Genomic DNA, 72,089 nt, shown 5'->3' on the forward strand with positions numbered 1-72,089 from the left:
AGGGCAGCCATGGATATCTTTGAATGTGTTTGTAGTACTGTTTTTGTAATGGAGCCATTGGTAATTTTACTCATTGCATCAAAACTGTTTATTATAGTGGCTTAGGACTTGACATTTTAAAATATATCTTGGCTTGGGGGAAAATTCTTGACATCTAGGTAAAAAGTATTACAGGGAAAGCACAATCATAAAATTTATTATCTGTACTTAACAACTAAAAAACTTGATTTCAGATCAAGAATATAAGGGTTAATTTTGCAGAGTACACTCTTGTACATCTAACTTGAGACGTTTGAAAGGGATTGTGATTTTAATTTTGGATATCTAAGAGAAGAGGCCCCCAAATTGCTGTTCTTCTTTTATGAATTACATAATATCAATAACCTAATAGTGTATTAAAAAGACTTTTAAAATCAAACTACTTTCTTTTTTTTAGCCTATACTACCTTTTAGAAAATCATCAAATCTTAATTTCTTCTAGGGAAAAAAAATACACCACTTAATCTTATTTCTTTAGTTATCTCCGGAACTGAGAGCTGAGCTTTTCTATACATGAATGAATGTATTTCAAATAACTATAATTTCAATATAATTTAATACTATAACTTTAAATATTTTTTGCTAAAGTTACTTCAATAAATATGTTGTGCCTCTCTCTCTCTCTCTCTCTCTCTCTCTCTCTCTATATATATATATATATATATATATATATATTTATATATGCACTTTCTTATCTGTAATATAGTTACCTTGGGATTGCTTTGTATTGCTCTAATATGGTGTGGAATTAGAATACACTAGATAAACAGACTTCTTTGTTTTGTCTCCCTAGTAAGATCAGAGATATCTTAGAGAGAGCCTAAGGATGTCTTCCATGAATAAAGTCCATGGACTTTAGTTCTTAATCCTTATAATATCTAATTTGACAGTTCAGAGAAATTATTTTTTCCATGCTTCTTATTTGCCCCAAATTGAACTCTTTCATGCTTCAGTGGGTGCTCCTAATTCTAATGTACTTTTGGTTGGATGAATAAGCCATGCTTATCCTATCCACGTGTTCCATTAGTTTATTAAAGACTCGGCAGTCATAATTTTAAAAGGCTTAATTTTATTAGATGAAACAGTTTTAATGTTTTCAGCCTCTCAGAAGTCAGTTGCAGCATCTCTCTGCCAATGCTATATGTCAGGTGACCATATAGACTATCATCCATAGTAGGACAATATTGAGAGTGAAAGGGAGTACAATTACTAATGACTCCAGGACAAGTAAACTTATTCACCATCCAAGCAACAGGTGATCATGCTGCATATACTCTTCTCATAATTTTAAGTAGCCATTTTTAATGTTTTTCAGATTAATATTCACATAAAGACATACAGTGATTTATTTTTTTTAAGATTTTATTTATTTATTCATGAGAAAGGGAGAGAGAGAGAGAGAGAGAGAGGAACAGACATAGGCAGAGGGAGAAGCAGGCTCCATGCAGGGAGCCCGACATGAGACTCGATCCCGGGTCTTCAGGATCAGGCCCTGGGCTGAAGGCACGCTAAACCGCTGAGCCACCAGGGCTGCCCCATATAGTGATTTATATAAGGGATCAAATTGCTTTCATTTCACATCCTTTTTTTTTTTTTTTTTAGAAGAGGGAAGCCCTACCAAAGTCCCTGTCTCTGTGTTAATCTGTTTTATTCTATCAATTTCCAGTGGCTATGTTGTGCACAAGTCACCTATGTATTTTTCATTTAATTGTCAAACACATGTATGATGTTCACATTATAGTATTTTTTTTTTCAGATGGGAACCTGAGGCTCAGAAAACTTGTCTATTTTCTAAAGCTTCTGATTGAGCAGAATTTCAGATTTGCAACCAAGTCCCTTATTACTTGAAGTATTTATTCACAAGTACCATTGAAAAATTAATATTATTATATCTATATTTTAGGTTTACTCTAAATATACTTTTGTTTCTTCCATTTGAAGCCCATTTAATACTTTGTTAATGACATGCACACCTTCATTGAATATTATATTTTAAAGAAAAAGAATGTGTTGGATAAGAGATTACATTCTAGAGTCTGATTCCTAGGATCAGTAGTTGGCTCTGCTATCCACAAGTTTCTGGTCTTGGGAAAGTCATAGCCTCTCAGCTCCAAGTTTCCTCATTTTTTGAACCCATCAAACAAGGTCTATACTTGTTTTGAAAAATAAGTAAGTTTGTAGGTAAAGTGGTAGTATATGTTATAATAAATTAACATAGGTGAAGTATTAATCATTACTATATTTGCATTATTTTACTGTTTATAAAAATATAAATGTATTTATATGTGTTACATATGTTATTTTATATATGTTCATAAATAATATATGTTCATAAGTGTATCTATTTATATGTATATAAGTAACTTTATAAACAAATATAAGTAACAATCATTTATACTTATATTTACACTTATATATTTATTATATTTACATTTTCTCATATTTATAAAGTAAACTACTTTTAATAAATCAGGTAACATAGGAAAAGTAAAAATCATTATTACATTTTAGTTACTTTGCTCTTTAATTACTAGGAAAACTGCTACGTGATCTACAAATTTACAAGTTTCACTGTAGTATCATTTCTATACTACCGATAAAATGTTAATAACAGATGTTTCAGAGAATGGGACAAAGAGGGAATTCTGTTGTGTACTTTATTTAGATATTGTGATAATTTATATATGTTCTTTGTTACCACCTCCCTATCTTTTTTTTTTCTTTTAAAGATTTTATTTATCTATTCATGAGAGACACAGAGGGAGAGGGAGAAGCAGGCTCTGTGGGGACCCTGATGTAGAGCTCGATCCTAGGACTCTGTGATCACTCCTGAGTCACAGCAGACGCTCAACCACTGAGCCACCCAAGCATTCCACTTCCTCTCCTTTATCAATTTCTTATTCATTAGAATGTGGCTTCATTAAGTTTAGTGACCATATTTTAAAAATTCACAATACAGAACATTGCCTTTTGGAAATTTTTTTTTTTTTTTTTGTGAGAGAGAGAGAGAGAGAGAGAATCTTGAGTGGGGGAGGAGTGGGGCAAAGAGAGAGAGACTCATAATCAGGCTCCATGCCCAGCATGAAGCTCTACTTGGGGCTCCATCTCATCACTGTGAGATCATGTCCTGAGCTGAAATCAAGACTCCATCATTTAACTGACTGAGCCACCTATGTGCCCTACCTTTTGGAAAATTTTAATAAAATAGTCATTGGTTCCACTTTTTTTACATGCTTTTTTATCATCTCAAAACAAAAACCATGTAATTGTCATCATCATAGCTACTTTTATTGACTGTAATATACTCCTCAGAAAACTTTTCAAAGTTGGTATAAAGTATGGATAGGGGGTCCCTGGGTGGCTCAGTGGTTTGGCGCCTGCCTTCCACCCAGGGCGTGGTCCTGGAATCCCCGGATCGAGTCCTGCCTTGGGCTCCCTGCATGGAGCCTGCTTCTCCCCCTGCCTGTGTCTCTGCCTCTCTCTCTGTGTCTGTCATGAATAAATAAATAAAATCTTTAAAAAAAAAAGATAAAGTATGGATAAAACAAAACCAAAAACCAAACCAAACCTAAAATGTAAGGCATCTGGGCACTTGCTCAAGCTTAGAAACAAACTGAAGGTATAGCTCTGATATAAACCCATATCTATTTGAGTCTCAAGCCACTGTCTTCCTAACATGATGTTCTTCAAAGAAAATTTTGCTTCAGTAGAAGAGGATATCATAACTGAAAATGTACTGAAACATTTAAAAATCATGTATGTTTTGATCTGTGAGAAGAATCTTGATTACAATTTATGTAAATAAAACTTTTTACTTTAGTTGAAGTGAATAAAATCATGATATATATGATGAATAAATTGTCCAACGTCACATGACAAATTTTAACGGAATTCTGGCTGAGAATTCACTTTCTTTGACTTTGAAGAGTAGTTATTTTTATTTATTTCTAATAGGTCACTTATAAATTCTTATTATAACTTAGAGATATTTCACAGATACTTATAAAAGATACATGAGAACCATATTGTTAATTTGACCTAAATAAATTGTGTCCACACTAATAAGAAATAAATAATTATTATTTAATGAATTTTATCATCTCCTTAGAGCCAAGAAATGCTTTTATTTATATGAGATAGATGTTTTGTATGTCCCATGTATATTGAATAAGTTATTTGTTTATTTATTTATTTATTTTTATTTTTAAAGATTTTATTTATTCATGAGAGACAGAGATATTGGGGGGAAGGGAAGCAGGTTCCATGCAGCGACCCCGATGTGGGACCTGATCCAGGCATTCCTGAATCACGCCCTGAGCCAAAGGCAGATGCTCAACTGCTGAGCCACCCAGGTGTCCCAATAAGTGATTTATTTAATAAGCTGAAGTTTGTGGAATGTTAAAATATTTTCTTAGCTGTAAAGTAAAATTCCTGTAAATAGTTAGATAAACTGAATAAATTCCATTAACTATAATTTGACCTTATTCATAAAGATTCAGGAAGCTGTAATCTTTGGAATTTTACTAAATGTAGAGCCTCTGAATTAAGAGATATTTTCCAGACTTTGCTAGCTGTGTGACCTTAGAAAATTTGCTTAAACTTTCTGTGTCCAGTTATCCATCTATAGCATGAGAAGAATGATAGTACTGCAGAGGCCTTTCATAAGAAATAAAAAGTTAATTTATATAAAGCACTCAAAAAACACTGCATATTCTTGTCCTTCTTATCTTTTAAATTTGATATAGCATATGCCTTCATAAGACTTTTTATAGGCATTTATTAAATACTTTCTTTTCTTTAGAGGAGAGAGAGGGGGGTTGGTAGTTGGAAGGGCTGGAAGGGAGAGAGAGAATCTTTTTTTTTTTTTTTAAGATTTTATTTATTTATCCATGACACACACACATACACACACACACACAGACTGAGGGGCAGAGACAAAGACAGAGGGAAAAGCAGGCTCCATGGAGGGAGCCTGACATGGGACTCAATCCTGAGTCTCCAGGATCATGCCCTGAGCTGAAGGCAGCACTAAACTGCTGGGCTACTGGGGCTGCCCAGGAGAGACAGAATCTTAAACAGGATCCACGCAGAGCATGGAGCTGGAGGTAGGACTTGATCTCACAACCCTGAGATTATGACCTGAAGCAAAATCAAAAGTCAGACACTCAACCAACGGAGCCATTGAGGCGCCCCTCATTAAATACCTTTTAATGGGGTTAGACTGAATAAAAACTGTTGGCATTTTGAGTTTTGCTTTAATACTTAACCTTCTTGCTGAAATGCTGCCATTTTCTAGAATTATGACTATCATACAAGGAGAAACAATAGTGTGTTCTGTAGCCTGTTTTGACATTTATGCAATCAGCGTTGGAGGAAATGGTCTACATGTCATGGTGAGATGCTTAACTCAGCTCTGCCTCTAGCAATATCTACCACACAATATATCTGCAGCTTATAGAGGTTTCTTTAGTGGAAAGTCAGATAACAATGTTAACTCTTACTAATGTTTCACCTATGTACCCTAGGAAGTTGATGTGGTTTTATAAGCAATTGACATTCATTTCTTAATATGGTGGAATTGCTATACAATTTATATATGTTTTACAATTTCTGTTTCTCTACTTTTCCTTCTTGTCATATGTGGTTTTGTTTAGCAATCAAACTGGAGTTTATGTTCCGAATAGAAAGCAGCACTTAGCAGTATGCTTTAATGCCACTTTAAAATGTTTTCTCCTAAATTTACTGTAGGTTGATTTTCAAATAACTACCCTAAAATAGTTACCTATATTTCGAAGACCCATCCATAGGCTTGGTCTGAGATACTGAATTTCTCTGAAAGTACTGAATTCAATTCAATTTTTATAAAGCCTATTCATTGTTCATGTAAGATAAGCCCAAAGACCTGGAGGAGTTTATACAAGATGTAAAGAGTGAAGGGTTATGTATTCCCTCTGTGCCAGAAGGTTAAAATAGGGAAAAGCAACATCCTTGTAAGATAAATGTGAAATGTATGATTAAAAATGAAGGCTATATTAAGTAGAAGAATGAATGAAGAAATACGTATTATATGCATTTTAAAAGAATAGCTGACAAATTTCCTTAAAGAGATGGAACATGGGGTACACATAAGCATGATGCTTCAAATTTACATCAATTTTACCTTAATTTTAAAGTATTTTTTGTGGTAATTTTGATTTATCTTTGGTGCCAGAGAAGTATTAATTCTATACCAACCTTTTGAAAAAAATCAATTGTTCTTACTGGACTCAAGCCCACTTGTGCTTTTTTCTTGTAAATATAATCTTGAATAAAAAAAGAAATAGAGAAACTTAGAGGAGAACCAATATAAACATTCTTCAGAATTCTTAGTGATAAATTTTATTCAATAGATATAAACAACTACTTAGCTTATAAGTTTCATTTTTAAAAATTCTACTACTCTAAAATTGTGTGGATTATTAAACAGCATTGTACTTTAACTGAATGGATATACCCTAGTTCTGTTGTCTCACCAAACAAGGATATCTTGATTATGTTTTATTGTATAGATGTGCATATTTTCATGTTCAGAATATCAAGATAATTTCCTGATCAGGTGGTATTCAATACCTCCTAAACCCAATATTAACTTATTACTAAAATCTGTGTATTCCATGGGTATTGTTTAATCAATAAAAGACTTTACTGTTGCTAGAAATGATATTAATGATAGATATTTCAGATAGAGTGTACTTTCTCCTATATCTTTCAGATTAGGAGCTCTGTGAAAATTAATAGATCTATTGTATTTATAAGCCAGCTTACCAAACTTTCTTAGCAGTCCCTCTCTGCTATTATTCTTCCCTTTGATTCATCATTCTTCTTTTGTCAGCTGTCTGCACTGTTGGTTGAAGATTTCCAAAATGCCTGAAGAGTGCACTGTCAGCTGCAGATACCTGAGTCAACATGGTAATATCAGTTGATTTTATTCTCGGCAGTACGTATACACACACACTTGCACACAGTACACCTTGTAGGGGTACTTGGCACATTTCAAAATAAAACTTTTTGTTATTGCATTTAAGTGCCTGGAGCAGCACAGAATTTTCACAATAATATTTCTCCCTCTCAATTATTTTTTTAATTCTAAAAGTTTTCAGAACAGATATTCCCTAAGAGTCTCAATAAAAACAAACAAAACAAAAAAACCAAACCAAAACAAAAAGACAACAAAAAACCCAAACCACTTAATACTTATAATGCTTGAACACATTGCTAAGCCATCTAGCCTCTGCATTGTTCCACTTTTCTATGCACTTCAGTGAATGAAGAAGCTGTACTTACTTGAGAAACATATTCATTGAATCATTTGGGGTATGTCGTTTACCCACATCTTACTAGTTTGAAGTTGAAGTTAAAAAGCAACCTCTAACTGGGCAGCCCCCCATGCACAGCGTAAGGAAAGATGGTAGATGGAACCAGGCACAGATGTTGAAATAAAGAAATTCAAGGTCAGTACCTCCACCCTGTCTGCCTAACAGTTTCATCCTTTACATTTTATCATAGCCCTCGATATTTCCCTCAGTAACCTTATGATTAATTACATGAGCCGTCATGTTAAACATGCACAGTTTATCATGGACTGGTTTGCTTCTATCCTTGCTTTACAATACTTTTTTGTCCTGGCAATTGGTCTGTCAAGTCTATATCTGAGAGTATTCATATCACTTTGAAAAACACACAATTCTGATAATTTGAGTATCTGAGCATTTGCTATGATATGAGTAAAATTGGTTAAATATTGTCATGACAAGTAAGGCTTCCTATAGGACCCAGGAATTAAAGATCCTGTTTCTCCTAATTGATGTCAACTTGCTTGACAAGAAATATTAGAAATTAGCATGTCTCATGGCTTAGTCAGCCATCCATGTAAGTTCCATAGTTGTACCTAATACTAAGTGAAATATCACTTCTTTTTGTGGATTCAGGATCTTATACTCACTAACTGAAGTATAGAAAGCCCAGCAATCAGTACCATATTTATCTTGATTTTATATTTAAAATTTAGTTTGTATTTAAAAAAACTTTTAAAAAAGATTTTGTTTATTCATGAGAGACACACAGAGACAGAGACACAGGCAGAGAGAGAAGCAGGCTCCCCCCAGGGACTCGATCATGGGACTCTGGGATCATGCCCTGAGCCAAAAGCAGACGCTCAACCACTGAGCCAGCCAGTGTACCTACATTTAAAAAATTTTTAGAAATATTAGTTTTTATTTAAAATTAAGGGATCCCTGGGTGGCGCAGCTGTTTGGCGCCTGCCTTTGGCCCAGGGCGCGATCCTGGAGACCTGGCATCGAATCCCACATCGGGCTCCCGGTGCATGGAGCCTGCTTCTCCCTCTGCCTATGTCTCTGCCTCTCTCTCTGTGACTATCATAAATAAATAAAAAAAATAAAATTAAATAAAATTAAGTCTCTGAATTTATAACTAAATTCATGTATAAGTTCAGAGACTTAACTTTCTTATCTCACTTATTTGAGAGATTAGTCATTTTAGTTTCAAACAATATATAGATTTTACCTCTCTAGTAGATCATTATAAAATTTGTTGGTCAGGAGTATTTTGTAGGATTAAGAGAACACCTTTAAAGTACCAGCAAAGGCAATCCAAGACTTTGTAGACACCAGAGTCAGGAGAAGTACCTAAAGCCCCAGAATTTAGGCTCTCATTCTGTCATATGTGAGGCTGGAGATGAAAATCCCTAGCAAAGAAGAAAGTACTTGATTGTCTGAATTTTTTTATGCTGACTAATTTCGGCTAATATGTTTATTAGTAGAAGTTGAGTCTGTCTTTCCCTTTGAAAGATTCTGATGTGTAATATCATAGTAAAGAACATTCTTTCTGTAATTTTAATGCAAAATGGTTTAGAGGAATCTAGCTTGTTTAAAAATGTGGAATTTAAGAAACAAAACAAACAGAAAAAAGAGAGAGGCAAACCAAGAAACAGACTCTTAACTACAAAGGAGGTGGGTGGGAGGATGTTGAAATAGGTGATGAGGATTAAAGAGTGCACTTGTGATGAGCACTGAGTGATGTCTGGAAGTGTTGAATCACTGTATCGTACTCCTGAAACTAATATTACACAGTATGCTAACTAACTGTAATTTAAATAAAAACTTGAAAAAAACCAAAACTTGTTGCCATTAACAATGTATATTTTATCAGCCTTTAGTTGTAAGGGGCTTGTATTTGTTATATGTTTTATATGAACGTCTGTTCACATAATTCATAAATGTATATAGCTTCACAAATATATATTTTATAATCATGAATCATTATATTCAGATTTTATTGTATTTTTCTTTGATAAAATTTTGGTTTCATAAGCTGGGGAAATACACATTAATTGTGTAAACAACTAATATTTCAGTTCATATTCTGAATGAATTATATTCAACACCATATCTAAGAAATTTCTTACAAAATTATTTTAATTTAAGTAATATTCATAATTCACTGTTTGAAAGTATATCACTTTTTTTTTCTTCTTTGCAGAAACCTGTACTTTTTTTCTCAAGGTCATATAGCTCTGTATCAGATAGCAACAGAGCTTCAGCAATAACAGCAGATGCCATCTTAGATTAATGTAAGTGAATATTTTTTTTGCAATTTTATAGTTTCTCTCTTTTGCACCCATTTTGACAGGGAACAATGTTGGGTTCAATGCCGGATGCCCTAGAGGTGCCCTAGAGTTATTTTAACGGATTCAATTTGCTTTGCTTTTCATGTAAGAACAGCTTTTCTTCTTAGATATTTTTGAGGTATAGGAGAAACTATTCTTACATAAAATGTTTTAAAAAGTTTACTCTATATAAACTTTCATTATAGAATCATAGATTTTAAAACTAGAGACCATAGAGATCATCTATTCTAGCATTTTTCGAGGCTTATAGTGCTAAAAAAAAACAATCTGTTTACCATTCATTTCTGTTTTTGTTTTTCTTCATTAACAAAGTGATTTTTGCCAGCTTTCCCCATATCTGCTAATCCTTCTTTATGTCAAAAATGTAGAATTTAATTAGTTTACTTATTTGTAATATATTTTGAATTGCAAAACACTGGAGTAGTTCAACTTTTATTTTACAGATAAAATAACACAGGTACAGAATTTTTAGCTAATTTCCCAAGAGCAACACACATAGCCCATAGCTGAGATAGACCTAGAATGTCCTAAGTGCTTACAAGTGTAGAGAGCCCTTTCCACCATTGAGTTCTTTATTTTCTTCCTGTTACTCTTTTCCCACAACCTTTATAATGTCTTGATTAAAAGATTCTAGCTCATCCCTGTACATTTTTTCCTCTTTTGTGTTTGCTATTTGCTGTTTGATTATTTTATCTTCATTTGCTTCCTTTTTAATTTCAGTTACTTTTCTATATTTATATTCCCAATGCCAGAGTACATATAAAAGCCAAATCAGATTATGATTCATGTATCATTTAATGCCCCAATTCCAATTTTTATCCCTAACATCCTGGGTGATTTGGACGCTGTTTACCAAGCAGTCGTGTGCAATGGGAAAGAGTCAAAGCTTCTGTTTCAAATGCAGACTCCCTGAGTAAAAATCTGGTGTTTTTATTTACTACATAATCTTGAGTGTGTTATTATACTTCTCTATTCCACAATTACCTCATCTCTAAATTGTGCATAAAATTATACCTGCCTCATAGTTTTGTAGGGTTAAATGAGTCAATATGTGTAAAGTGCTTAGAACAGTGCCTGGTACATAGTGAACACTTAGTAAGTGTGAACTGTTATAATTCAGTCTTGCAATTACCATCAGCCACACTGACCCTCCTGTTATTTGAACATTCTTTCATAAGCTTTTAACTCTTAATCTTCCTAAGATTTCACTCTTCATTTAAATATCTTATTCAAGTGCTTCATGGATTTGTTATCTTTTTGACTTAAGATTTTCAGTTTATGTGTTAAATACTCAAGAAATCGGGCAGCCCGGGTGGCTCAGCGGTTTAGCGCCGCCTTCAGCCCAGGGCCTGCCTGATCCTGGAGACTCGGAATCGAGTCCCGTATCGGGCTCCTTGCATGGAGCCTGCTTTTCCCTCTTCCTGTGTCTCTGCCTCTCTCTCTCTCTCTCTCTCTCTCTCTCTTTCTCTGTGTCTCTCATTAATAAATGCATAAAATCTTTAAAAAAATTAAAAAATTAAAAAAATAAATACTCAAGAAATCTTACCAGATTCCCAAATATCACACCCATTTATTTTCTGTCACATTAAATTTTTTTTCATTTCATTTTCTCTTATCAAATTTTGGAGCTGATTATTTGTTAGTTTATTTATTTATTTATAAGTATTCATGAGAATGATAGAATTGTCTACAGTAATTCCTACTCATTACAGCAACTTAAGAGTAGCTACTCATTATCCGAAATACATAAAGAGTGTATAAAACTCAACACTTCAAAAAATAAATAATCCAATTGAAAAATGGGCAGAAAACATGAATAGACATTTTTCCAAAGAAGACATACAGATGGCCAATGGACACATAGAAAATTACTCAACATCACTCATCATCAAGGGAATACAAATCAAAACTATAATGAGATATGACTCATACCTGTCAGAATGGTTAAGTCAAAAACACAAGAAATAATAGGTGTTCGCACAGATATAGAGAAGGGTGTTTTTATTTACTACCCTCTTGCACCATTAGTGCGAATGCAGCCACTCTGGAAAACAATATGGAGGTTCCTCAAAAAGTTAAAAATAGAACTACCCTACCCTCTGCAATTGCACTATTAGGCATTTATCCAAATAATATAAAAATGCTGATGCTAAAGGATACATGAACCCTGATGTTTATAGCAATATTATTATCAACAGTAGCCAAATTAGGGAAAGAGCCTGAATGTCCAATGGATAAGGAAGAGGTGCTATCTATCTATCTATCTATCTATCTATCTATCTATCTGCAATGGAATATTATTCAGCTACCAAAAATAATGCAGTCTTGCCATTTGCAATGATAGGATAAAGAGTATTCTGCTAAGTGAAATAAGTCAGTCAAAGAAAGAGATGCCATATGATTTTACTCATGTGGAATTTAAGAAATAAAGCAAATGAGCATAGAGAAAAAGAGAGAGAGGCAAACCAAGAAACGGACTCTTTACTATAGGGAACAAACTGATGGTTACCAGAGAAGAGGTAGGAGGAGATGGCTAATTAGGTGATGGGGATTAAGGAGGGAACTTGTGATGAGCACTGGGTGTTGGATGTAAGTGTTGAATCACTAAATTGTTTCCTTTGCTGTGGAGAAACTTTTTATCTTGATGAAGTCCCAGTAGTACATTTTTGCTTTTGTTTCCCTTTCCTTTGGAGATGTATCTAGTAACAAGTTGCTGCCTCCAATGTCAAAGAGATTATTGTCTGTGTTCTCTAGAATTTATAGTTTCTTGTATTATTTTAGGTCTTTCATCCATTTTGAATTTATTTTTGTGTATGGTGTCAGAAAGTGGAAAAAAAAAAAAAAGAAAGTGGTCCAGTTTCATTCTTCTGCATGTGGCTGTCTAGTTTTCTCAGCAACATTGGTTAAAGAGACTGTCTTTTTTCCACTGGATATTATTTCCTACTTTGTCAAAGATTAGTTGATCATATTGTTGTGAATTCATTTCTGAGTTTTCTATTCTGTTTCATTGATCTATGTGTCTGTTTTTGTGCCAGGACCATACTGTCTTAATCAATACAGTTTTGTAATATAAGTTGAAGTCCAGTTTTACAAGATTGCTTTGGGGGATGCCTGGGTGGCTCAGTGGTTGAGTGTATCTGGAGTTCCAGAATCGACTCCCACATCGGGCTCCCTGCATGAAGCCTGCTTCTCCCTCTGCCTGTCTCTCTCTCTATCTCTCATGAATAAATAAATAAAATGTTAAAAAAAAAACAGACACACACCAAAAAACCCAAGATTGCTTTGGTTATTTTTGGTCTTTTCTGGTTCCATACAAATTTTAAGGTGGCTCATTCTAGGTCTACGAAGAATGCTTGTGATATTTCGATAGGGATTGCATTAAATGTGTAGATTGATTTGGGTAATATAGACATTTTAACAATATTTGCCCTTCCAAGAAGCATAGAATGTTTTTCCATTTCTTTGTGTCATCTTCAATTTCTTTCATAAGTGTTCCATACTTTTCAGGGTATAGATCTTTTACCTCTTTGGTTAAGTTTATTCCTAGGTTATCTTACAGTTTTTAGTACAATTATAAATGAGATTGAGTCCTTGATTTCTCTTTCTACTGCTTCATTTTTGGTGTATAGCAATGCAGAAGATTTCTGTATGTTTTTTTTTGTATCCTGCAACTACTGAATTTGTTTATCAGTTCTAGCAATTTTTTGGTAGAATCTTTTGGGTTTTCTATATAGAATCATGTCATCTGAAAATAGTGCAAGTTTGACTTCTTCTCTGCTGATCTGGATGCCTTTTATTTCCTTCTGTTGTTTGATTGCTGAGTCTAGGACTTTCAGCAGTATGTTAAATATCATTGGTGAGAGTGGACATCCTTGTCTGTCTTGTTCCTGACTGTAGAAGATAATCTCTTAGATTTTCCCCATTGAAAATGATAGTAGCCATGGGTTTTTCATATATGATATTTATTATGTTGAGGTATATTCTCTCTGAACCTCCTTTGTTGAGGGTTTCTATCAAGAATGAATGCTGTCCTTCACCAAATGTTTTTTCTGCATTTTTAAGAGGATCATTTGGTTCTTGTTTCTTTAACAAATGTGGTGTTGTCTTTTTGATTTGTGAATATTGAACCACCTTTGCAATCCAAGAATAAATCCCATTTGCTCATGGTGAATGATTCTTTTAATGTCCTGTTGGATTTGATTTGCTAGTACTTTTTTAAGAATTTTTGGATTCAGGGATGCCTGGGTGGCTCAGCTGTTGAGCGTCTGCCTTCCGCTCAGGGTGTGATCCCAGGATCTGGGATTGAGTCCCACATCAGGCTTCCTGCATGGAGCCTGCTTCTTCCTCTGCCTGTGTCTCTGCCTCTCTCTCTGTTTGTCTCTGTGTCTCTCATGAAAAGATAAATAAAATCTTAAAAAATATAGTTTTTGGATCCATATTCATCAGGGATATTCACCTGTAACTCTTTTTTATAGTTTGGTCTTTGTCTGGTTTTGGAATCAAGGTAATGCTGCCTGCATAAAATGAGTTTGGAAGTTTTCCTTGCATTTCTATTTTATGAAACAGCTTCAGAAGAAGAGGTATTAACTGTTCTTTAAATATTTGGTAGAATTCCCCTGGGAAGCCATCTGGCCCTGGACTTTTGTTTGTTGGGAGATTTTTGATTACTGATTCAATTTCTTTGCTAGTTATTGGTCTGTTCAAGTTTTCTATTTCTTCCTGTTTCAGTTTTGCTGGTTTATGTGTCTCTAGGAATGCATCTGTTTCTTCCAGATTGCCTAATTTATGGGCATATAATTGCTCATAATATCCTCTTATAATGGTTTGTATTTCTCTGGTGTTGGTTGTGATTTCTGTTCACTCATTTATGATTTTATTTATCTGGGTCCTTTCTCTTTTCTTTTTGATAAGTCTGGCTAGGGTGTTTATCAATTTTATTAATTGTTCCAAAGAAATAGCTCATGATTTTATTGATCTCTTCTCATTTTTTTCTATATCATCTATATCATTTATTTCTTCTCTAATATTTATTATTTCCCTTTTTCTGCTGGTTTTAGGCTTTATTTGTTGTTTTTTACTAGCCCCTTTAAGTGTAAGATAGGTTGCGTAATTGAGATTTTTCTTGCTTCTTGAGGTAGACCTGTATTGGTTTATACTTCCCTTTTGTGACACTTTTGCTGCATCCCAAAAGTTTTGAACTGTTATATTTTCATTTTCATTCATTTCCATGTATCTTTATTTCTTATTTAATTTCCTGGTTGACACATTCATTCTTTAGTAGCATATTCTTTAGCCTCCATGTATTTGTGGTCTTTCCAAATTTTTTCTTGTGGTTGACATCAAGTTTCATAGTGTTGTGATCAGAAATTACGCATGATATGATCTTAATCATTTTGTACTTATTGAGGCCAAATTTGTTACAATGTGAGAATGTCCCATGTGCACTTGTATTCTGCTGCTTTAGGGTAAAATGTTATGAATATATCTGTTAAGTCCATCTGGTCCAGTGTGTCATTCAGAGCCTTGTTTCCTTGTTGATCTTCTGCTTGGATGATCTGTCCATTGTTGTAACTGAGGTGTTAAAGTCCTCTACTATTATTGTTTTATTATCAGTGAGTTCCTTTGTGTTTGTCATTAATTAATTTATATATTTGGGCACCACTAAGTTGAAGGGCATAAATAAATACAATTGTTAGACTTTCTTGTTAGACAGACCCATTTATTATGATATAGTGCCCTTCTCCATCTCTCGTTACAGTCTTTGTTAAAAATCTAGTTTGTCTGATACAAATATTGCTATTCTGGCTTTCTTTTGAATGATAAATGTTTCTCTGTTCTCTCACTTTCAATCTGCAGGTGTCCATATGTCTAAAACGAGTCTCCTGTAGGTAGTGTGTAGATCGATGTTGTTTTTTTAAAATCCATTCTGATACCCTATGTCTTTTGATTGAAACATTTATTCCATTTGCATTCAGAGTAATTATTAATAGTTACATATTTAGTGCCATTTTATTATGTGTTTTGTTGTAGTTTCTGGAGATTTTCTCTGTTTCTTTCTAGTCTTTGTTACTTTTGATCTTTCTTTCCCACTCAAAGATTTCCCTTTAGTATTTTTTGCAGGACTGGTTTAGTGGGCATGAACTCTTTTTGTTTTTGTTTGTCTGGAAAATTATCTCTCCATCTATTCTGAATGATAGCCTTGGTGGATAAACTATTCTTGGTTGCAGAGTTTTCCCCTTCAGCATGTTGAATATATCATGCCACTTTCTTCTGGCTTGCTGAGTTGCTGTGGAGAGATCTGCTGCTAACCTTTTTTGTCTTCCCTTGTAAGCTAGGGACTTGTCTAATTTAGCTGGTTTTAGGATTTTTTCTTTATCACTATATTTTGCAAGTTTAAGTGCAATATGCTTTGGTGTTGGCCTGCTTTTGTTGATTTTGGTGAGAGTTCTTTGTGCCTTCTGGATTTAGATGTCTGTTTCCTTCTCCAGAGTAGGGAAATTTTCAGTTATAACTTACTCAAACATTCTGCCTCCTTTTCTCTTTGTTCTTCTGGGACTCCTATGATAGGAATATTATTCATTGAGTCACTGAGTTTCCTAATACTTTCGTGATCCAAAATTTTTCCTTTTCCTTTTCCTCATTTGTTCAGCTTCATTATTTTCTATAATTTTGTCTTCTATTTCATTTATTTGTTCCTCTGACTTTTTCATCCTTGTAGTCATTACATTGAGTCATTTTCAAATCTCAGTTATTGTGATTTTCATTTAGCCTGATTCTTTTTTAGCTTTTTTATCTTTACAGTAAGGGTCTCTCTGGTGTCTTCTATAATTTTCTCACACCCAGCTAGTATTCTTAGGATTGTTGCTTTAAATTCTGGGTCAGGCATATTACTTATACCTGTTTCCATTAGATCCCTGTCCATGGCCTTTTCTTGTTCTTTCTTTTAGGATGAATTCCTCTGTCTTGATGTTTTGTCTAGGTCTTTGTCTTCTGTTTGTTAGGAAAATCTGTTATGTTTCCTACTCCTGAGAATAACAGCTTTATAAAGAAAAGGTCATGTAATAAACAGAATCTGGTGCTTCAGGAAGTGTCTCTGGTGTGTGTGCTGTGTGCACTCTGATGCTGTGTTCAGTGTTCTGCATTTTCTCCTTCCCTGTAACAGGGAGTGTTTGGATTTTGGCCCAGTATGGTGAGTTTTAACTATGTGTGCTCTGGTCTGCTTGCTAAAAGAGACCTGAAGCTATTTCCACTAGACCTGAAGCTTTGTAGAAGTCTATGGTCAATAGATGTGGTGCTTGTGGGGATTTGTGCTTATCTTCTGTGGGAGGAGCCCACTGTGATGATTCCTAGGCACACTTGCCCAAGAAAAGCAGTCCCAACAGAGCACAAGGGGGTAGAACTTGGTATAAGCAGTTTACGTAGGTAGTTAGTGTTGATACTGTGTTGATTACTGAATTTGGTTTATGTTGAGGGATAGGAAAGGGAAATGGTGCCAGCCTCCTCTTTATCCCTAGAGAGGGGAATCTGTGTTTGCTGCTCTCAGGGAAGCACTCACAGAGTAAATAATTTACTCCTTTTATTCATAGACATTTTTCAGGTCACTATTTCACATTGTCTGTCTCTGGGTCACTTGCCTGCCTGAAACAGTGTAGCACACCTTGGACTCTGCCCTAGCCAGGCTTGCTGTCTTTAAGTATTCCAAACTTCAGGAACCTGATGAGGCAGGGATCTGCACTGGTCCTCTGGGAAAGGATCTCACTGTATTGGGACTGATGCAGGTTTGACCCAAAAGGGCAGTAGTGCCAGAGTGTTGGGGCATGAGTTTTAGAGCAAGCTGGCTATATAGCCAGTGTGCCAGTTAGCTGCCCTCAGCAGGTGGCTCTGCACCTTTGCTGAGGATTGCAGGAGAGAAATGGCACCTATAAGTTCTTTTGCTCCCAGAGAGGCAATGCCCCTTTCATAAGTGTGCTTCTCATCATGCCCCTTAGATGGTCCTCAAATCACCAAGTCTGTCCCAGGGTTGTTTGCCTGTCTCTTTTTCAGGAGCAGGGCTGCATCCTCAGTTCTCTATTCCAGCAGAGCCTGGGGACCTCTAAACTCCAATCCTTTGCCCTGCTAGTTGCAAAAACTCACAAAATTTAGCCCTTCTCTTTCTCCCAGACAATGGCTTTGAGGAAGTGTTCTCCTGTGCATATCCCTGTGAGCTCCACTGTTTCTCGCATGTCTCTGTGACTAGGGCTTCCGCCCCTCTGCAGATCTGTGAGCTATTTCTCTCCCAAACCACATATTTGCACTTCCTATCTTCCTCAAGGTGGCCTCTTCTCTTTCTGTAATTGTGCAGTTTGTTCTATCAGTCCTCAGGCCGATTTTTTGAATATTTAGAATGATTTGATAGTTATCTAGCTGTGTTTGAGGGATGAGATAAGTCTAGGGTTCTTCTACTGTACCACTGTCTTAGCTCCCTACCCTCAGGTTCAGATTTAAGAGTACAGAATTCAGCTTTGGAATTTTTGCTGTGTAGTTAGAGTTCTGTGTATAGGCTTTGCATTATTTGTCAAGTGAAAAAAACATTTGCCATATTTTATATTACCTTCTTCTTTAAAACACAGATGATATGGATAATATTATCAAGTTAATTGTGCTATTGAGAACACCAAATATCACTGATGTATAACCCCTATTATAATGCTTTTGTGTTGTGTTAATAAATAAAACTCCATTTTCTTACTTCAGTTGTTTCTACTACTGAATTGTGATGTTTATTTAAACATTTCTGAAAAATGATAATGATGATGAAGAGACTCTTGAAGAAATGATGGTGATTGCAAATTTATTGGTGATTTTCTATTCATATTTTATTGCATCTTTATATGTTTAGTAACTTCATATGTGTTTGTGTCTAATATTCCCAAATACTATGTAAGGTGTCTGAGGATAACCATTAGATCCTTCCAATTCATATCTCCCATGAAACATGTAATATAAATTGAGTAAATAACAGAAAAAAAAGTTATTTAAAGAGTATATGTAAAGGGCAGAGCAAATTTATTTTTTTATCCCTTGAGAAAAATGTCACTGTTCTATTTTTGTGATGTTTCTCACTTGAATCAAATGCTATAAAGCATACTGAAACCCTGCGTCCTTTCTCTGTCTGTAGAAAGAAAGATATGGTTATATTTATTTACATGGATATCGAAATTTGAAGATTTTAACTGCCCTGATCAAGAACCACAATGTATCTGAGATATTTTGGTCTGCTTTAACAGATTAGCCTGCCACAGTTACATGGATACTACAGAAGACGCAAGACTCCTGGGTCAGATAAAAAATAACAATATCTGGGTTCTCTGAGCTTGCTCTTACAGGATAACATTAAGCATGCCAAGAGGCATCTGTACATGCAGTAGGATTCATTCCATGGCAGGAGCCCTGAACTTATGGAAACCAATCTTTTATAACAGATAGTAAGCCTGCCTGGTTTTTGCACAGGAAGGAAACATTAATTCTATTTTCCAACCTGGAAATGTCTGATCTTTGCCCTGAAGGGAAAAACTATCTCCATATTACAAGATAATTTGCTATAAAAAACATTCTTGAATAGTTGGTCTTAAAAAAAAAGGCAGTCAGTACCTCTGTTGTTAAGATGTACAAAAACAGAAAAGACCTATGAATAATTGTCTTCCAACAACCCTTGGACACTGACAATGTCTTTTGGTTATAACAAGGACAGCATGATATTTGATTTAAATTGAAGCATTCCATTGCTAAATGTTTTCTGTAAGGTAGGATAGTCTTCTCTTATTACTTCTGAAGAAATTAACCTGCATTTTTTATTGCTTCAGGAGACACAGATCCATTCAGCACTTGATTTGTGCCATTTCAGTTTTATTTTTTCTGTTTTCTATTACCCCCAGTGACGATACTTTTAATTTTTAATTTTTTTTATTTTTAATTTTTTTTGCTTCCTTACAGAACTAGGAAAAAGATTGTGATTTTCTTTCTTTTAAAGATTTTATTTATTTATTCATGAGAGACACAGAAAGGGAGAAGCAGGCTCCTTGCAGGAAGCCTGATGTGGGACTTGATCCCGGATCCCTGGATCACACCCTGAGCCAAAGGCAGATGCTCAACCACTGAGTCACCCAGGTGTCCCAGATTGTGATTTTCAACTGAGAATGACCATGGCTGCTCATAGCATGGCTGTTACACAGACCAGATACTAGATAGGAAAAGGTGGCATTTGCACAGAAACTTAGCACTAGAAAGAGACAAATAAAGCAGAAAGGCAACATGCAACCCAAGTAGAAAAAAACTTAAAAGTGAGATACTATTGCAAATTTTACACTTTGTTTAATTCTTTAGTTATCATAATTTAAAACAAAGCCTGAGGCATTGTGTTTTTATCTACATGGTCTCATAAATATATCTATTCCTTTTTTTTTAATATATCTGTTCTTAATATTATATTTAAATACATTGGTACAATCCATTCTCCCTACCTTATTTCATATATTAACTTGCTTATTTTTAATTTTTTCTTACTAGGTATACATTTTATAAGAGTAGGGAATGCATTTTTTTTTTTTTTGTACACTGCTATGACTCCTGTGCCTAGAAGAGTACCTGGAAAAATAGTCTTGGATATTAATTAAATAAATTAATTAAATACCAGTATAACATGCATGTAGGTTATGTTTAAATTGTACAATTTGTTTAGTTTCTGTAAATGATAAACAAGTACATAAAATACATATTTCAAAGTTACCACATTTTAAATATATAAAAGAATTCAAGCACACTAACAGTCTTTAATAAAATGACCAAAATGTATACTTATTAGTATTAAGACTTTTACTGTTTCAGAAATGAGAAGAGGTACTTGAATTCATTTTCTTTTAAGTGCATACTTGTAAAATGAAACTAAATTTGTTAAGCTAGAAATGTCATTAAGTCAAAGCTTTAAAATACTTTCTAATAACCTTCTTTTTAAGTCATTATGGGTTGTACCCTGGAATTGATGTACTTTGGTGCTGCTTGACAGTATGAGCTTTGGATCAACATGAACCTGGGTTCAAATTCAAGTACTACCAATATTTATGTGACTTTGGCAAAATTTTAAGCCCTTAGAAGTTTTGGATCCTTTCCTTATAAAATAACAACATTAATAATAAATAACTTTCTGAGTATTACATGAGATTATGCATGAGATATTTAGCATTTTGCCTTGTATGTTGTTATGTTATTAGCAAACTTTGATATGAATTAGTTTTTCTTTCTTTCTTTCTTTCTTTCTTTCTTTCTTTCTTCTTTCTTTCTCTTTTCTTCTTTCTTTCTTTCTTTCTTTCTTTCTTTCTTTCTTTCTCTCTCCTTCCTTCCTTCCTTCCTTCCTTCCTTCCTTCCTTCCTTCCTTCCTTCCTTCCTTCCTTTCAGAGTTTATTTATTTATTCATGAGAGACACACACAGAGAGAGGCAGAGACACAGGTAGAGGGAGAAGCAAGTTCCTCACAGGGAGCTTGATGCGGGACTCGATCCTGGGATTCCAGGATCACGCCCTGGGCCAAAGGCAGACACCTAACCACTGAGCCACCAGGTGACCCTCCTTTTCTCTTCTTTTCTTTCTTTTTTTTCTTTTCTTTTTTTCCTCTTTTCTGTCTTTTCTTTTCTCTTTCTCTTTCTCTTTCTCTTTCTCACAGAGAGAAGCAGAGACATAGGCAGAGGGAAAAGCAGGCTTCCTGTGGGGAACCTGATGCAGGACTGGATCCCATGACCCCAGGATCACGACCTGAGCCAAAGGCAGATGCTCAACCACTGAGCCGCCCAGTTGGCCCATGGTATGAATTTCTTAATAAGTTACTTCATGAGAAGAATTAAGAAAGCCTTTTGCTATATGTTTTCTGCCATGTCCTAAAAATGATACCTTAGACCTGGTGCTTTGGCTTTATGAAAACTTGCCTTGTTTATGTTTGTTTTTCTAAGGATTAGTTTATTCATTAATTGAACAAATAGTTGTTACAATATCGGTATGAAAAATGTTTGGCATTATAAAGAATGCAATTACTGAGAAAATAATAGATAGTGGTTGCCTTAAAAAGACAAATTAGTTACTGTAGAAACTAAGATTTAACAGTTGTCAGATACTAAAAAATATTGAATATCAATAAGGTAATATACATGTAGACTGATGAGAACACTTCAAGTGAAATCATTAATTACAGAGACCCATAGAAGAGTGAATATACATACATGAAGTTTTGGAGACCTGTGATATTAAAGTAGTTACCATGTTAAAGAAATTGTTTCTTCTACATCTTATGGAAATTCCCAGTAGTATCCTATTTTCAGAAGATAGAAAATAATACTTACTTAGAGTTTTTATAAATCTGGATCCATTTACTACTTAAATAGCTTAAAAGTAAATTAGCACTCTTGAGTATTCAGATACATAAATGTACCCCAGGAAAACATTTTCAGAGAAAGCTGATACCCACATACATGATTTTTGAAAAGTTAAAAGGCATTGAATACCATTAGCTCTATATTTAAGTGTTCAAACGATTTCTAATACTTGTGGCACATCATAGTTTTCAAAATGGAAAAAAATTAGTAGCTTCTTCAAAATGTTAAAAGTACTGTTGACTATTGACTTCCCTTAATGACCACCTGAATAACCCATTGATCAAGTGAGTAGATTACCTCCTGGACAGAGTCCTAGTACTGTTTCAGAAGGAGACATTTACCAGAAGATTTTTTAATAGGGGTTTTATATCTGAGTTCAAGTAATCTTAAGCCAAAAATTGGGACAAGTTTATAGCATAAGGACAAGTTTATAGCATAATATTAAGGAATCAGGACAAGTTTATAGCATAATATTAAGGAATTGTAGACAAAGAAGTGGGAGTCTTAAAGTGAGTGGTTTGATAAGTTGTTTACTCTTGTGAACAGTTTGATCTTTATTAATATAATTTGGAAGATTCTTCCCTCCAAAAACTCAGTAAAGTTATTATTTTGTTCATTATCATCCTAGGCAACAATTTTCCAGAACAACTCTTTATTTATGTTGACCTAAATGAATATGTTTTTTCAGTCCTATTAATTAACATAGGAATACAGGTGGTCTCAGTTGTCTCTGCCCATTCTTTTTAGGCTAATCTGTTTAGGCTTATAAATCCATTACATTTGTAATGGAAGAGCTCTACTAGAAAAGAGAATTTTAAATATTCAAATGTAAAGTGTATAGAGTAGTAGGGTACGCCTGTAGTTAGTATTAATTGAGGAAACCAGAAATTTATAATTAATACTCAGATAAGTTCAGCATTTTCAGGGTACTAATGAAAGAAGCTTCTTTTACACACATGCATGCATTCACTTGTGCACACAAACACATACAGAGTAGTTGCCTCTCATGAAAACTCCTGTAGCCACAACTCTGTTAAATATCTTTTATGTAACAACTCGTAGAACTTTTGAATAAAATGATAAAATAATTACATCTTAATCAGCAAAAATTTGGTAATAATGCTAGTCTTTTTAAATTGGGAACAATTGCCAATATGAAATAATCCAGAAATTCAATTATTGGGGTGCCTGGCTGACTTAGTAGAACATGCGACTCTTGATCTCAAGGTCATGAGTTCAAGGCCCATGTTGAACATAGATCTTACTCAACAAACTAGCAAACAAACAAAAACCCAGAAATTTAGTTAGAAATTGGAAGCCTTTGGGGGAATATGCAAGGTTTACTGCTGCTAGAATTTTTGAACCACAAATTAAGAGAGTCTGGAAATATTATTTCAGAATCAAATTGAAGATGGATATAGTTGTACTCAAGTGGATTTTGTTGGGAAGCCTGGGTGGCTCAGTGGTTGAGCGTCTGCCTTTGGCTTAGGGCATGATTCAGGATCAGGGATCAAGTCCCACATTGGGCTCCCTGTGAGGAGTCTGCTTCTCCCTCTGCCTGTGTCTCTGTGTCTTTGTGTCTCTCATAAATAAATTTAAAAAGTGGATTTTATAATTTATCTTATTTTTTCTTCCTGCTGTTGCAACTATGTGGAAACAGTGGTGCATGCAAACCACTATATAATCAAAAAAGAATTTCAAGGTGGCCCATCCACATACTTCAAGTTGCAGACAACTAAGTAGTTATACAGAGCCATTGGCTATCAATGGCATACTTCAAGGTTATCTGAGATTTCTGCACTTTCTATTACCATAAGTGACCCAGCTAGAAACTTTGGTCTATAGGATTTGCAGAGAATTCACAGGATAAAAGTATCAGCATGCCAACACAATGCAAGGATTATGATCTAAATGTATTCTGATTACCCAGTTTTATTCAGTAACAAGGAGAACTGGTTGTGCTCAATAAACCTTTCCAAAAGTTGATGACAAAAGCTTATTGCCTTTCTTCACACTTCACACTTAAAATACCTTGCTCTAATTCCACATATGAAACTATTTCTGTAAGTGGAATGTTATCCATGAGGCTATGGATACCACCATTGAAACCTGAGATGTTGAAGTTGTTTCTCTGGTACCCACATTTTTTCCCTTGCTACCATTTGTGTAGCACAGCTCTCTGTCTGCTTTAAGAGAAAGTAGAATTGTTCAAAATATGTTGAAATCTAAAAGATTACATTTTATTTTATTCTACTTTATTTATTTTTAGGTAAAAGTGGAGTCCAATGTGAGGCTTTAAACTCACAACCCCGGCAGCCCCAGTGGCTCAGCGATTTAGCACCGCCTTCAGCCTGGGGTGTGATCCTGGAGACCCGGAATTGAGTCCCACGTCAGGCTTCCTGCATAGAATGGAGCCTGCTTCTCCCTCTGCCTGTGCCTCTGCCTTTCTCTCTCTCTTTATCTCTCTCTCTCTCTGTGTGTGTCTCTCAGGAATAAATAAATAAAATCTTAAAAAAAAAAAAAAAAAACTCACGACCTTGAGATCAAGACCTGAGCTGAGACCAAGAGTTGGATGCATTTTTTTAAAAAAGATTTTATATATTTACTTTCAGCATGGAAAACATTGAAAGTTGTGACTTTAAACATCTCAGGCTGGGCATAAATATCAGTCAGCATCAGGCGAATTAGACAGAGACAGTAGTTGACTGTCCAGGGGAAGACAATTGCTTCTACAGATGTGTAAGGGGTTCTCTATAGGCAGCAACATTCTTCTGAGTTTAAATGTATTTTTGATCTCTAGTATACAGAAGTTTGAAAGTTTAGTAACACATTATTATTATAGGATGGTAGAATTAAAGAATTGTATGTTTGCTTAGGAAGCAGAAATATAGGAGTGTACTTTTTGACCATTTTTGCTGCTTTCTCAAAGGCAATTTTTATGTATTTATGATAGTTCTTTCCATGTCTGCTGGATGTGGCTAAAAGTATATGGATCTCTGAAAATGTGAGTAGTACTATTCCAATGGCTGAAACAAAATGGGTAAAGAAAATCTTGTTGGGTATGTAGAAAAGCTAATCCAGTTTTTTCTGTTCCTGTTGAACTTCAAGCAGAATGAAAAGACCAGGGCCAGCTTTTTCTCCACCTATCTGGAGTTAATAATGTGAGGATGAATTTGAAATACTCTTTGTAACCAACTCATATGATTACTACCAACAGGGGAGGTAATCAATACTAAGCAAGATGAGATCATCATCAGTGATGACTTTTAACCTCATTTACTTCTTAAAGTCTTTGAGTAAAGCATGGCTCTTGGGGGACTGAAATGAAAAATAGAGAGTGAAGGAGAAGAAGGTCACTGCCCTCAATTTCTTTCATTAATTTGCTTACAATACAAAGAAATAAGTGGAAATGACTGACCAATACTATCTGTGAATGCTTTAGATTTTGTTCTTGTTATGTTGTTTTGTTTTGGTTTGTCCCTTAATGTCACGGCTTTATGTGACTACTAGTTGAATATCTGTGCATTAAAAACTTTGGGTCATAGACTCTTAATCAAAATTACTAGGGTAATACTGTTACTTACAATTTTATATTTGTTGAGAATTTAAAACAAAGACAAAAGAAAATAAACAGATTTCTCTGTTAATACCTACTAAAAGTTAAACCAGGAATACTTATTTTGGTTTATTAGAGAGATTTGAAATGTCTTATAAAAATCCAGACTTATGGGAACTATTCATTTGGAAGATGGTGAACAGTATGTTACAAACTGGATATCATGATAGAAATCCACACACAGTGTCCAAATTTATTTGATAGACCTTAAAATATATGAAGTAGCTTGATTATAGTAATACATCTAAAAGCTTATAAAGGAACAATGTTTTATGTTAGCCGGCACTTTCATAGCACTAGCAATTATTTAGCCCTGCTAAAATATTAAGCCTCGGTAAAAACTCAAGATAAGCTGAGTGACCTGTTGAATTTCATGAAAACACAAAATGATAAGATTGATAGACATAATTAAAGTTTTAAAAACATCATTTATTTAAACATCTACATTTTCCCCATGTTTTATCCCATCCTTTCATTACTATCTAAAAAAAAAGAATATTGCTCTTCTACTATGTTCATTTATTGTCATTAGACATCCATTTGAAATTGTTAGATATGTCAGCATAATTGAAGGTAAATTTGCCTTCTCTTTTCTCATGCTTCATAGATCCCCAAACTCTGTCCTATCATTGATTGTTCATTTTCCCAGGCCTCTGATCCTGGGAAATTCTCAGGAGATGAATGAAGTGCTACTAAGACAATTTATTTTCTCAATTTCAGCCCTTGAGTTACTTATAAAATTAAATATTCCCTATCGCAAAGGACCCTCCTATCATATTAAGATGTTTATTCATTAGTTGAAGAGTAACAATGATAAAGTAGAGAATACCATTTTGCAGTGGTTATCCTTTAACAATATGACTTTCACTTTTACGTGATTATCAGGGAAACATTCTGTGTCAGATCCTTATATCCCAGATCCTTGTATAGGCTTCTTCTGCTACCTGACAGTAGAACATTCCTATGAAAACTTCCATAAGCCAAATGTAGTAAAGTGAAGAAGGAATTGTTGTTAATTTAAGTGGAAAATTTTTTGAGCATTTTCAGACCCCCAAAATAACCTCTTAGGCTTTTCTGACACCTTAGGACATATATTACTAATGGATGCACAAAATAAATGGAGATTAAACACACACACACAGACACACACACAGTGTGAAGCTCTGGTGGTTTGATGCTAAGGTGCTGAGTGTAGTTCCCAGAGAAGGAGCTTGGCAGTACCTCTCTCACTGCTCAGGATGTATGTTCAGTTTATAATGGCTTGCTGTAAAACAATAATGAATGCTACTTTTGCTTTTAGCCTTTTTTTGTAAGAGGAAAAATCCTCTTTGGATGTCTTTTAGTTAGTGGAAACAGGTATTCATGTAGGTCCTTTCTAAAGGACCTTTCAAAAAGCATGGAAACCAGTATCTTTAACTTTGCATCTTGCAGTTTTAATAATTGCTTTTACAAAGATGGCAAATGAAGCTCAAAAAGTCAAATAAAAACCGCAGCCCGGGTGGCTCAGCAGTTTAGCGCCACCTTCAGCCCAGGGCCTGATCCTGAAGACCTGGGATTGAGTCCCATGTTCAGCTCCCTGCGTGGAGCCTGCTTCTCCCTCTGCCTGTGTCTCTGCTTCTCTCTCTCTCTCTCTCTCTCTCTCTCTCATAAATAAATAAAATATTTTTAAAACAAGTCAAATAAATAACATATCATTTAAAGTTAAGACTCCGGGTTCAGAATTCAAAACGGATCCTTAGGGTTCTAAAAACTATGCAATTTCTGCTAATCTGACACTGAGATAACCTAGCTTAAGTTTGAGATTGCTGGGCAGCCCGGGTGGCTCAGCAATTTAGCGTCCCCTTCAGCCCAGAACATGATCCTGGAGACCCGGGATCAAGTCCCACGTCAGGTTCCCTGCATGGAGCCTGCTTCTCCCTCTGCCTGTGTCTTTGCCTCTCTCTTTCTTTCTGTGTCTCTCATGAATAAATAAGTAAAATCTTTTAAAAATATTTGAGATTGCTGATGAGTAAGATATGAGACATGGTAAAACTTGTATTACTTTTCAGTTTCCATGGATAGATTCTTTGATATGCTGATTTTTAGCATTGCTCAAAGCACATTTAGGAGATAAATTCCATTCATTCATGTATCCATCATTAGACAAATGCAGTGTAGATGGAAGATCAGAAATAAAGTTTTTGTTCAACTCCACTATACATCAGTGAAGTAGGCAAAGAGAACACAATTTGAAATATTCACCCTGGTAAGCATTCCTTTCTGATATGTGTTGGTGTCCCTTTGGCTTTTCAGGCAAATAAAATGTTACCAAATTTTGGAGATGGGGAATAGGCATTCTTTACTCTTTGTTTGCTATCTCCTTTTGGGTTTTTCCCATTTTCTTAGTTTTATTCTTTTCACAATTATCCTCCTAACTAGTGGTAATTTTTTGTTAGTTATGGGTTGAAAAATAGTTTGTCTGTGACCTTTTCCTACTGTGAACTGTATCTTTTCATTCTCTCAGCAACACTTTATTGAAGTTTTCCATATTTCATACAAATGGATTAGAACTGACAATTGGATTAAATAAAATAGCATATTGTAAAGTGTTTATGTTTGGTACCACCTCAAACACACACACACACAGATATACATAAATATGTGCATTCAGATATGCCCACATACTCACAGGTAAACATCCAAACTGCCACTTTGGATATGAATTTGTTCTAGTACTAGCTCTGGGGCCACCAGAGATTTCTGGGCCTTGATGTCAGGCTCTCTAAATAAATTTGACTTTGTCTATCAATGCATCTTATTTGTTTTATAAGTAATTTGAATCTTTCTAAATTATTTTAAATATTTTAGAATCTTACAACATAAGAGATTTCTGTGTTTCTTAAAAATGCTAATTTCACATTTGATATTTGAAATGGTAACACAGAAAATAATTGCTAGTGCATTAAGTTTAATGCACAAAAACAGTATCCTTATGTTGGATACTCAAAAGTCTGGACAGAACCAGGGATATGGCCTCTGTGAAGCATACACTTATAAAATATTTCTTTGTGTTACTAACTTACCAAATATTTTAAGAGATTTTATAATGTGCAACAGGACTTTATGTAAATATATTACTTTTTCTTCCCCATTTCCTACCTATATCTCTTCAAGGACACCAATAAACTTTTGATTAGTACCGTGGGCATTTCTAACTTTCTATGTTCAGGTTACTTTTTCAATGAATTCTGTCATGAGCTGGACTACACAGTTTTCTCTTACATTCTAACTATAATTCATTATACTCCTGTGATTTCTTTATAACACTTTTTCTTGATTTGCAGGAAACTCTTCAAAACAGGCCATCAATCACTGAACATGTGCATGAAGAAATGACCTTCATGTCTGTTTCTCGTTCTAAATAATTTCTCTCTCCTTGTACAAATTCTTCAAGGTAGTATAATTTTTTTCAGCTTGTTGTTCCAACTTTTTTGCTATGATATTGTGATTGGGTATCATAGGATATTATATGTGTCTGTGTTCATGATACATGCATTTATATTTATGTTATATAGGTATAAATATTTATAAAAGGCAAATCTGTTTACTCATTATTTAGCTTCTTGTTTTTAATTTTTTAAGTTATTTTAGATAATATTTTTTAATGATTAGCTGACTTTAATACTTAAGACATGTATATCTTTCAAATTATATTTTATATTTCAAAATTACATAGTTTACTTTTTTCTACACACTTCAGTATGAGGAAATGAGTAAATTCAAATGTCTTTTTTGTTATTGAGAAAAACAATATTTGAAAATTGCCAAAAATTTTAGGGAGCATCTATATCTTTTGTCGTTTACAAAATGCATTTCCTAGACTTTATCTTTTTTAGAAAGAAATCATGTGTTTTGCATTATTACCTGAGGTTAATAAAAAGGAATCTGAAGTGAATCCTTTGGTATTTATACAGTTTTATCTTATCATTATGTGCTGTATCAACACTTCTGTACAACATAGCACAGCCATATCACATTATATTCCTTTATATAAACTTTCAACCATTTTCTCAATTTTATCTAAAATAAAACACTTCTGTGTAGTTAACTTGAATAGTTCAGCCAGTACTTTTGAGTACCAATTATTCTCAAAGTACTATGATACCTCCTGCAGGTACTAGGCCAACTTGATGCATATAATATAGTTGAAGAAATAAACCATTTATACATGCATTTGTTTTGGTGTTTTATAGCTCAAGAGAGTTCATTTTGAGATTGCATAGTAAAAGAGAATTATGTTCACAGATATGGATAAATCTCTTATCTGTGCATGTATTTTGGGGTATACATAATTCTCAAAACAAATCTTTTAAAACCATTTACATTTTATTTTGGAATATTTAATACAATTTGAAGCAGTAGAATAAATAATCATCTGATATATGTTTTGCTTGAATTAAAGCTAGAATTGTCTGCCTTGTCTATTAAAACTTGTATTATGGACGAGGGCAAGGATGATCTTTGAGTTCTGGAAGCTGAGGGAACTTAGTTTAAGATTAAAAATTTAACATAAAATATCCTCTAAGTGAATAAATACACATGAACAAGTAAGAGTTTTCCTACATTTATAGTTTAATTGAAGAAAATAGAAGTTTTTAACTTTTCTGATTGTATGATCTGATAATAAGCAATGTTACAAGTACACTGGCTAAACGCCAGTTTATAGATTTTATCTCCTGAATTGCTATTTGCCATTATGTGTGTGCTATTTATCAAAAGTCTTGTTTTCAGTCACCAAGCTCTTATATATAAGAAAGCTATAGCCTGCCCCATTTCTAAATCTAATCCTACAAAGTAATATACTTTCCAAAGACTTAACTGTTTTACATATTTATGAATTTCTCCACAGGCCCCCTAAAGGATTCATTTCTCAATTGTGTCATAAGACATCACAGTATAATGCTTGGCTTATTTTCCCATCAAGTATTGTTCTACAGCTACATGGTGTTTTCTATTTGCCGTTGTCTAGAACAAACTGAGGATGTAGCATTGACCCAGGCTGCTCAATGTGCAGGACTCATGCCTGCAAGCACTGGGACTTTATAAGACTTATCACTGTGCGTTTCTGTGTCATATCAGCAACCTCATCTGCAGAAATACATTCTGACTGAGTAACCCTGAGGTAGACAATGCTTAATTCTCCATTTCAAAATCTTCCAGGAATGGAAAAATGATTCAGCTGGAAGGCATCTGCCCTGTCAGCACCGTATTATCCTAACACAGTGTTTACTCTGTTACAGGTTTCAGTTATCCTTACACAGTTTGATCATCATTTTTGAAGCTGGCCTGGTGTATAACTTAACACCAGTTCACAGTATGTTTATGATTGGTTTTAACACAATACCTATGGATTTATATGCATCTTTTTGCCTAGTCTCTATTTATGAGAAATACTTGCAGAAAGGAAATAATTGGAGGATAAATTATTAAAAATTGAAAAGCCACTTATTAAAATAATCCAAGGTTATTTTTAGTGGTTACTAATTACCAGCATATTGAAATACGTGCATCCACTGAAAAAACATTTACATAGACATTACACACATATGCATTTACATCACACAAATACACAGATACATGTATATTTTCACACACACACATAGAAGGTATCTACAGTGTGCATTTGAGTGTTTTAATGTATGTTTGTAAGATATTACAGAATTATAGTAAGAAATTACATCTTGCTTACAAATAAAATATTCCAATTTAACAGTTATTTAGCATTCTGCATTCCCACATCTACTGATAAAATATTCTATGCAAACAAAAAGTCATTAATTTCCAATACAATGGAAAACACTGCAAATATTTTTTTCATATTAGTTTGAAATCACAAGTAGTTTTTTAGAAAATAAAAAAATGGGTAGTATGTATAGAAGCAAAAAATAAGTCTAATTTTCAGTAGATTTAATATTAAGTTGGCTTTAAAATTATGTTTTTCTCTATAAATCTAGGGAATATGGATGATATAAAATAATATTAGCAAAACTGTCAACATTAAGATAACATTTTCTTTTTTTTGGCCGTAATATAAATTAATACTTTTATTATGTGTATATATTTGAGTTGAATCTTTTTATTATCTCATCATTTACTTAATGATCAGATATTACTTAAGTCTTCATATCAGAAACTTTCTTTAACATATAGTTTGAAAATTTAGATAAATAATATCAAGGTTGTAAATATAGTGATGTTAGTTTGCTCTTTTGTTTGTCCTTTCTTGGCTGCATCTTTTTTTCAACACCTTGTGGATATAAACTGATGAAACTATTAAAAAAATGTTTTCAGGATTCAGATGTAATGAACTTCGAAAGTCATCCTTCTGAAGTTTTATTTTTTTATCTAGATTACATATATGCTTTGTATTTGATAAATTTAAGTTATGTTAATATAAACATATTTAAAATAAAATAATGTCAGAAGACTACATGTTAGATTCAAAATTAGGCCACAGTTTATTTGAAAGAACATACTTTTGAATTGATATATACTTATGTTGCTATCCTGGATGAGTTTTCTTTATGTCTTTATCTGCAATTCAAATGAACTATATGTTTTATAATCATATATCTAGTCAGATATATATTATTTTAATATAATTTATACTCCTGTGCATACATATGTATTCATGCATACATTTGTGTATGTGTATTTAGTTTCTGAGGACTACTGTAACAACACAAACTTGGTTGCTTAAAACAACAGTTTTGGAGACTAGAAGTCTGAAATCAAGATGTTACAGGGTGACTTCCAGGGAAGATGGCAGTGTCGAAGGATCCTAAGCTCACCTCTCCCATGGATACAACAATAATATATTATGGGTAGTACATATTAGTGTAAATAACCCAGAAAATGACCCTAAGACTGACAGAATAGACTTTCCACAGCTAAATGTAGAAAAGAGGCCACGTTGAAGAGAATAGAAAGGGCAGAGGTGTGGTCAGGAGCTAAATGGGTCTATGCAACTGTCCCCAGGAGGAAGAGACACTATGGGCATGGAGAGGGAAGAGGACCAAACCCTCACACCAAGCACCCCAGGCATGGTGAACCCACATGAAAACCAGAGGGCATAATTTTGTGAGTTCTTACAATCAACAGTGCTTAACACCTGGAACTTTAAAAATCAGTGTGCTCAGCTCTGGAAGAGCCAGGAAGTCAATAAGAAACTGAGTCCTGGCATATAAAGAGAGCATATAACAAACATTTCCATGGAGGTACAGCATGAAAGCCACGGTTTGAAAAATGCCTGGGGAATATAGGAGGGAGATTTGTTTACTAATCTCAGAACTTGTCCTGGAGGGGCAGGGATCTTTGAGAGACTTCTCCAGGAAAAGAGAAGCTGGTGGGTGCCACTTTCTCCTGCTGTCCCCAAGCCTAGATGCAAGACAACTGCAGGAACCACACAGAGCAGCACTCTCCACCTAGTTTGCTAACAGCTTATGCTGCCCTCATGTGCTTCTGTGGATCCACTCCCACCAACCATGCCTGCCTTAGCAGGAGGTTTGAGTTTCTGCAGGTCCTCTCCCACAATGGACCAGTGTGTGGACCTTGCTAACACTACATGTTCAGCCCCCACATTATCCTCTATACATGTCCCCTCCAATATATCTTTGGCCAGAACCCATCTAAAGCAGTGCTATAACCCTTACAATGTGTAAACAGCCCCAGAAGAGGCCAGTACCACTCTAAAGTGACTCCTGCCTTGGAGAGAGGGGAAGCTAAGCACACGTATCAGTCCCACTACAGTGCCAGTAGTGGGGCGGGGGCAGACATTGGGTTTGACTGCAGGCCCTGCCCACTAATGAAAACTCAGGAAACAAAACAAGAAAAGTGCCTTGTAGTTTGGTACTACTTCATCTCTTGCAAACACCTAGTCTGCATCAACTCCAACCCAAGGTAGCCCCTGACTGGCCCACTAATGACACAGGGAACAAACCCTGCCAACAACAGGTGGAGAGCCATTGTAGAATACTGGACTGATGGAAAAAGCAGATCAGCCATAACAGTAGGTGTACATAGCACACATAGAAGGTACCTCTGAAGCTCCAGGTGAACAGAGACACTGCACTGCAGTACACTACAGGAAATCTTCATAAGACCACTACTTGCAAGAGCAGGACACATGGCTGCCTTCCCTAACACATAGAAACAGAGTGTTAGACAAAAAGAGGAGACAGAGGAATATGTTCCAAATGAACAGGACAAAATCATAGCAAGAGCTAAATGAAACAGAAGTAATATGTGTGATAAGAATTTAGGGCAGCCCGGGTGGCTCAGTGGTTAAGTGCTGCCTTCGGCCTGGGTCGTGGTCCTGGAGACCTGGGATCGAGTCCCATGTCAGGCACCCTACATGGAGCCTGCTTCTCCCTCTGCCTCTGCCTGTGTCTCTACCTCTTTCTCTTTCTCTCTCTCTCTCTCTTTCTCATGAGTAAATAAATGAAATTTAAAAAAGAGAATTTAAAGTTATGATCATGAAGATATTTAAAGGGCTAGAAAAGGGTGTAGGACCTCACTGAGACCCTCAACAAAGAGACACAACATAAAAAAGAATCACGGATGAAAAACTTGATAACTGAAATTAACAATACAGTCAATGGAATCAATAGTAGAATAGGAAGCAAAATGGATCAATGACTCGGAGAACAGAATAATGGAAAGCAATCAAGCTAAATAGTAGAGAGGAAAAAAAATAATAAAAAATGAAAATTGTCTTAGGGAACTCAGCAAAAGCATTAAGTGTAATAACATTTGCATTATAGGGATCCCAAAAGGAGAAGAGAGAAAAAAGGGATCAGAAAATTTACCTGAACAAATAAGCTGAAAAGTTTCTGAATGTTGGGAAAGAAACAAATCTAGATCAAGGAGGCACAGAGAGCCCCCAACAAAGTCAACCCAAGGATGTCTATACTAAGAAACATAATAATTAAAGTGGCAAAAGTAGTGATAAAGAGAGAATTTTAAAAGCAGCAAGAGGGGGAAAAAGTTAAATATAAGGAATACCCCATAAGACTATCAGCTGATTTTCAGCAGAAACTTTGCAAGCCAGAAAGAGAGGCATGATATTCAAAGTGCTAAAAGGAGAAAACCTGCAGTCCAGAATACTGTATCCAGCAAGGCTATCATTTAGTCAAGAAGGAGAGATAAAGAGTTTCTGAGACTGGGGCACTTGAGTAGTGCAGTCAGCTTAGTGTGCAACTCTTGGTTTCGTGGTTTCGGCTCAGGTTGTGGGGTCTTGAGATTCTCTCTCCCTCTGCTCTCCTTTCCCCCTGCATACTTTCTCTCTCTCTTTCTTAATAAATAAATAAATAAATAAATAAATAAATAAATAAATAAAGGCATTCATGACTGCTAAATCAGCTCTACAAGAAATGTTAATGGGGACTTTTTTAGTGGAAAGGAAAGACAATATGTAGGAGTAAAAAAAAAGTAGGAAGCAAAGAAGCAGTAGAGTTATAAGAAAGACCAGTCAAAGGATTTGCAAAATAAAAGGATGTAAAGTATGACCCCATATACCTAAAACATGGGGGAGGAATAAAGAATGGGTTCAAGCCTAAGTGGTCATCAACTTAATACAGACTCCTATACTCAGAAGATGATATATATACATTTAATGGTAACCACGAATTAAAACCAGTAATAGATATGCAAAAAATAAAGAAAAGGAATCTAAATATATCACTAAAGAAAGTCAGTAAAATGTAAGAGAAGTGAGCAAGAGAAGATAGGAACAGAGAAGAACTACAAAACAACCATAAAACAAGTAACAAAATGGCAATAAGTACATAGTGACCAATCATTAGTTTGAATTTAAATGGATGAACTGCTCCAATAAAAAAACATAGAATGATGGAATGGATAAAAAGAAAGACCCATAAGGTTATCTACCAGAGACTCATTTCAGACCTAGAGACACATGCAGATTGAAAGTGAGGGAATAGAGAAGCATTTTTTTCATGTGAAATAAATATAAAGAAAGCCATGGTAGCAATACTTATATTGGCCCAAACAGACTTTTTTTAAATTTTTAAAAAACATTTTATTTATTTATTCATGAGAGACACAGAGAGAGATGCAGAGACACAGGTGGAGGGAAAAGCAGGCTTCTTGCAGGGAATATGATGCAGGACTTGATCCCAGGACTCTGGGATCATGACCTCAGCCAAAGACAGATGCTCAACCACTGAACTACCCAGGTGCCCCCTAAATAGATTTTAAAACAAAGACAGTAACAAGAGATGAAGAAGGACATTACATATTCATAAAGGAAGCAATTCAACAAGAAGATATAATGATTGTTAAGTATTTATGCACCCAGCATGAGAGCAATCAAATACACAAAGCAGCTAATAACAAATATAAAAGAAGTAATCAATAGCAATTCAATAATACTAGGTGACTTTAATACCCCACTTATATTGATGGGCAAATCATCCAAACAGAAAATTAATAAGGAACAGTGGCTTTGAATGACACATTGGACCAAATGGATCTAACAGACATATTTAAAAACATCCCATCCTAAAACAGAATACACGTTCTTTTCACGTGCACATGGTACATTCTCCAAAATAGATCACATGCTAGACCACAAATCAGGTATCAACAAATTCAGAGACCGAAGTCATGCCATTCAATTTTTCTGAATGCAGTGATATGAAAATAGAAATTAACCACCAGAAAAAACCTGGAATGAATATAAATACATGGAGATTAAATAACATGCTACTAAACAATAAATAATTTTACTAAGAAATCAAAGGGGAAATAAAAAAAATACGCAGAAACATGAAAATGAAAACTCAGTGGTTCAAATCTTTGGGATGTAGCCAAAGCTAGTCTGAGAGAGATGTTTATAGCAATACTGGCCTACCTCAGGAATTAAGAAAAATCTCAATCTAATCTTATACCTCAAAGAGCTAGGAAAAGAACAAAACCAAAAAACCTGTAGGAGGAAGAAAATAATAAAGATTAGAGTAGAAATGAACCAAATAAACACTAAAAAGCAAATAGAACAGATCAATGAAACCAGGAGCTGTTTCTTTGAAAAGATCCACAAAATTGATAGACCGTGACACAGAGTCATGAGAGAGAGAGAGAGAGAGAGAGAGAGAGGACTCAGAAAAGAAAGAGGAGAAGTAACTAATGACACCACAGAAACACATAGGATTATATGAGAATATTATGAAAAAATTGTATGACAACAAATTGAACAACCTAGAAATGAATAATTCCTAGAAACCTATAACCCCCTGCCCCTCAATACTGAATTAGGAAGAATGCAAAAATTTGAACAGACTAGCTATGAAATTTAATTAGCATACTAAGGACTCCCAAAAAACAGAAGTCCAGGACCAGACAGCATCACAGGTGAATTCTACTAAACATTTAAAAAATAGTTAATACCTATTCTTCTGAAACTATTCTTAAAAAATAGAAAAGTAAGGAAATTTCCAAATTCATTCTATGAGGCCAGCATAACCCTGATACTAAAACAAGATAAAGATACTATAAAAAAGAAAAGTACATGCAGGCCTTATCTCTGATGGACATGGATGCAAAATTCCTCAACAAAATATTAGGAAACAAAATCCAACTGTACATTGAAATAATAACTCACCACAATGAAGTAAGATTTATTCCCGAGATGTTTGTTCGATGTTTACAAATCAATCAATAGGATGCAGCACATCAATGAGAGAAAGGATAAAAACTGTATGATTATTTCAGTAGATGCAGAAAAAAACATCTGATAAAGTATAACATCCATTCATGATAAAAACTTTCACAAAGTTGATTTAGAGAGAACATATCTTAACATTATGAAGGCCTTATATGAAAAACCCACAGCCAACATCATACTCAATGGTGAAAAACTAAGTTTTTCCCCTAAGGTCAGGAAACAAGACAAGGATGTCCACTTTCAATACTTTTTATTCAACATAGTACTGTAAGTCCTAGCCACAGCAGCAGGATAACATAAAGAAATAAAAGTCATCTAAATTTGTAAGGAAGAAGTAAAACTCTCACTATTTGCAGAAGATATTATACTATATATTGAAAACCCTAAAGACTCCATTAAAAAAAAAAACACTAGAACTAATCAATGAATTTAATAAAGTTGCAGGATACAAAATCAATGTACAGAAATGTATTGCATTTCTATACACTAATAATGAAGTAGCAGAAAGAGAAATTAAGAAAACAATCCCATTTAAGGTTGCACCAAATGTAATGAGATACATAGGAATAAACCTGAGTATGTAAAAGACCTGTACTCTGAATACTGTATAACATTGATGAAAGAAATTGAAGATGAGAGGAAAGAAATTGAAGATAAGAGGAATAAATGGAAAGATATTCCATGTTCATAGATTGGAATAACTAATATTGTTAAAGTGCCCATTCTGCCCAAAGGAATGTAAAGATTTCATGCAATCTCTATCAAAAGAATCAAAAGATCAATAGCATTTTTCACAGAACTAGAATAGATAATCCTAAAATTTGTATGGAATTACAAAAGACCCTGAATAGCTAAACAGCTTTCAAAAAACAGAACAAAACAAGAGATATTACAATCACAGACTTCAAGATATACTACAAAGTTGTATTAATCAAAACAGTATGGTACATCTGGGTGGATCAGTGGTTGAGCATCTGCCTTTGGCTCAGGGCGTGGTCCCAGAGTCCTGGGATCGAGTCCCACATTGGACTCCCCTGGAAGAACCTGCTTCTCCCTCTGCCTATGTGTCTGCCTCTCTGTGTCTCATGAATAAATAAATAAAATATTTTTTAAAAAACAGTATGGTACTGGCACAAAAACAATCCATAAATCCACGGAACAGAACAGGGAGCTTAGAAATAAACCCACTATTACATAGTCAGTCTTCAACAAAGGAGACAAGAATATGCAATGGAAAAAAGAGAGCCTCTTCCACAAATGGTGCTGGAAAAATAGAATAGCTACGTAAGAGTAAAACTGGACTACTTTCTTACACCACGCAGAAAAATAAAATCAAAATGAATTAAAGACTTAGATGTGAGACTAAAACCATAAAAATCCTCGAGGAAAGTATTTTTCTTTAATCTGTACATCTTTATTCAGTTATAACTCATTTTGTATAAAATTTACCCATTTATAATGTAGATTTCAATGATTTTGTATATTCAGAGAGTTGTGAAACCTCACTGCAGTATAAGTTTAGAAAGAACCTTTTGATAACCCCTAAAATAAACAGTTGCTCATTAACAGTCATTCTCCTTTCCCCCATTTTGCTATGCTCTATTCCTTGGCAGTCATTCCTCAAATGTCTACCTGATGTATATTTCTCCATTCTTGACATTTGACATTTCCTTTATTTTTTTTTAAAGTTTTTATCTATTTATTCATGAAAGACACAGAGAGAGAAAGAGAGAGAGAGAAAGAGGCAGAGACACAGGCAGAGGGAGAAGCAGGCTCCATGCAGGGAGCCCGACGTGGGACTAGATCTCAGGTCTCCAGGATCAGGTCCTGTGCTGAAGGCGGGGCTAAGCCGCTGAGCCACCCGGGCTGCCCTTGACATTCCTTTTAAATGTATTCTCATAATATGAAATTTTTAGTGCTTGGCTTATGTTACTTACTGTTTTTTAGGTTCATTCATGTTGTAGCATGTATCAGTACATTATTCTTTTTAGTGCCAAATTATATGCTATTGTACGGACATATGCCACATGGTGTTTATCCATCTGTTAACTAATGGACATTTGGATTATTTCCAACTTTTAGCTTAATGAATAAAATTTCTATGGACATACAAATAAAATACTTTTGTGGGCATATATTTTCAATTGTCTTGGGTATAAAATTAGACTTAAATTGGTGGGTCATATGAAAACTATTTTTAATATTTGAGGAAATGTCAAGGCGTTCATTTAAAAAGTGCTATACTATATTATAGTCTAACTAGCAGTATATGATTGTTTTAATTACTGCACACCTTGCCAGCACTTAGTTATTATTTGTCTTGCTACTTGGCCATTTGAATATCTTCCTTGGAGAAATAACTATTCAAGTTACTTTTAAAATAATTTAAACTCTATTTTTAATTGCATTTTATGTCTTTTTCTAAGTAAGTTGTAAGAGTTCTATATATGAAGTGAGTAAAATCCCTATTTGTATATATGATTTGTAAGTATTTTCTGTCCTCTGTGTGTTTTTTTTTTTTTTCCAGTTTTTGGTAGTATTTTTGTAGGACAAACATTTTTAATTTGGCTATAGTTCAATGTATCTTTTTTGTTGTTGTTTCACTAGTTAAATTATGTACTCATTTTCATATTTTAGTTCTGGTTACCAGGTAGGATTTCCAGAAAAAAATAATGGAATTTTACATAAAGAACAATTTTTTTTTCTGTGTAAAAATGTCCCTAATATTGCATGGCATACACTTATACTAAATATTTATTTTTATTTGAAATTCTAATTTAACTGGCCATCCATATACTGTGTCTTTATTTGTAAGATATAACCACCTATTATTAGGGAACATTGAATAGGGTGAATAATTCTTTAAGAAGTTGAAAACACTGAGATCAGTAGGCCTAGATTCCGACTTCAGTTTTGTAAATGAACTTGTAAGTCATTTAGCTTCTCTTTGCTGCCTTTACATGTATAGCAAATGAAGAAAATAATGCCTGACCTCACTTTCTTTACAGGAATGTTGTTAAAATGGATGAGGCAATGTACACAACGCACAGAGCATCTTGGAAGACAAATACCCTATAAAACTATAGTGTCATCATTATTATTATTGTTATATTATAGTGAGAATTTCTGAGAAGTCAGCTGGCTGAATATATTATAGTAATATATAGTAATCTTCTACAAAACAGAAAATAAAAAAAACATTACAATATAGATTTAATTTAATGACTTTGTCTTTTATTTTATTCAGCACAGTGTAAGAATATAGATGTACTAGTTTTGGATTACAAAAGTGCATTGTTTTCTATTTCATGTTACCTTTTATGCCTTCTTAATCAGTACCTAACAGTATGTATGCTGTTGTACTTAACGCTTTCCTTACATTTCTAAAAATCACTGAAGCAAAAAGAGCCAGAGGTGCTACATTTATATTTATATTTATATTTACATATACTTAAATATATTTATATTATATCTTGTTTATTTGTATATATCTATATGCATATGTATAGTGGAAATGTTTTTTGTTCATTAATAATATGAAATACACTACATGTAATCCTATGAGGCTGTGGTGGCCCACATATTTAATAACATCATTATGTAAGTTTATATTTAGATCTTGATTACTTCTTATAATGAAAATATCATATACAACTCTGAGTTTATATTATATACATTAATTGCTGGAATGAACAATCATTTTAGTTAGCTGTATAACCAAGGGCAAGTCACCTCAGACATTCTTTATGTGCAATATTATGGGATTGTGCAAATTAACTAATTTTTAAACCGTGTCTACATTCTAATATCTTTGGAATATGCAAAGAGGAAGTGAAGAAAAGAGACAATTCTAGGATCAAGCGATAGCATATATATGGAAATATATACTATGTACATATGTATGTATAACAAAAATTTTACGATTATTTTCAAAACTCCAGTTTCCACAGTAATTAAAACTGTGTGATGCCATTATTTTAAAATTATTTTTTATTTAAATTTTTATATAATTCCTACAAAGTACTTTCTCATGTAATTCATAAAGTAAAGCACATAATGAAATAAGGCTAGAAACAGGTAATGTTCAGAAAAACAAATCAAATGTGAGTAGTTTTATCTTAGCATATATTTAATTAAAAATATTCCCTAATTGTTAACTTGTTAAATTTTTCTTCCAATTTTACTATTTTCTAATAGTTTCTTTAAAAATGGAACTTATATTAAATGTATTTTAATGAGGATCACTTGTTTCTTACATTTTTTATATATTTGAATTTGGAATCTATTTGCTTAGGAATGTTATAATTAATTACATTCATGGCTTTGATTATGGCGAAGTTTAAATTTATTTTCTCTAAGCCGTTAAAAAACAGGCATTTTATTTTTGTTTTCATCCACAAAGACATTTAATATTTTGAAGCTGGTGTGTCATATTTGTCTGCCCTTGTCATATTACATCAATCATATTCCTTTCAGTGAGACATAATCTGATTTTAGGTGATGAGCATAACTTAATTTGAGATAGAGTCCCATCTTACATAAAAGGTGGTAGAAAATTAAGGGTGAAAATTTTAAGATTAAAAACAAACTAAAATCCTTTGTCGTGGAGTAATTAGAATATACAATAGAAAATGTTTGTTTTTATTCTTCTTGTAGTATTCTCAGTTTTGTTTGTATGTGAATGTATAAGTTCAAAAGAGGCAAATGTGTAATAAAACATTGACTATTGTGAATCATTTTGTATCAGATGAAATTATGACTGTAGGAATATGCATAAATTGCAGCTGAATCAGATGCAGTTATGGCCATAGTGTTATGCATAAAAGCCTTGACATCCACAAAACTAATATTTTTAGTAAAGTTTATATAAATCTAAACAATGTTTGTCTCTATCAGTGAATGTTTCAGTAAGTCAGATTGCATTCTATGTCCCTTGAATTTTTCTGCAGATTTTAAATTCTCCCCAATCATGTGGAGATATTCATATAGATTCTTCAACATGTCAAATGCATTATTCAAGAATCTTTGCTCCCTGCCAATCAGACCCTACCATTTTTGCTGTTGCAACTACCTCTTCTTCTGCCCCTCACTTTTTGACACCTAAATTTATTGTTATTAAATAACATAATCCTGTAACAAACACACAATAAATTTATAATACCGCTAGTTATATATGAGGGTAATGGATATTATTGCTGAATTCAGAATAAGGAAAAAACAACAACAACAAAAAAAACGAATGAAATATATAATATAATATTATATATTAAATTATTATATCAATATTTTAATTTTTAATTAGCTTGTATAGAAAATAAGAAATCACTGCTCTTATGGAATATCCTGCTTACAAATTTTGAATACTTTAAATTTTTTTTTAATGCTTTTGGATTTGAAGCAACCATAAAGCATTTTTTTTAAATTTTTATTTATTTATGATAGTCACACAGAGAGAGAGAGAGGCAGAGACACAAGCAGAGGGAGAAGCAGGCTCCATGCACCGGGAGCCCAATGTAGGATTCGATCCCGGGTCTCCAGGATCGCGCCCTGGGCCAAAGGCAGGCGCCAAACCGCTGCGCCACCCAGGGATCCCGAATATTTTAATGTTTAACTTTTAGTTTGGCACTAGAGTTAGAAGTAACTGTTATCTCAATCTTTTCTTCATTGTGGCCAAAAAAGTTAATTTAGTAAAATGATAGGTACATTGAGAAATAAATACAATTTATAGTAAATGATTCTTTATCTTAAGAGCAATATTAAATTGTAATTGTTCTCAAGTTTCAAATTACAAGGTTCTGCAACAGTTTAGTGTTTAATAAATGGCAGCAGTGATAAACAAAATGGTCACAGCCCACATTTTAATAATTATTTCTTTTTATATTATAATTATAGACATTAGCATGTTGAAGCATTTTTTTTTAATTTGTAGACTTTATATCTTAGAGTAGTTCTAGGTATACTGAAATAGTGAACAGAGAGTGAGGAGTTCCCATATATTGCTTTATAAATCCAGTGTTCTCCATTATTAACATCTTTTTTTGATAAAGTACGTTTGCTACATTTAATTAACCAGTGTTGATGTATTTTTAACTGAAGTCTATAGTTTATGTTATTGTTCATTTTTTGTGTTGTACAGTTATGATTTTGTGAATGCATAAGACCATGTATGCACCTTTATAGTATCATCCAGACTAGTTTCACTGTCTTAAAAGTCCCTGTTCCACTGTGCATCCTTTCATTTGTTACCAACCCCTAATAATCACTGATACCTTTACTTGCTCTATAGTTTTGTTTTTCTCAGAATCTTATATAATAGAAATTATATAGTATATGACCTTTTCAGACTGGCTTTTTTCACTCTGCAATATATATTTCAGGTTCCTCCATGTATTTTCATGACTGGGTAGCTCATTTTTTTCATAGCTAAATAATATTCCATTTTATGAATGTACCACAGTTTGTCCATTCACCTAAAGTTAAGGACGTATTGAAAATTTCCAAGTTTCGATAATTATGAATAAAGATGTTATAAATATCTGCATGCATGATTTTGTGTGGATGTTTTCAGATACCTAGGAGACTGATTTCTGGAGAGGATGGTAAAATTATGTTTAGTCACATATAAGAAACTGTTTTCCAAAGTGGTTGTATTTTTCTGCATTCCCACCAAGCAATGAATATGCATTTTTGTTGCTCCACTTCCTCACTTACATTAGGTACTATAGGTGTTTTTTGGATTTTAGCCTTCTAATAGCTCCCTAGTACTATTTCACTGTTGTTTTATTTTATAATTCCCAGAAGACATATGGTGGTGAGCATCTTTCCCTGCTCTTATTTCCTATCTGCATATTTTCTTTGGTGAGGTTTCCAAGCAGATTTTTTGCTACTTTTGAATTGGTTTCTTTGTTTTCTTAGGGTGGAACTTCAAAAATTCTTTGTATGTTTTAGGTGCAAGTACTTTATCAGATATTTCTTTCATAAAGAGTTTCTTCCAGTTGTGGCTAATCTATTAATTCTCTTAACCATGTCTTTCACAGAGCAGAAAATTTTCATTTTAATGAAGTCCAGCTTTGCAGTTTTTCCTTTCATGGATTGTGCTTCTGTGTTGTATAAAAAAATGCATTGTCAAAAGAAGGTCACATAGATTTTCTCTATTATATTCTCCATATGTTATTTTCTAGAAGTTTTATAATTTTCCACTTACATTTAAGTTGGTGATCTATTTTGAGTTAATTTTCATGAAAGGCATATGGTTAGTGGCTACATTAATTTTTTAGAAAGATTTTATTTATCTGAGAGAGAGAGAAAGCAAGCAAGGGAGCAAAAGAGCATGGTGAAGGGAGGCGCAGAGGGAGAGAGGGAGAAGAAGATATTCCAATGAGATGAACAGAGAGCACAATGCAATACTCCATCCCAGGATGCTGGGAACATGACCTTATCTGAAAGCCCACAGATGCTCAACCAACTGAGCCACCCAGGCACTCCTACACTAATGCAGATATTTAGTTGCTTCAGGACCGTTTGTGGAAAAGACTATACTTTGTCAATTGGATTTTCTTTGCTCTTACATCATAGATCAATTGACTATATTTTTGTGGATCTATTTCTGGGCACACCATTTCATTCCATTGATCTTTTTGTATGTTCTTTCATTAATACCATACTGTCTCAATTACTGAAGCTACATAGTAAGTTTGCAATTTGAGTAGTATTAGTCTTCTCACTTGGTTCTTCAATAGCATCTTGGCTATTCTAAGTCTCTAGTATGTCTATATAAACTGTATAATCACTCTATCAATATCCACAAAGAAACTTGCTGGGAATTTTACTAGAATTGTATTAAATACATAAATGAATTTGAGGATAACTGACATCTTAAATGATACCGAGTTTTCAAATCTGTGAACATGGAATACCTCTCCATTTATTTACTTTTTTTCATCAAAGTTTGTAGTTTCTCTCTTACACATCCTATATATATTTTGTTGGATTTTTACCCAAGTATTTCTTTTTGGGGGAGGGAGTCATTAAATAGTGTTGTGTTTTTAATTTTTTTGAAAGATTTTTTTTTTTTTATTCATGAGAGATGCAGAGGCAGAGATACAGGCAGAGGGAGAAGCAGGGACTAGATTCAGTCCTGGGATCACGACTTGAGCTGAAGGAAGATGCTCAATAGCTAACCAACCCCCAACCCCACCCCCAGCCAGGCATCCTTAGTGTTGTGTTTTAAATTTCAAGTACCATTGTTCTTCACTGGAACATAGGAAAGTGACTCACATATATTAACCTTGTATTTTACAAGGTGCTATAAGCACCTATCATAATTTTCCCAGATTATTTTTGTCAATTCTTTTGAATTTTCTACATTAATAATGTCATATGCAAATGCAATTTTATTTATTTCTTTGCAATATTTATTTATTTTTCTTGTATATTTGTGTTGGCTAGGACTCTGAGGATAATGTGGAAAAGGAGTGGTGAGAGGGAGCATCCTTGCCTTTTTCTTGATCTCAGTAAGAAAGTGTCAAGTTTCTCACCCGAAGTATATTAGCTATAGGATTATATATTAGTTGTAGGACTTGGGAGATGTCCAGGTTGATGAAGTCACCTCTATTTTTAGTTCTTTTTGTGTGTCAGTTTTATCCGGAATGGATGTTAGATTTTATGAACTACTTTTTCTTTTCTCTATTTTTTGTCAAATGTTATTTCTGCATCTCTAAGACCATATTATATTTTCCCTTTAGCCAATTGATGTGATGAATTACATTATTTGATTTTTAAAAACTATGAACCTGCCTTGCATACCTGGACTACATCTTACTTGATCATGGTATATAATTTTTTAAGTCATTGTTAGATTTGATTCGGTAATATTTTGTTGAGGATTTTTATATTGATGTCCATGAGAGTTACTGTAGTTTTCCTTCTTCTTTTTGGAATTCATTTGTCTCGCTTTGGTATTAGGGCAATGGTAGCCTCATAGAATGAATTAGGAAATGCTCTGTCTGCTTGTTTCCCAAATCAAATTTTAAAAAAATGGTAGAATTTGTTCCTTAACTTTTTGGAAGAATTCACCAATAAGAACATTTGGACTTTTATCTTCTTAATTTGGAGAATTATCAGTTCAGGGGGGAGGGGCAAGATGGCCGGAGAGTAGGGTCCCCAGGTCACCTGTCTCCACCAAATTACCTAGAAAACCTTCAAATCATCCTGAAAATCTACGAATTCGGCCTGAGATTTAAAGAGAGACCAGCTGGAACGCTACAGGGAGAAGAGTTCGCGCTTCTATCAAGGTAGGAAGACGGGGAAAAAGAAATAAAGAAACAAAGGCCTCCGAGGGGGAGGGGCCCGCGAGGAGCCGGGCTGAGGCCGGGGCGAGTGTCCCCAGGACAGGAGAGCCCCGTCCCGGAGGAGCAGGAGCTGCACCGACCTTCCCGGGGGAAAGGGGCTCGCGGGGAGGTGGAGCAGGACCCAGGAGGGCGGGGATGCCCTCGGGCTCCCGGGGACACTAACAGACACCTGCGCCCCGGGAGAGCCCCACACCCCGCGGCCGAGCTCCCTAAGGGCTGCAGCGCGCACGGCGGGACCCGGAGCAGCTCGGGGGGGGCTCAGGGGCGGCTCCGCGGAGGGGGCTGCGGGGCGGGAGCAGCTCGGGGGGGCTCGGGGGCGACTCCACGGAGGGGGCTGCGGGGCGGGAGCAGCTAGGGGGGGACTCGGGGGCGGCTCCGCGGAGGGGGCTGCGGGGCGGGAGCACCTCGGGGGGCTCGGGCGGAGGAAGAGGCTCCGTGCGGAGGGGGCTGCGGGGCGGGAGCGCGAATCCAACAGCGCAGTTCCCGGAGCACAGGGCGCCGGGACACAGCCCAGGATCCCGCCTCCCCCGGGACAGGCAGAGGCCGGGAGGGCCCAGGACAGCGAGGACGCTCCTGCCCCAGCTGAGCAGATCAGCGGCCCCGCCCCGAGCCTCCAGGCCCTGCAGACGGAGAGCTCCGGAGCTACTGCGGGGGCTGACTCCAGGGCTGCAGAGCTGGCCCCGCCACTGGGGCTGTTCCTCCTGGGGCCTCACGGGGTAAACAACCCCCACTGAGCCCTGCACCAGGCAGGGGCACAGCAGCTCCCCCAAGTGCTCACACCTGAAAATCAGCAAACAGGCCCCTCCCCCAGAAGACCAGCTGGACGGACAAGTTCCAGGGGAAGTCAAGGGACTTAAAGTACACAGAATCAGAAGATACTCCCCGTGTTTTTCTTTTTTTTAAATTTCTGTTGCCTTCCTCACTCTTTTTATTCCTTTCTTTACTTTTTTTCTCTTTTTCATCTTTTTTCTTCCTTTTTTCCTTTTTTATTCTCTTTTTTTTTCCTTTCTCTCCTTTCTTTTTCTCCTTTTCCCAATACAACTTGTTTATGGCCACTCTGAACTGAGCAAAATGACTAGAAGGAAAACCTCACCTCAAAAGAAAGAATCAGAAACAGTCCTCTCTCCCACAGAGTTACAAAATCTGGATGACAATTCAATGTCAGAAAGCCAGTTCAGAAGCACTATTATACAGCTACTGGTGGCTCTAGAAAAAAGCATAAAGGACTAAAGAGACTTCATGACTGCAGAATTTAGAGCTAATCAGCCAGAAATTAAAAATTGAATGAGATGCAATCCAAACTAGAAGTTCTAACGACAAGGGTTAATGAGGTAGAGGAACGAGTGAGTGACATAGAAGACACGTTGATGGCAAAGAGGGAAACAGGAAAAAAGAGACAATTAAAAGACCAGGAGGATAGATTAAGGGAAATAAACGACAGCCTGAGGAAGAAAAACCTACGCTTAATTGGGGTTCCCGAGGACGCTGAAAGGGACAGAGGTCCAGAATATCTATTTGAAGAAATCGTAGCTGAAAACATTCCTAATCTGGGAAGGGAAACAGGTGTTCAGATCCAGGAAATAGAGAGATTCCCCCCCCTAAGATCAATAAAAACCATTCAACACCTCGACATTTAATAGTTAAGCTTGCATATTCCAAAGATAAAGAGAAGATCCTTAAAGCAGCAAGAGACAAGAAATCCCTGACTTTTATGGGGACGAGTATTAGGGTAACAGCAGACCTCTCCACAGAGACCTGGCAGGCCAGAAAGGGCTGGCAGGATATATTCAGGGTCCTAAATGAGAAGAACATGCAACCAAGATACTTTATCCAGCAAGGTTCTCATTCAGAATGGAAGGAGAGATAAAGAGCTTCCAAGACAGGCAGGAAATGAAAGAATATGTGACCTCCAAACCAGCTCTGCAAGAAATTTTAAGGGGGACTCTCAAAATTTCCCTTTAAGAAGTCCAGTGGAACAATCCACAAAAACAAGGACTGAATAGATATCATGATGACACTAAACTCATATCTTTCAATAGTAACTCTGAACGTGAACGGGCTTAATGACCCCATCAAAAGGCGCAGGGTTTCAGACTGGATAAAAAAGCAGGACCCATCTATTTGCTGTCTACAAGAGACTCATTTTAGACAGAAGGACACCTAAAGCCTGAAAATAAAAGTTTGGAGAACCATTTACCATTCAAATGGTCCTCAAAAGAAAGCAGGGGTAGCCATCCTTATATCAGACAAACGAAAATTTACCCTGAAGACTGTAGTGAGAGATGAAGAGGGACACTATATCATACTTAAAGGATCTATCCAACAAGAGGAATTAACAATCCTCAATATATATGCCCTGAATGTGGGAGCTGCCAAATATATCATTCAATTAATAACCAAAGTTAAGAAATACTTAGATAATAATACACGTATACTTGGTGACTTCAATCTAGCTCTTTCTATACTAGATAGGTCTTCTAAGCACAACATCTCCAAAGAAACGGGAGCTTTAAATGATACACTGGACCAGATGGATTTCACAGATATCTACAGAACTTTACATCCAAACTCAACTGGATACACATTCTTCTCAAGTGCACATGGAACTTTCTCCAGAATAGACCACATACTGGGTCATAAACCGGGTCTGAACTGATACCAAAAGATTGGGATCGTCCCCTGCATATTCTCAGACCATAATGCCTTGAAATTAGAACTAAATCACAACAAGAAGTTTGGAAGGACCTCAAACACGTGGAGGTTAAGGACCATCCTGCTAAAAGATGAAAGGGTCAACCAGGAAATTAAGAAAGAATTAAAAAGATTCATGGAAACTAATGAGAATGAGGATACAACCATTCAAAATCTTTGGGATGCAGCAAAAGCAGTCCTAAGGGGGAAATACATTGCAATACACGCATCCATTCAAAAACTGGAAAGACCTCAAATACAAAAGCTAACCTTACACATAAAGGAGCTAGAGAAAAAACAGCAAATATATCCTACACCCTGCAGAAGAAGAGAGTTAATAAAGATTCGAGCAGAACTCAATGAAATCGAGACCAGAAGAACTGTGAACAGATCAACAAAACGAGGAGTTGGTTCTTTGAAAGAATTTATAGATAGATAAACCATTAGCCAGCCTTATTAAAAAGAAGAGAGAGAAGACTCAAATTAATAAAATTATGAATGAGAAAGGAGAGATCACTACCAAACCAAGGAAATACAAACGATTTTAAAAACATATTATGAACAGCTATACGCCAATAAATTAGGCAATGTAGAAGAAATGGATGCATTCCTGGAAAGCCACAACTACCAAAACTGGAACAGGAAGAAATAGAAAACCTGAACAGGCCAATAACCAGGGAGGAAATTGAAGCAGTCATCAAAATCCTCCCAAGACACAAAAGTCCAGGGCCAGATGGCTTCCCAGGAGAATTCCATCAAACGTTTAAAGAAGAAACCATACCTATTCTCCTAAAGCTGTTTGGAAAGATAGAAAGAGATGGAGTACTTCCAAATTCGTTCTATGAGGCCAGCATCACCTTAATTCCAAAACCAGACAAAGACCCCACCAAAAAGGAGAATTACAGACCAATATCCCTGATGAACATGGATGCAAAAATTCTCAGCAAGATACTAGCCAATGGATCCAAAAGTACATTAAGAAAATTATTCACCATGACCAAGTAGGATTTATCCCCGGGACACAAGGCTGGTTCAACACTCGTAAAACAATCAATGTGATTCATCATATCAGCAAGAGAAAAACCAAGAACCATATGATCCTCTCATTAGATGCAGAGAAAGCATTTGACAAAATACAGCATCCATTCCTGATCAAAACTCTTCAGAGTGTAGGGATAGAGGGAACTTTCCTCGACATCTTAAAAGCCATCTACTAAAAGCCCACAGCAAATATCATTCTCAATGGGGAAGCACTGGGAGCCTTTCCCCTCAGATCAGGAACAAGACAGGGATGTCCACTCTGACCACTGCTATTCAACATAGTACTGGAAGACTTAGCTCAGCAATCAGACAACAAAAAGATATTAAAGGCATTCAAATTGGCAAAGAAGAAGTCAAACTCTCCCTCTTCGCCGATGACATGATACTCTACGTAGAAAACCCAAAAGCTTCCACCTCAAGATTGTTAGAACTCATATACCAGTTTGGTAGCATGGCAGGATACAAAATCAATGCCCAGAAATCAGTGGCATTTCTATACACTAACAATGAGACTGAACAAAGAGAAATTAAGGAGTCAATCCCATCTACAATTGCACCCAAAAGCATAAGATACCTAGGAATAAACCTAACCAAAGAGGTAAAGGATCTATACCCTAAAAACTATAGAACACTTCCGAAAGAAATTGAGGAAGACACGAAGAAATAGAAAAATATAATATTCCATGCTCATGGATTGGAATAATTTATATTGTGAAAATGTCAGTGTTACCCAGGGCAATTTACACGTTTAATGCAATCCCTATCAAAATACCATGGACTTTTTTCAGAGAGTTAGAACAAATTATTTTAAGATTTGTGGAATCAGAAAAGACCCCGAATAGCCAGGGGAATTTTTAAAAAGAAAACCATTTCTGGGGGCATCACAATGCCAGATTTCAGGTTGTACTACAAAGCTGTGGTCATCAAGACAGTGTGGTACTGGCACAAAAACAGACACATAGATCAATGGAACAGAATAGAGAACCCAGAAGTGGACCCTGAACTTTATGGTCAACTAATATTCGATAAAGGAGGAAAGACTATCCATTGGAAGAAAACAGTCTCTTCAATAAATGGTGCTGGGAAAATTGGACATCCACATGCAGAAGAATGAAACTAGACCACTCTCTTGCACCATACACCTAGATAAACTCAAAATGGATGAAAGATCTAAATGTGAGACAAGATTCCATCAAAATCCTAGAGGAGAACACAGGCAACACCCTTTTTGAACTCGGCCACAGTAACTTCTTGCAAGATACATCCATGAAGGCAAAAGAAACAAAAGCAAAAATGAACTATTGGGACTTCATCAAGATAAGAAACTTTTGCACAGCAAAGGATACAGTCAACAGAACTAAAAGACAACCTACAGAATGGGAGAAGATATTTGCAAATGACGTATCAGATAAAGGGCTAGTTTCCAAGATCTATAAAGAACTTCTTAAACTCAACACCAAAGAAACAAACAATCCAATCATGAAATGGGCAAAAGACTTGAACAGAAATCTCACAGAGGAAGACATAGACATGGCCAACATGCACATGAGAAAATGCTCTGCATCACTTGCCATCAGGGAAATACAAATCAAAACCACCATGAGATACCACCTCACACCAGTGAGAATGGGGAAAATTAACAAGGCAGGAAACCACAAATGTTGGAGAGGATGTGGAGAAAAAGGAACCCTCTTGCACAGTTGATGGGAATGTGAACTGGTGCAGCCACTCTGGAAAACTGTGTGGAGGTTCCTCAAAGAGTTAAAAATAGACCTGCCCTACGACCCAGCAATTGCAATGTTGGGGATTTACCCCAAAGATACAGATGCAATGAAACGCCAGGACACCTGCACCCCGATGTTTCTAGCAGCAATGTCCACAATAGCCAAACTGTGGAAGGAGCCTCGGTGTCCATCGAAAGATGAGTGGATAAAGAAGATGTGGTCTGTGTATACAATGGAATATTACTCAGCTATTAGAAATGACAAATACCCACCATTTTCTTCAACATGGATGGAACTGGATAGTATTATGCTGAGTGAAGTAAGTAAATCGGAGGAGGGCAAACATTATATGTTTTCATTCATTTGGGGAATATAAATAATAGTGAAAGGGATTAGAAGGGAAGGGTGAAGAAATGGGTAGGAAATATCAGAAAGAGAGACAGAACATAAAGACTCCTAACTCTGGGAAAAGAAGCAGGGGTGGTGGAAGGGGAGGAAGGCGGGTGGTGGGGGTGAATGGGTGAAGGACACTTAGGGGGCACTTGACTGGATTAGCACTGGGTGTTATTCTGTGTGTTGGCAAATTGAACCCCAATAAAAAATAAATGTATTATTAAAAAAATGGTTATCAGTTCAATTTTCAAAATAAATATTAACCTATTCATATTCATATTTCTTTTATCACTTTTTGATTTATTGTTCCTTTCAAAGAATTGGTATATTTCATCTGTTTTCAGATTTGTGGGCCTAGAGTTGTTCAGAGTTTTTTTTTTTTTTTTTTTTGTTAACCATATGTCCATGGTTTTGCTAGTGATGGTTTCTCTCATTTCTGTTTTCCGTGATTTGTATCTTATCTGCTTTTTCTTGGTTAAATTCTCCAGGAGGTTATCAATTTTGTTGATCTTTTCAAATAACCTGTTTTTTTGTCTAATTGATTTTCTTTATTGTGTATCTGGCTTTGCTTTTATTGATTTGTGCTCTTCGGTTTTATTTCTGTTCTTAAGCTTACATTGAATTTAATTTGCTCTTTTTTTTTTTTTTTTTTTTTTCTGGTTCTCAGAGTAGAAGCTTAGCTTATGAACATTAAACCTCTCTTTTTTTTTTTCTTTTCTAATATATACATCTGATGCTGTAGGTTACCTCTAAGCTTTGCCTTTACTGCATTTCATAAATTTTGATAGGTTGTGTATTCATTTTCACTTTTTTCAAAATATTTGAAAACTTTTTGAGATTTTTTCCTGACCCACATGTAATTTAGAAGACACATTTTCATTCCCAAGTATTTGGGGGAATTTCTAGCTATCTTTCTGTTATTTACTGGCTTTTGAGAACATGTGTTATATATTGTTTATATTTTAAAATTTGATCAAATATGTTTTATGACCAAGAATGTGGTCTATACTGTTGAGTGTTTCAGGATGAGGATAATATGTATTCACACAATGTTGGATGAAGTATTTCATATATGACACACAATTGTGTGTCAACTTGATTTGATTGACTTGCTGCTTTATTCAGTTATTTTCTTAATGATTTTCTGAATGCTGTTTCTCTCAATTGCTCATAGAAGGTATTGCAGTCTCCAAATATAATGGTATATTTGTCTATTTCTCCTGCAATTCTATCAGTTTTTGCCTCATGTATTTTATTATTCAGTCTTTAGGACTTACCCATTAAAGATTATTATGTCTTCTTGGACAATTATTTAAAATAATGCAATGTACCTCTTTACACTAATAATTTTCCTTCCCTTGAAGTCTTCTTTGACTGAAATTAATATAGACACTTCACCTCACTTTTGATTAGTGAGACCATGAGATATTTTTCTTCATCCTTTTATTTTGTATTTAAAGTAGACTTCTTGTCAACAATGTAAAATTGGGTGTTGGTTTTTCCTATTCTTACAGTCTCTGTATTTCATTTGATGTATTTAGACCATTCACACTTATATTGATTATAATATTGTTGGGTTAATATCTGCATTTATGGCTATTTTTTATTTATTGCTGTTCTTTGATTCTTTTTCTTGTCTTCTCTTTTTCTGCCTTCTGTGATTCGAATTGAGCACTTCATTTACTGTATTTTCTTTTCCATATTAGCATATCAGTTATATTTCCTTTATTTTTAACTCTTTAGCAGTTGTCCTAGAAATTGCAATGTATGTTTATAATTAAGCCAAACCCTTTTTAAAATAATACTATACCACTTGACGGGTAGTGTGAGTACCTTATTACAGAGTATAGTTTATTATTTCCTCCCATCACTTATAATATTGCTTCATTCATTGCACTTACACATAAGTCGATCTTACTAAATAACTTGCTGTTATTGGTATTTTGAAAATTCTTATATGTTATATGAATTAAGAAAAATAAAAATATTTTATTTTACCTTTATTCATTCTTTCTTAGACACTGTACTTTATATAGACCAAGTTTCTGACTATATTATTTCCTTCTCACTGAAGAACTTCTTTTAACAGTTTTGCAATCTCCTCAATATTTGTCTGAGAAAATCATAAATTCTTTTTCACGTTTGAAAGATAATTTCTCTGAACACAGAATTCTAAGTTAGTGTTTCCCTTCTCCTTCAGCACTTCAAATATTTCACTATACTTTTGCTTATGTTTGCTTATGTTGTTTCTTAAGAGAAGTCTGATGTAATTTTTTCTTTGGCTCTTTATAGGTAAGATTTTACCCCCTATAGATACTTTTAAGATTGTGTGTTTATCTTTGATTTTGTGTACTTTGAATATGATATGCTTCTGTCAAGACATTTTGAAATTTATCTTGATTGATATTCTCTGACCTTCTTGAATCTCTGGTTTGATGTAATTTTGGAAACTTATTAGTCATTATTACTGCAAATATTTCTTCTGTTTCTTTCTTCTCTTTTTTGGCATTACTATTATGTGTATGTTATACCTTTTGTGATTGTCCCATAATTCTTGAATATTCTCTTTCATCTCCCCAATATTCTTTTTCACTCTTTCATCTCTGAATTTCAGTTTTGGAAATATCTAGTGACATATTCAACTTCATTGATTCATTGTGTCCAAGGTGATGAATCATCAACAGTATTTTTTATTACAATTTTTCCTAGTATTTCTTTTATTTCATCCTTCTGTTTGCACTACCCATTGTTCTTCATATTATCCACCATTTCCATTAGAGCCTCAGCATATTAAACATAGTTATTCTAAATTTCCATCCAGATAATTCTAAAATATAAGCTATATCTGAATCTGGTTTTGATGATGTATCTCATTACCTGTGTTTTATTGCCTTTTTAGCATACCATCTATTTTTTTGTTGAAAACCAAACATGATGCATTAGGTAAATGGAACTAAGGCAGACAAGCCTTAGTGAGACATTTATGTTTTTCTTACTCAGAGTTATGGTGTGTTTACTATTTACTGTAGCTGTGGCGTCAGAGGCTAAAATTTCCTATGGTGTCTTTGTTTTCCCTTTGTCTGGGTTTTCCTAGAATTTTTTTTTTTTAAGATTTTATTTACTTAATTCATGAGAGACACAGAGAGAGAGAGAGAGACAGAGACAGAGACACAGGCAGAGGAAGAAGCAGGCTCCATGCAGGGAACCCGACTTGGGACACTATCCCGGGTCTCCAGGATCACGCCCTGGGCTGAAAGCAGCGCTGAACCTCTGAGGCACCCAGGCTGCCCTCCTAGAGAATTTTTAATTCGGGTCTGAAGTTTGCAGTTCTTTTAGGTCTAATATCCTGCAATTAAATAGAAGTCCCATCAATGCAGTGGTAAAGCATGGAGGTAGAGAAAGTGTTCTGTAGATTTATGATTCATCCGCAGTCTTCTAGTGAGCCCAAGTTTGCTTCCCCCAAGTGAAAGGCTAAAGGGGTCTAGGATTGGGTACTTCCATTTTCCCAGGCTCTAGAAAAATAGTTTCTCTTGAGTACACATCTTGTTAAACAGAGAACTGTGAATGAGCCTATATCAAAAGAGTTACTTTTCCCATACTGCTGGGAAGCACCAGAATTTTTCCTCCCAACCCTCACATTAAAATTTTGCTAGAGCTCCTGGAAGTGAAACACACGGTGATATTCTGGCTTCTTTAAGACTGGGTCCTACTAGATTTTTTTAAACTCTTGAATCTATAATGAGCCTCTCCCTATTTGTCATTTACAGGTTCAAAGGTTCCTATTCATATTGACTGCAGCTCAGGCTTCTGCTGATGAGCAACTTCTACTCCTGGTAAGTTGTGATTCTCTGTATATATCTGTTTTTCTAGTTTTCATGGCAAAAATTTTGCCCTGTGACCTCAATTCCATTATGTCTAAGCAAAAAGGGCTGATTTTCAGTGTGTTTAGCTTTTTTATTGTGTGTATGAAAGGGATGGTTTTCAAGTTTTGATCATGTTTCGACTATATAAAACTAACTACATTTTAAAGATTGGCAAGTGCTATGAACACTAATGAAAATATTTTTAAAACAAATATCTCTAATAATCTGGGCATATAGATCCATAAGATTTCTTTTTTAAAACAATTGTTAGAATTATATTATTGTTCTATCAATAATTTTACTTTCCCTACAGTAGAAAGGTTATCCATTCTTTTTCTGATTTTATCTTTCTTCCAAAAATCTACCATAAAATTCAGTTTAAAGTGTTGGAAAATATTCAGTGGAATTTGATACACCTGATGAAGACTGCAAGGCTCGATCCAGGAATGGAAAGGGAAGTTAGACAATGTCTAAGGAGAATAAAAGCAGCATTCCCATTTTCCTGAGGGAGCAGAAAAGAAGGTGTGTTCACTTAATTTTGTTTGGATAATGATCGTAAAGACATATGGGACTGAGCTTTTTTTACTAGAAGTAGTTACTGATATTGAGTAGATCAATCATATTACTTTGAAAGAAGTTGATCTCTAGAGATAGTGATTCAGTTGTTTCAGAGAAACCAAAATTTGTATATGGTTTGCAAAAATATGTGAGATTTAGGATTGGGTAAAGATGTTTAATTAAATAATATATGCATATATATGTACATATGCATTCATCCATTTATTTATATGCATATAGACATGTACCTTTTAAATGAATTTCACAATTCACTTAATTTATACTAATTTTTTTCCTTCACATCTGTCTCAAATAGAGAAAAAAGAGAAATGGTAAAATGCAGAACAAAAATTGACTTCAGTCGTCAAGGCAGATTTAATACATGTCCAGAACAATTCTGGTAATTGTAATTCTTAAAAGATTTTGCTGAAGTGATAGGATGATGGCTGACTGTCCTGCCCATGATTGTTTGGTTTGGGTCTAATTCTCCTCTGTTCAGAGCCCTCGTTACTTCTCAATCTGACAGAAAATTTTATTTTTTTCACAAGTAAATATAAATATCTATGCAAGTATGTCACCATTTCCCTCTCCTTATGATACCATTTTATAATACTTCATATTCTAAGAGAATATTTTATCATTACAAGTGGAAGTATTTGCATGTGAATCGTATTACCAATATTTGAAGCTGTACTATTGAATTAGATGATTTTTGACCTAGAGAGCTTATGAAACCAAACCTTTCAAATTAAAGTGTTCACTTATAGAGGCAAGGAAAATAAATTGATGTTACCTGAATAGTAGCCATTTTTTTCTTGCTTCTATCATGTCTAAAGTATTGAGTGATCAATAATTTCATCTTGTTCAGAGCTGAGAAGCTTTGCTAGACATGGTACTTAGAAAGTTAAAACTGGGAAAATCCTGAGAAGAAAGTATTGAGTTGGTCAACTGATCTCAGAGCACCCAAATTCATAAAGGGAGAAAAACAGTAAATTATAAAAACTGGATTTGTATGTCTCTGATTTTCTAATTTTCATTTTATTGCTACAGAAGCTATATTGAATTCTCAAGATCTGGAAGTTTTAAATAAATAAAATTGCAATACCCATTAAAAATTGTGGACAGGATTGTCACATTGTTTCAAAACAGCAGATTCATGAGTTGGGGCAGTACTTATCACTTAGGGGTCATACAGCTTTCATTTCAGTTAATTTTTGGTAAAAATGAACAATGCGCCTCAAATTCAGCAAGTCGAACAAGGGTTATAGATTATTTCTATAACTTTAAAGTTCTATTTAACACAATCCTTTTAGAAGAAGAAAACAAAGTTTATTTCCTCACATCAGTTTCAAATAAAGAGATAATAAAACACAAGTTTAAGTGATGGAGAGTTTGTCTTTTTTTTTTTTTTTTTTTAAGAAAAAGGGAACATTCTAATTACACCTAAGACTCAGGATGGCTGCTTTACTCTCCCTGACTTTCATAATAATTCACTCATTTAACAAGAATTTATTGAGTGCTTACTATGTGCCAGCCACTGTTTAAAGATATGAAAATAAACTTGTCTGTGTTATCCTTTCCATCAATGAGCTTATATTCTAGTAATATATGTGGCAGAAAGTAAATAGTTAAGTAAATACATGGTATAATATCAAGTAACACTAAGTAATAAGACAAATTTATATATTATTGGATAAAAAAGGATTATTTTAGATGTGGTGGTCAGGATTTGTCTGTCTGGAGAGGTAACGTTGAACAGAGATCTGAATAAAGTAGGAGAGTCTCATGCAAGATATCTTCTTAAAGATTGTTTCAGTTACAATAAATAGGCTTTATAAATGTGTTCAAATTCTTGTCTGGCTTTTTGGAGGAATATATAAAAGGCCCATATGATTGGATACTCTTCTGAAATTTTTCCAGGAAGTTACCAGATGCCCTGTAATATGTTACAGTCTGGCTTTTGCCAGTGATTCCCAAATGTGGATAAATTAGAATAACCCAGGTCTTTAAAAACATTAATGTCTGGATTCTACCCGTGAACATCCTGGCTTAGTATGCCCTGCAGTCTAGGCTTCTGAGTTTTTTAAAGTTTGTCAACTGATTCTTATGGGCAACAAGGTTTGGCAGCTTGGTTGTGCTTTAAGTTATCTTTGGTACTTGGGTAGCATTAATATCAAATCACATACACATAATAGAAAATAAACTTCAATGTCTGGACTTCATTTTTCCCAAATTGTATCTGCCTCTACATTTTTACTCTATTCATCATATTTCCCAAGTCCTTTTCCTTCTCAACTTTTCTCAGAGCTAGGTGCTATATACCTTGAATTTCCTTTCCTTTTTGCCCACTTTCTTTCTTTGAGTAGCTCCCAGTTCAAGAATAAGTTCCTTGTAGGATCTTTTACCTCTCTAGGGCTAGTGTCTCACTATTTCAGTTTCTGTGTACAGTTTGTTTCCCCTTGTTGTTCCAGCATAATTCTCAGGAATGACTCCCATTTTGCTCCCTAAAGAGCCTTAGCTTGCACAAAATTTATATGGTCACCTTTTAATCTGTGCTTCTACAGTTTTCATGATGTTTGTAATTTGTTATACTACATCATGGTTTTAATTAACTTTACCTTAAATCCATTAATAAATAACTTTATAATGCCTCCTTTACTATTTTGTAAACATGACCTTTTTGTAACCCCTACAACAAGCACATTGCCCAACGCACAATAGATATTTACATTTTTTTTTAAAGATTTTATTTGTTTATTCATGAAAGACACAGAGAGAAAAGCAGAGACACAGGCAGAGGGAGAAGTGGGCTCCTTGCAGGGAGCCGGATGCAGGACTCAATCCCCAGACCTGGGATCATGCCCTGAGCTGAAGGCAGAGCTCAACCCCTGAGCCACCCAGGCATCCCTACATAAATTTTTGAATTGATTTTTAAAAGTTAATGTATGTGAGAAATGTTACAATATTTTGATAAAACAACCATGAATATTTTTGTATTTTTAATTTTAAAACTATCTTAATTCTTGCACTTAAGGTAAATCTTCCACCAGCTGTCTAGAATATTGTGGATTGAATTTACACAAATTCAGTTAAGGTCACTTCTGCAACACAGTGACAATGATTTTACCAATATAGTCTGAAACAAATTGAGGTCAGTGTACATTTTCTCATAGCCTTGCTCTTAGCTTTCTTCCATGAACTGCAGAAGGTTTCAATTTACTGAAGCACCGAGGTAGGTAAGATCCAATCAAAGTAAAAGCAAAATCAATAAATGCTAACCTCGAAGGGCTAAATAGTAGTGACATCAGTCACGAAGAAAAGTTGTTTGCAGGTTTGAAACACTATTGTTCTGTAATGGTGAGAGAATAAAACTGCAACTATGGACACTTGTAAGTTTTGTTAGCCTATATTTTGTTTAATATTTTTAACATGCAAGCAAAGAAATAACAAGGTGAATTGCGTTATATTGATAGTGCTTAACAGAGGAGAGAAAAGCTGATCTCACCATAATATGGAAATATATTGTCATTGTAGTGCATTTTTGATAATAAGTTCTAAAAATAATCAAATGGTCAAGAAATAATTTGGAAGAAACACTAATTTCTTTCCTACTAAGAAGTGCCATAGTTATTTTTATTATTACTTGACCATGATATTTCTTTCTTTTTTTTAAATTTTTATTTATTTATGATAGTCACAGAGAGAGAGAGAGAGAGGCAGAGACATAGGCAGAGGGAGAAGCAGGCTCCATGCACCGGGAGCCCGATGTGGGATTCGATCCTGGGTCTCCAGGATCGCGCCCTGGGCCAAAGGCAGGCGCTAAACCACTGCGCCACCCAGGGATCCCTTGACCATGATATTTCATTAAAACAATCAGTATGTCTATCTAGAAAGTAATGCTAAGACCAATAAATTTTGGCTTCTGAAATTGACATGTAGGTAGAATGAATACAAACTCTATTGCTTAGTATATAGTCAGTGCTCAATATTTGATGCCATAAAGCCCTGGCTGGGGGAGAGCAACACATGCCAGTCAGATTTCTGTGGATGTGGTTAGCACTACAGTGATGATTGATTTTTTGTTGTTGTTGTTTTGTTTTGTTGTTAAACTAAAATCAAAGGAGTTAACAAAACTAGAAGGGCAAACTCTGCCAAGAGAAGAGACCTTAAATCAAAATCTAATAGATCATCTAGGAAGTCTAGATATCACTGAAATGATGGGACTGAGGCACATATGTGGTTGTTTATTTTTACAGGAAAGAGGTAAGAACATGAGAAAACTTCAAGAGGGCAAGAGACTTGTGTGTCTTAAATCAGCTTTTTAAATTCCCCTTTTAAAAATGAAAGAGTAAACAGATGAGTGAAAAAAAATCAGTGACTGATCGAAGGGAAGAAAAAATAAAAGTAAACGAGGAAGGTTTATGTAGCTCATCTTGGGCTACAGATCATTTAGTAGCATTATGTCCTTGCTTTTCCATTACCTAGTTAGACTGGAAATATTTTTTGGTAGAGTCATTTTTTCTTTTGGAAAACTAGTGCCCAGCATGTCAAATTCAGTGCATTTTGATCCATATCACATATTCATTAGCCTACCCCATATACTTACATGCTCTTTTAGTTCTTCTGGAAATTTATGCCTATAAAGGAGGTGAGATTTTATAGAAACTTTTCTTAACAGAATGCTAAACTGGCATAAATTTGACTGCTTTACTTTTATATGATTTTAAACTTACTATGAAGTAAAGTCTTTCGAGGTCCTTTGTGGTACTGATCTCTACAGAAATAATGCCTCATTGTGCAAATCCACAAGGTCACAGGAGAATATAATTCTCAAACTCTTTTCAAATGCAATTAACTTCTTTTCTGGTTCAAACTCCTTCAGTTAAAGCAGTATTTCTACCCATGAAAGCCAAAACTTTGTCCCCATTTGTTTGAGTGACCCAAGCACATTATAGTTACATAGATCACTGGTTATTATGGTGTGTATGTCACGTAAAGAAGACCTTCAGCTTGCCCGCAATGAGTCTTGGTTCAGTTGGTTTTCAAGTGTCCTGTCAATTTTGGTTAAATATTGATAACTTTGCACAGCAGAATGCAGAATGTTCATTTTGTGAGTAGATAACAGGCAACTGGTAGAGTGAAGCTTTTTATATCCTGTGGAAGTGCAGAAGTCATATACTGTGTTGACATAACAAAACCCCATTATACAGAACCTTGTACAAAGAGTACAAAGGATAATAGTAATATGCTATATGTAAAGTCATGAGGTTAAATCAAACATCCTGGTCTCTAATAAATGCATGAATAAAATTGTCCCCTAAGTAAATTTTTTAAGATGCCTCTGGAACCTGAAATGCATTCACTATACCTTAAGAAAACATAATTTACTTTCCTTGGAGAAATTCTGGAAATTCAAGTGAGACTACATGTATTATTTATCATTACTACCTATGAGAGCCCATAAGAGATAAAATTTAGGTTTTTAATTTTTTTAAACTAGCACTGTAAGTGCATATTTGTAAGATATTTATAGTACTTCAAGCTTAAAATACTTTAAATTATTCCACACCTCCTCCTTATGGAATATGTGATATTTTGTGTAGAATCTAACATTTTACATCTATCAGAGAATAGCTAGTTAGTATTATTAGAGGTTAAATTAGGAAAATTTTGAAATGAAACTACATCTTATATATAAATACAGAAAATATTTTTAAGAACAGTTATACTGGAGAATTTAGGATAAAACTAACTTTGTTGTCTTTTTTTTTGTTTTATTTTTCTTTTAAAATATCATTGAACAGAACTATATTTTAAAAAAATATTTTGTGCTATGCATTAATACACAATAGAAGTGAACAAGGCTGGCCTAAACTTCACAGAAATATGTCGAGTTGGAGAACAAAACATAAAACACCTAAATATTTAATAGAGTTTGTAGTAAGCAGTGCATTGGTTTTTTGTTGTTATTGTTGTTGGGTTTTTTTGTATACAGTATCCTACCCTCTACGCCTTATCCTATGGCAGCCACTGCTGCAGTGTCTAGTTCCACATAGGCTATACACCACAGCTTTGTGTTTGTGCAACCTGATTGTCTTGCAACCACGACTTGCTTAACTTTGTCTTATTGTCATCACAGGTACACAAACACATCTGCCAATTATATATGCAGAACTCAAAAGCGAAGGGGTCTTAAGAGATAGGGAGCGATATTGGGGTGACTGTGGCCAATAGGAGATATAAGCTGATAAATAATGATTTCCCTTTTTTCCATCCCTGACTCTGCTCCACTCCTGCTCTTCAGGATAACATTTGCAAAAAGACTACATACACATAAATCTTTACTATAGGTGCTGCTCTTGGGGGAAACCCAGGCTAAGATAATGAGCACCATAAATACTTTGAAATAGCAGGCACTTAGAATGGGGTTGTGAAACAAAATTACTCACCAGTCAAATAGCAATAATAATTCTTGTCAGAAGTGATGATTCCTGGCAAGAAGCAATATGGAATAATCTTGCATGCTTACATTTGTGGTTGATTGGGATGGGTACAGGTGAAAGGTGAAGTGTTGCCTTTTGCAGTGGCTATGGTACTTCATCAATATGTATAAATAAATATAAAAAGAATAAGTATAAATATTGAGGGATAGCCTGGCTGTTGCTAGCTGATTTGAAAGCCTTTAAAAAGAAAATCACCACATGATGCCATGATACTATGAAATGAATCATCATTCTAAAACAGCCAGTTTGATAAAATAGTGCAATAATTTGTTTAAGGCTCAGCTAAAAGCCAGCTTGAGGACAATACTTTGTGGAGTTGGGGAGCTGCCCCTCAAAATGGAGACTATTGAATTGATGGCCAATGTCTGATATTTTGACTAACACATGAAACCAAAGAAGCAAAAACATGAGAGGAAGCTCATGAGTTGGTTAGGGGACTGATGACTCAGGGCTCTATGATAAAGAGTATATATGTAATTTTTTAGTAAGTACACAGATATAGATATACATATATATACAGATATATGTAATTTAGAAGCAATGCATATGCATAGTAGGTATATGCTCGGAGATTGGTGGAAAATATAGACAAAAACTGAAGAGAGTAAGGAGTTTATGAAACCAATAAAATAAAATATTTTGAAAAGAATGGTTTCATAAGGTAAGGAATAAATTGTCTCAATCTGTAGTCTCTCAGTCAGTGAGCATAGTTTTGGTGCTTTGTGAAAGGGCCCACATGAAATAGAATAAAATATTAATTTGTTCAGTCAACAAACATTTACTGAGAAACTTTTGTGTGCCAGGCACTGTTTTAAGTTCCGGGGAAACATCAGTAAACAAAAGCAAGGAAGAGACTTTTTCCCTTCATTAGGGTAGATAAAAAAAAAAAAAATAAATGTATTGAATAAATTAGCCATTGAGTATGGTAGAAGGTGATATGTGCAATGGGGAAAAAAAAAATAATGGACCTAGGTAAGGAGGGCCAGGAGTGTTAGAAGACAGGTTTGGCAGGCTACTATCTTAAAAAAGAGGCTAAGATAGGAATCATTAAGAAGAAGGTATTTGAGGGGAGCCTGGGCAGCTAGGTCAGTTAAACATCTTGCCTTTGGCTCAAGTCATGATCTCAGGGCCCTAGGATGGAGCCCCACATTGGGCTCCTTGCTCAGTGGGGAGTCTGCTTCTCCCTCGCGCTCTGCCCCCCCCACACCCCACTTGTACTCTCTCCTTCATATAATTAATAAATAAAATCTTTAAAAAAGAAGGTATTTGAGAAGATACTCATTGAAGGAGGAGAAAAAGTTGTTACATATACACCTAGCAAACCAAATTCCAACTAGAAAGAAGAGCTAGTGGGAAGTCTCCAAAACTGGAGAGAATGTGGTGTGTTCTAGAAATACCAAGGAGGCCATGTGGCTTAATGGGATAAGTGAAGGAAGATAACAACAAATAATGAATGAGAAAGATTTCTAGTACATAAAGTAGATAGCATGCAAGAAGAGATGAGCATATAAGCAGGGATAGAAATCCTAAGAACAAAAAAGAACTAAAAAAGTGCTAGAAAATAAAAATTCTGTAATAGAAGTAACTGAAGTACAACAATGACTTTGATGTACTTATTAGACTAGACATAGCTGAGAAAATAATCTCTGCACTTGAGGACATTTCACTAGAAACTTGCTGAAAAGCAAAGAGACCATAGACCATAAAAACAAACTCAAAACCCCCAGAACTATATCCAAAGACTGTAGGATAACTATGAAAAGGTGTAATGTATGTGTAATGGAAATTCTATAAGGAGAAGAAAGAGAAAAAGAATCAAACATATAAAACTACAATAACTGAGAATTTTCTCAAATTGATATCAGACACCAAACCAACAATCAGAAATCTCACGATAACTGCCAATAAATATATAGACAAACAGAACTATATACTTAGGCAGATCATTTAAACTATAGAAAATCAAAGATAAGAAAAACCCTGAAAGAAGTCAGAGGAAAGGAACACTTTACCTACAGAGGAACAAAAATAAGGATTATACCCGTCTTCTCAGAAACCATACAAGCAAGAAGAGAATAGAGTAGAATACTTAAAATATTGAGGAAAAAAAAATCACCGGCTAGAATTCTGTAACCTGAAAATTATTCTTTAAATGTGAAGGAGGAATAAAAACTTTCTCAGACTAAAAATTAGCATATGCTTCTAAATAAGTGAAATGAAGACAGCAGAGATATAGGGGATGGGAGGGAGGAATTAGGATTAGGATTTGATTATTATAAGGTACTCACACTACCCAGGAGGTGGAATAGTATTCCTTGAAAGTGGACTTGAATTAATTGTAAATATATTTTGCCAACTCTAGGGCAACCACAACAATAAAAAAAGAAAGTTTCAAAAAAAAAATAAGTGATATACTAAGAAAGAAGAAAGAATGAACTCATACAAAATGTTCAGTTAATACCACAGGAAAAAAGTGGAAGACAAAAATAGGAACAAACAACAAGGACAACAAATAGAAAACAGTAACAAATATGGTAGATATCAATTCAAGTATATCAATAATCATTTTAAATGTCAGTAGTCTAAATGCAACAATTAAAAGAGATGGTCACAGGATCACTGGGTGGCTCAAAGGTTTAGTGCCTGCCTTCAGCCCAGGGCATGATCCTGGAGTCCCTGGATCGAGTCCCACATCAGGCTTCCTGCATGGAGCCTGCTTCTCCCTCTGCCTGTTTCTCTGCCTCTCTGTCTCTCTGTGTCTCTTATGAATAAATAAATAAAATCTTAAAAAAATAAATAAAAGAGATTGTCACACCATATCAAAAAATACAAATAGATACATAGATACATAGATACATAGATTTAGTTATCATATAGATATAGTCTCCAAGAAACACATAGTAAATATAAAGACATATATATTAAAGGTAAATGGATGCAGAAAAGAATATCATGCTAACACTAACCAAAAGAAAGCACAAATAGCTATGTTAATTTCAGACAGAGAAGTCTTCAAAACAGGGAAAATTATCAGAAAAAGAAAGGCATTATAAAATAAGAAAGAGGTCAATTCTCCAAGTAGACATCATTCTGAATAAGTAGATGCCTGACAACAAAGCATCACACTATGAGGCAAAAGCCAATTGAACTATAAGGAGAAATAGATGAATCTACTATCATAGTTGGAGACTTCAACACCCTTTTCTCAAAATGGGCCATTGCAGCTGGTAGAAAATTAGAAAAGACATAGTTGAACTCAATAGCACCATCAATCTGTTGACTAATCTGACAACAGCAGAATGTACATTCTTTTCACACTTGAATGGAATATTAACCAAAATAGATCACATAGTGGGCCATAAAACATACCTTAACAAATTTGAAAAAATAGACATCATACAAGGTCTGCTCTCAAGCCACAATAGAATTAAACTAGAATTAAATAACAGAATGATTAAGTAGAAAATCCACAGATAAGTGGAGATTAAACAACACACTTCTAATAACACTAAGTCAAAAAAATCTCCAGATAAATTTTAAAACATATTTTTAATGGACTAAATGAAAATGAAAACCACAGCCTTATCAAAATTTGTGGGATTCTGTGAAAGCACTGCTTAAAGGAAAATTTACAACATTGAATATATATATTAGAAAAGAATAGGGGGGAGGGGAAGATGGCGGGAGAGTAGGTCCCCAGGTCACCTGTCCCCACCAAATTACCTAGAAAACCTTCAAATCATCCTGAAAATCTAAATTCGGCCTGAGATATAAAGAGAGACCAGCTGGAATGCTACAGTGAGAAGAGTTCGCGCTTCTATCAAGGTAGGAAGACGGGGAAAAGAAATAAAGACACAAAGGCCTCCAAGGGGGAGGGGCCCCGCGAGGAGCCGGGCTGAGGCCGGGGCGAGTGTCCCCAGGACAGGAGAGCCCCGTCCCGGAGACGCAGGAGCTGCACCGACCTTCCCGGGCGGAAAGGGGCTCGCGGGGAGGTGGAGCAGGACCCAGGAGGGCGGGGATGCCCTCGGGCTCCCGGGGACACTAACAGACACCTGCGCCCCGGGAGAGCCCCACACCCCGCGGCCGAGCTCCCTAAGGGCTGCAGCGCGCACGGGGGACCCGGAGCAGCTCGGGGGGCTCGGGGGCGGCTCCGCGGAGGGGGCTGCGGGGCGGGAGCAGCTCGGGGGGGCTCGGGGCGGCTCCGTGGAGGGGGCTGCGGGGCGGGAGCAGCTCGGGGGCTCGGGGGCGGCTCCGCGGAGGGGGCTGCGGGGCGGGAGCAGCTCGGGGGGGCTCGGGGCGGCTCCGTGGAGGGGGCTGCGGGGCGGGAGCAGCTCGGGGGCTCGGGGGCGGCTCCGCGGAGGGGGCTGCGGGGCGGGAGCGCAAATACAACAGTACAGGCCCTGGAGCCCAGGGCGCAGGGACACAGCCCAGGACCGGCCTCCCCCGGGACAGGCAGAGGCCGGGAGGGCCCAGGACAGCAAGGACGCTCCTGCCCCAGCTGAGCAGATCAGCGGCCCCGCCCCGGAGCCTCCAGGCCCTGCAGACGGAGAGCTCCGGAGTCACTGCAGGGGCTGACTCCAGGGCTGCAGAGCTGGCCCCGCCACTGCGGTTGTTCCTCCTGCGGCCTCACGGGGTAAACAACCCCCACTGAGCCCTGCACCAGGCTCACACCTGAAAATCAGCACAACAGGCCCCTCCCCTAGAAGACCAGCTGGACGGACAATTTCCAGGGGAAGCCAAGGGACTTAAAGTACACAGAATCAGAAGATACTCCCCCGTGGTTCTTTTTTTCTTTCTTTTTTTGTTTTGTTTTGTTTTGTTTTGTTTTGTTTTGTTTTGCTTTTTGATTTGTTTCCTTCCCCCACCCCTTTTTTCCTTTCTTTCTTTTTCTCTCCTTTTCTTCTTCTTTTTCTTTTTTTTTCTTCCTTTTTTTCTCTTTCTCTTTTCTTTCCTTCTTTCTCTCCTCTCTTTTTCTCCTTTTCCCAATACAACTTGCTTTTGGCCACTCTGCACTGAGCAAAATGACTAGAAGGAAAACCTCACCTCAAAAGAAAGAATCAGAAACAGTCCTCTCTCCCACAGAGTTACAAAATCTCGATTACAATTCAATGTCAGAAAGCCAATTCAGAAGCACTATTATACAGCTACTGGTGGCTCTATAAAAAAGCATAAAGGACTCAAGAGACTTCATGACTGCAGAATTTAGAGCTAATCAGGCAGAAATTAACAATCAATTGAATGAGATGCAAACCAAACTAGAAGTCCTGACAACGAGGGTTAACGAGGTAGAAGAACGAGTGAGTGACATAGAAGACAAGTTGATGGCAAAGAGGGAAACTGAGGAAAAAAGAGACAAACAAAAGACCATGAAGATAGATTAAGGGAAATAAACGACAGCCTGAGGAAGAAAACCTACGTTTCACTGGGGTTCCCGAGGGCACCTAAAGGGCCAGAGGGCCAGAATATGTATTTGAACAAATCATAGCTGAAAACTTTCCTAATCTGGGAAGGGAAACAGGTGTTCAGATCCAGGAAATAGAGAGATCCCCCCCTAAGATCAATAAAAACCGTTCAACACCTCGACATTTAATAGTTAAGCTTGCATATTCCAAAGATAAAGAGAAGATCCTTAAAGCAGCAAGAGACAAGAAAGCCCTGATTTTTATGGGGACGAGTATTAGGGTAACAGCAGACCTCTCCACAGAGACCTGGCAGGCCAGAAAGGGCTGGCAGGATATATTCAGGGTCCTAAATGAGAAGAACATGCAACCAAGATACTTTATCCAGCAAGGCTCTCATTCAGAATGGAAGGAGAGATAAAGAGCTTCCAAGACAGGCAGCAACTGAAAGAATATGTGACCTCCAAACCAGCTCTGCAAGAAACTTTAAGGGGGACTCTTAAAATTCCCCTTTAAGAAGAAGGTCAGTGGAACAATCCACAAAAACAAGGACTGAATAGATACCATGATGACACTAAACTCATATCTTTCAATAGTAACTCTGAAAGTGAATGGGCTTAATGACCCCATCAAAAGGCGCAGGGTTTCAGACTGGATAAAAAAGCAGGACCCATCTATTTGCTGTCTACAAGAGACTCATTTTAGACAGAAGGACACCTACAGCCTGAAAATAAAAGTTTGGAGAACCATTTACCATTCAAATGGTCCTCAAAAGAAAGCAGGGGTAGCCATCCTTATATCAGACAAATGAAAATTTACCCTGAAGACTGTAGTGAGAGATGAAGAGAGACACTATATCATACTTAAAGGATCTATCCAACAAGAGGAATTAACAATCCTCAATATATATGCCCCGAATGTGGGAGCTGCCAAATATATCAATCAATTATTAACCAAAGTGAAGAAATACTTAGATAATAATACACGTATACTTGGTGACTTCAATCTAGCTCTTTCTATACTCGATAGTCTTCTAAGCACAACATCTCCAAAGAATTGAGAGCTTTAAATGATACACTGGACCAGATGGATTTCACAGATATCTACAGAACTTTACATCCAAACTCAACTGGATACACATTCTTCTGAAGTGCACATGGAACTTTCTCCAGAATAGACCACATACTGGGTCACAAATCGGGTCTGAACCGATACCAAAAGATTGGGATCGTCCCCTGCATATTCTCAGACCATAAAGCCTTGAAATTAGAACTAAATCACAACAAGAAGTTTGGAAGGACCTCAAACACGTGGAGGTTAAGGACCATCCTGCTAAAAGATGAAAAGGTCAACCAGGAAATTGAGGAATAATTAAAAAGATTCATGGAAACTAATGAGAATGAGGATACAACCATTCAAAATCTTTGGGATGCAGCAAAAGCAGTCCTAAGGGGGAAATACATTGCAATACACGCATCCATTCAAAAACTGGAAAGAACTCAAATACAAAAGCTAACCTTACACATAAAGGAGCTAGAGAAAAAACAGCAAATATATCCTACACCCAGCAGAAGAAGAGAGTTAATAAAGATTCGAGCAGAACTCAATGAAATCGAGACCAGAAGAACTGTGGAACAGATCAACAGAACCAGGAGTTGGTTCTTTGAAAGAATTTATAAGATAGATAAACCATTATCCAGCCTTATTAAAAAGAAAAGAGAGAAGACTCAAGTTAATAAAATCATGAATGAGAAAGGAGAGATCACTACCAACACCAAGGAAATACAAACGATTTTAAAAACATATTATGAACTGCTATACGCCAATAAATTAGGCAATCTAGAAGAAATGGACGCATTCCTGGAAAGCCACAAATTACCAAAACTGGAACAGGAAGAAATAGAAAACCTGAACAGGCCAATAACCAGGGAGGAAATTGAAGCAGTCATCAAAAACCTCCCAAGACACAAAAGTCCAGGGCCAGATGGCTTCCCAGGGGAATTCCATCAAACGTTTAAAGAAGAAACCATACCTATTCTCCTAAAGCTGTTTGGAAAGATAGAAAGAGATGGAGTACTTCCAAATTCGTTCTATGAGGCCAGCATCACCTTAATTCCAAAACCAGACAAAGACCCCACCAAAAAGGAGAATTACAGACCAATATCCCTGATGAACATGGATGCAAAAATTCTCAGCAAGATACTAGCCAGTAGGATCCACAGTACATTAAGAAAATTATTCACCATGACCAAGTAGGATTTATCCCTGGGACACAAGGCTGGTTCAACACTTGTAAAACAATCAGTGTGATTCATCATATCAGCAAGAGAAAAACCAAGAACCATATGATCCTCTCAATAGATGCAGAGAAATCATTTGACAAAATACAGCATCCATTCCTGGTCAAAACTCTTCAGAGTGTAGGGATAGAGGGAACATTCCTCAACATCTTAAAAGCCATCTATGAAAAGCCCACAGCAAACCTCATTCTCAATGGGAAAGCACTGGGAGCCTTTCCGCTAAGATCAGGAACAAGACAGGGATGTCCACTCTCACCACTGCTGTTCAACATAGTACTGGAAGTCCTAGCCTCAGCAATCAGACAACAAAAAGACATTAAAGGCATTCGAATTGGCAAAGAAGAAGTCAAACTCTCCCTCTTCGCCGATGACATGATACTCTATATAGAAAACCCAAAAGCCTCCACCCCAAGATTGCTAGAACTCATACAGCAATTTGGTAGCGTGGCAGGATACAAAATCAATGCCCAGAAGTCAGTGGCATTTCTATACACTAACAATGAGACTGAAGAGAGAGAAATTAAGGAGTCAATCCCATTTACAATTGCACCCAAAAGCATAAGATACCTAGGAATAAACCTAACCAAGGAGGTAAAGGATCTATACCCTAAAAACTATAGAACACTTCTGAAAGAAATTGAGGAAGACACAAAGAGATGGAAAAATATTCCATGCTCATGGATTGGCAGAATTAATATTGTGAAAATGTCAATGTTATCCAGGGCAATTTACACGTTTAATGCAATCCCTATCAAAATACCATGGACTTTCTTCAGAGAGTTAGAACAAATTATTTTATGATTTGTGT

At 35.6% G+C, this 72,089-nt stretch overlaps 1 long non-coding RNA gene across 2 annotated transcripts; it reads left to right on the forward strand.

Annotated features, from left to right (window-relative positions):
- Positions 1-6,907: 6,907 nt before the first annotated feature.
- Positions 6,908-29,332, forward strand: LOC112678732 (uncharacterized). 2 transcript variants are annotated; one of them, XR_003147783.3, is made up of 3 exons: positions 6,908-6,987; positions 9,577-9,667; positions 29,061-29,332. It is a non-coding gene; the product is annotated as an uncharacterized LOC112678732 (long non-coding RNA). The 2 variants fall into 2 exon arrangements; XR_007404979.1 differs by lacking the exon at positions 29,061-29,332 and adding an exon at positions 24,391-25,681.
- The last annotated feature ends 42,757 nt before the right edge of the window (positions 29,333-72,089 follow it).

Source organism: Canis lupus, chromosome 22, assembly GCF_003254725.2.
Source record: "Canis lupus dingo isolate Sandy chromosome 22, ASM325472v2, whole genome shotgun sequence".
In the NCBI taxonomy this organism is placed as follows: domain Eukaryota; kingdom Metazoa; phylum Chordata; class Mammalia; order Carnivora; family Canidae; genus Canis; species Canis lupus.